Here is a 72,089-nt window from a genome sequence, read left to right as displayed (position 1 = left end):
GATCATCGTGGAACATGTGGGAGCCAACATGGGTATCCAGATCCCGCTGTTGGTTATTGACCGGAGAGGCGTCTCGGTCATGTCTGCATGTCTCCCGAAGCCGTAGGGTCTACACACTTAAGGTTCGGTGACGCTAGGGTTGTAGAGATATGTGTATGCGGAAACCCGAAAGTTTTTCGGAGTCCCGGATGAGATCCCGGACATCATGAGGAGTTCCGGAATGGTCCGGAGGTGAAGAATTATATATAGGAAGTCAAGTTTCGGCCACCGGGAAAGTTTCGGAGGTTACCGGTATTGTACCGGGACCACCGGAAGGGTCCCGGGGGTCCACCGGGTGGGGCCACCTATCCCGAAGGGCCCCGTGGGCTGAAGTGGGAAGGGAACCAGCCCATAGTGGGCTGGGGCGCCCCCCATGGGCCTCCCCCCTGCGCCTAGGGTTGGAAACCCTAGGGTGGGGGGGCGCCCCACTTGCCTTGGGGGGCAAGGCACCCCCTTTGGCCGCCGCCCCCCCTCTAGATGGGTCTTGGCCGGCGCCCCCTCTCCCCAGGGGGCCTTAAAAAGGGGGGGAGGGAGGGCAGCAACATTACAGCCTTGGGCGCCTCCCTCCTCCCCTGCTACACCACTCTCTCTCGTAGAAGCTCGGCGAAGCCCTGCCGGCATCCCGCTACATCCACCACCACGCCGTCGTGCTGCTGGATCTCCATCAACCTCTCCTTCCCCCTTGCTGGATCAAGAAGGAGGAGACGTCGCTGCACCGTACGTGTGTTGAACGCGGAGGTGCCGTCCGTTCGGCACTCGGTCATCGGTGATTTGGATCACGGCGAGTACGACTCCGTCATCCACGTTCATTGGAACGCTTCCGCTCGCGATCTACAAGGGTATGTAGATGCACTCCTTTCCCCTCGTTGCTAGTATACTCCATAGATGCATCTTGGTGAGCGTAGGAAAATTTTAAAATTATGCTACGATTCCCAACAGTGGCATCATGAGCCAGGCCTATGCGTAGTTACTATGCACGAGTAGAACACAAATAAGTTGTGGGCGTTGATGTTGCCAATTCTTCTTGCCGCTACTAGTCGTTTCTTGTTTCGGCGGCATTGTAGGATGAAGCGGCCCGGACCGACCTTACACGTACGCTTACGTGAGACAGGTTCCACCAATTGACATGCACTAGTTGCATAAGGTGGCTAGCGGGTGTCTGTCTCTCCTACTTTAGTCGGAACGGATTCGATGAAAAGGGTCCTTATGAAGGGTAAATAGAAATTGGCAAATCACGTTGTGGTCATACGTACGTAAGAAACGTTCTTGCTAGAAACCTACAAGCCACGTAAAAACTTGCAACAACAATTAGAGGACGTCTAACTTGTTTTTGCAGCAAGTGCTATGTGATGTGATATGGCCAGAAGATGTGATGAATGATATATGTGATGTATGAGATTGATCATATTCTTGTAATAGGAATCACGACTTGCATGTCGATGAGTATGACAACCGGCAGGAGCCATAGGAGTTGTCTTTATTATTTTGTATGACCTGCGTGTCATTGAATAACGCCATGTAAATTACTTTACTTTGTTGCTAAACGCGTTAGCCATAGAAGTAGAAGTAATCGTTGGCGTGACGACTTCATGAAGACACAATGATGGAGATCATGATGATGGAGATCATGGTGTCATGCCGGTGACGAAGATGATCATGGTGCCCCGAAGATGGAGATCAAAGGAGCATAATGATATTGGCCATATCATGTCACTATTTGATTGCATGTGATGTTTATCATGTTTTTGCATCTTATTTGCTTAGAACGACGGTAGTAAGTAAGATGATCCCTTATGATAATTTCAAGAAAGTGTTCCCCCTAACTGTGCACCGTTGCGAAGGTTCGTTGTTTCGAAGCACCACGTGATGATCGGGTGTGATAGATTCTAACGTTCGCATACAACGGGTGTTGACGAGCCTAGCATGTACAGACATGGCCTCGGAACACACGCAATACACTTAGGTTGACTTGACGAGCCTAGCATGTACAGACATGGCCTCGGAACACGGAGGACCGAAAGGTCGAGCATGAGTCGTATAGAAGATACGATCAACATGGAGATGTTCACCGATCTTGACTAGTCCGTCTCACGTGATGATCGGACACGGCCTAGTTAACTCGGATCATGTTTCACTTAGATGACTAGAGGGATGTCTATCTGAGTGGGAGTTCATTGAGTAATTTGATTAGATGAACTTAATTATCATGAACTTAGTCTAAAATCTTTACACTATGTCTTGTAGATCAAATGGCCACGTTGTCCTCAATTTCAACGCGTTCCTAGAGAAAACCAAGCTGAAAGATGATGGCAGCAACTATACGGACTGGGTCCGGAACCTGAGGATCATCCTCATAGCTAGCCAAGAAAGATTATGTCTTAGAAGCACCGCTAGGTGAAGCACCAATCCCAGAGAACCAAGACGTTATGAACGCTTGGCAATCACGTGCTGATGATTACTCCCTCGTTCAGTGCGGCATGCTTTACAGCTTAGAACCGGGTCTCCAAAAGCGTTTTGAGAAACATGGAGCATATGAGATGTTCGAGGAGCTGAAAATGGTTTTTCCAAGCTCATGCCCGGGTCGAGAGATATGAAGTCTCCGACAAGTTCTTCAGCTGTAAAATGGAGGAGAATAGTTCTGTTAGTGAGCACATACTCAGAATGTCTGGGTTACACAACCGCTTGATCTCAGCTGGGAGTTAATCTCCCGGATGACGCGGTCATTGACAGAATCCTCCAGTCGCTTCCACCAAGCTACAAGAGCTTTGTGATGAACTTCAATATGCAGGGGATGGAAAAGACCATTCCTGAGGTATATTCAATGCTGAAATCAGCGGAGGTGGAGATCAGAAAAGAACATCAAGTGTTGATGGTGAATAAAACCACTAAGTTCAAGAAGGGCAAGGGTAAGAAGAACTTCAAGAAGGACGGCAAGGGAGTTGCCGCGCCCGGTAAGCCAGTTACTGGGAAGAAGTCAAAGAATGGACCCAAGCCTGAAACTGAGTGCTTTTATTGCAAGGGAAGTGGTCACTGGAAGCGGAACTGCCCCAAATACTTAGCGGACAAGAAGGCCGGCAACACCAAAGGTATATGTGATATACATGTAATTGATGTGTACCTTACCAGTACTCGTAGTAGCTCCTGGGTATTTGATACCGGTGCGGTTGCTCATATTTGTAACTCAAAACAGGAACTACGGAATAAACGGAGACTGGCGAAGGACGAGGTGACGATGCGCGTCGGGAATGGTTCCAAGGTCGATGTGATCGCCGTCGGCACGCTACCTCTGCATCTACCTACGGGATTAGTTTTAAACCTCAATAATTGTTATTTAGTGCCAGCTTTGAGCATGAACATTGTATCTGGATCTCGTTTAATTCGAGATGGCTACTCATTTAAATCCGAGAATAATGGTTGTTCTATTTATTTGAGAGATATGTTTTATGGTCATGCCCCGCTGGTCAATGGTTTATTCTTGATGAATCTCGAACGTGATGTTACACATATTCATAGTGTGAATACCAAAAGATGTAAAGTTGATAACGATAGTCCCACATACTTGTGGCACTGCCGCCTTGGTCACATTGGTGTCAAGCGCATGAAGAAGCTCCATGCAGATGGACTTTTGGAGTCTCTTGATTACGAATCATTTGACACGTGCGAACCATGCCTCATGGGTAAGATGACCAAGACTCCGTTCTCCGGAACAATGGAGCGAGCAACCAACTTATTGGAAATCATACATACCGATGTGTGCGGTCCAATGAGTGTTGAGGCTCGCGGAGGATATCGTTATGTTCTCACTCTCACTGATGACTTAAGTAGATATGGGTATGTCTACCTAATGAAACACAAGTCTGAAACCTTTGAAAAGTTCAAGGAATTTCAGAGTGAGGTTGAGAATCAACGTGACAGGAAAATAAAATTCTTACGATCAGATCGTGGTGGAGAATATTTAAGTCACGAATTTGGTACACACTTAAGGAAATGTGGAATAGTTTCACAACTCACGCCGCCTGGAACACCTCAGAGAAATGGTGTGTCCGAACGTCGTAATCGCACTCTATTGGATATGGTGCGATCTATGATGTCTCTTACCGATTTACCGCTCTCATTTTGGGGCTATGCTTTAGAGACTGCCGCATTCACTTTAAATAGGGCTCCGTCGAAATCCGTTGAGACGACACCGTATGAATTATGGTTTGGGAAGAAACCTAAGCTGTCGTTTCTAAAAGTTTGGGGATGCGATGCTTATGTCAAGAAACTTCAACCTGAAAAGCTCGAACCCAAGTCGGAGAAATGCGTCTTCATAGGATACCCTAAGGAAACTATTGGGTATACCTTCTACCTCAGATCCGAAGGCAAGATCTTCGTTGCCAAGAACGGGTCCTTTCTGGAGAAGGAGTTTCTCTCGAAAGAATTGAGTGGGAGGAAAGTGGAACTTGATGAGGTGATAGTCACCCCTTCCGAACCGGAAAGTAGCGCAGCGCGGGAAGATGTTCCTGTGGTGCCTACACCGACTGGGGAGGAAGTTAATGATGATGATCATGAAGCTTCGGATCAAGTTACTGAACTTCGTAGGTCCACAAGGACACGTTCCGCACCAGAGTGGTACGGCAACCCTGTCCTGGAAATCATGTTGTTAGACAACGGTGAACCTTCGAACTATGAAGAAGCGATGGCGGGCCCGGATTCCGACAAATGGCTAGAAGCCATGAAATCCGAGATAGGATCCATGTATGAAAACGAAGTATGGACTTTGACTGACTTGCCCGATGATCGGCGAGCCATAGAAAACAAATGGATCTTTAAGAAGAAGACGGACGCGGATGGTAATGTGACCATCTATAAGGCTCGACTTGTCGCTAAGGGTTATCGACAAGTTCAAGGGGTTGACTACGATGAGACTTTCTCACCCGTAGCGAAGCTGAAGTCCGTCCGAATCATGTTAGCAATTGCCGCATACTATGATTATGAGATATGGCAGATGGACGTCAAAACGGCATTCCTTAACGGCTTCCTTAAGGAAGAGTTGTATATGATGCAGCCGGAAGGTTTTGTCGATCCTAAGAATGCTAACAAAGTATGCAAGCTCCAGCGCTCAATCTATGGGCTGGTGCAAGCATCTCGGAGTTGGAACATTCGCTTTGATGAGATGATCAAAGCGTTTGGGTTTACACAGACTTATGGAGAAGCCTGTGTTTACAAGAAAGTGAGTGGGAGCTCTGTAGCATTTCTCATATTATATGTGGATGACATACTATTGATGGGAAATGATATAGAATTCTTGGAAAGTATAAAGGCCTATTTGAATAAGTGTTTTTCAATGAAGGACCTTGGAGAAGCTGCTTATATATTAGGCATCAAGATCTATAGAGATAGATCAAGACGCCTCATTGGTCTTTCACAGAGTACATACCTTGACAAGATATTGAAGAAGTTCAATATGGATCAGTCCAAGAAGGGGTTCTTGCCTGTATTGCAAGGTGTGCAATTGAGCACGGCTCAATGCCCGACCACGGCAGAAGATATAGAAAAGATGAGTGTCATCCCCTATGCCTCGGCCATAGGGTCTATTATGTATGCCATGCTGTGTACCAGACCTGATGTAAACCTTGCCGTAAGTTTGGTAGGAAGGTACCAAAGTAATCCCGGCATGGAACACTGGACAGCGGTCAAGAATATCCTGAAGTACCTGAAGAGGACTAAGGATATGTTTCTCGTTTATGGAGGTGACGAAGAGCTCGTCGTAAAGGGTTACGTCGACGCTAGCTTCGACACAGATCTGGATGACTCGAAGTCACAAACCGGATACGTGTATATTTTGAATGGAGGAGCAGTAAGCTGGTGCAGTTGCAAGCAAAGCGTCGTGGCGGGATCTACATGTGAAGCGGAGTACATGGCAGCCTCGGAGGCAGCACAGGAAGCAGTCTGGATGAAGGAGTTCATTACCGACCTAGGGGTGATTCCCAATGCGTCGGGCCCGATGACTCTCTTCTGTGACAACACTGGAGCTATTGCCCTTGCGAAGGAGCCCAGGTTTCACAGGAAGACCAGGCATATCAAGCGTCGCTTCAACTCCATTCGTGAAAGTGTTCAAAATGGAGACATAGATATTTGTAAAGTACATACGGACCTGAATGTAGCAGATCCGTTGACTAAACCTCTCCCTAGAGCAAAACATGATCAACACCAGGACGCAATGGGTGTTCGATTCATCACAATGTAACTAGATTATTGACTCTAGTGCAAGTGGGAGACTGTTGGAAATATGCCCTAGAGGCAATAATAAATGGTTATTATTATATTTCTTTGTTCATGGTAATTGTCTATTGTTCATGCTATAATTGTATTATCCGGAAATCGTAATACATGTGTGAATACATAGACCACAACGTGTCCCTAGTAAGCCTCTAGTTGACTAGCTCGTTGATCAACAGATAGTCATGGTTTCCTGACTATGGACATTGGATGTCATTGATAACGGGATCACATCATTAGGAGAATGATGTGATGGACAAGACCCAATCCTAAGCATAGCATAAAAGATCGTGTAGTTTCGTTTGCTAGAGCTTTTCCAATGTCAAGTATCTTTTCCTTAGACCATGAGATCGTGCAACTCCCGGATACCGTAGGAGTGCTTTGGGTGTGCCAAACGTCACAACGTAACTGGGTGACTATAAAGGTGCACTACGGGTATCTCCGAAAGTGTCTGTTGGGTTGGCACGGATCGAGACTGGGATTTGTCACTCCGTGTGACGGAGAGGTATCTCTGGGCCCACTCGGTAATGCATCATCATAATGAGCTCAATGTGACTAAGGCGTTAGTCACGGGATCATGCATTGCGGTACGAGTAAAGAGACTTGCCGGTAACGAGATTGAACAAGGTATTGGGATACCGACGATCGAATCTCGGGCAAGTAACATACCGATTGACAAAGGGAATTGTATACGGGATTGATTGAATCCTCGACATCGTGGTTCATCCGATGAGATCATCGTGGAACATGTGGGAGCCAACATGGGTATCCAGATCCCGCTGTTGGTTATTGACCGGAGAGGCGTCTCGGTCATGTCTGCATGTCTCCCGAACCCGTAGGGTCTACACACTTAAGGTTCGGTGACGCTAGGGTTGTAGAGATATGTGTATGCGGAAACCCGAAAGTTGTTCGGAGTCCCGGATGAGATCCCGGACGTCACGAGGAGTTCCGGAATGGTCCGGAGGTGAAGAATTATATATAGGAAGTCAAGTTTCGGCCACCGGGAAAGTTTCGGGGGTTACCGGTATTGTACCGGGACCACCGGAAGGGTCCCGGGGTCCACCGGGTGGGGCCACCTATCCCGGAGGGCCCCGTGGGCTGAAGTGGGAAGGGAACCAGCCCATAATGGGCTGGGGCGCCCCCCATGGGCCTCCCCCCTGCGCCTAGGGTTGGAAACCCTAGGGTGGGGGGGCGCCCCACTTGCCTTGGGGGGCAAGGCACCCCCTTTGGCCGCCGCCCCCCCCCCCTCTAGATGGGTTGTGGCTGGCGCCCCCTCCTCCCAGGGGGCCTATATAAAGGGGGGAGGGAGGGCAGCAACATTACAGCCTTGGGCACCTCCCTCCTCCCCTGCTACACCTCTCTCTCTCGTAGAAGCTCGGCGAAGCCCTGCCGGCATCCCGCTACATCCACCACCACGCCGTCGTGCTGCTGGATCTCCATCAACCTCTCCTACCCCCTTGCTGGATCAAGAAGGAGGAGACGTCGCTGCACCGTACGTGTGTTGAACGCGGAGGTGCCGTCCGTTCGGCACTCGGTCATCGGTGATTTGGATCATGGCGAGTACGACTCCGTCATCCATGTTCATTGGAACGCTTCCGCTCGCGATCTACAAGGGTATGTAGAAGCACTCCTTTCCCCTCGTTGCTAGTATACTCCATAGATGCATCTTGGTGAGCGTAGGAAAATTTTAAAATTATGCTACGATTCCCAACACACCTATCCCGGAGGGCCCCATGGGCTGAAGTGGGAAGGGAACCAGCCCTTAGTGGGCTGGGGCGCCCCCCATGGGCCTCCCCCCTGCGCCTAGGGTTGGAAACCCTAGGGTGGGGGGCGCCCCACTTGACTTGGGGGGTAAGTTACCCCCCTTGGCCGCCCCCCCCATCTAGATGGGACTTGGCCGGCGCCCCCTCCTCCCAGGGGGCCTATATAAAGGGGGGAGGGAGGGCAGTAGTACTACAGCCTTGGGCGCCTCCCTCGTCCCCTGCTACACCTCTCTCTCTCGCAGAAGCTCGGCGAAGCCCTGCCGACATCCCGCTACATCCACCACCACGCCGTCGTGCTGCTGGATCTCCATCAACCTCTCCTTCCCCCTTGCTGGATCAAGAAGGAGGAGACGTCGCTGCACCGTACGTGTGTTGAACGCGGAGGTGCCGTCCGTTCAGCACTCGGTCATCGGTGATTTGAATCACGGCGAGTACGACTCCGTCAACAACGTTCATTGGAACGCTTCCGCTCGCGATCTACAAGGGTATGTAGATGCACTCCTTTCCCCTCGTTGCTAGTATACTCCATAGATGGATCTTGGTGAGCGTAGGAAAATTTTAAAATTCTGCTACGATCCCCAACAGTGGCATCATGAGCGAGGCCTATGCGTAGTTACTATGCACGAGTAGAGCACAAAGCAGTTGTGGGCGTTGATGTTGCCAATTCTTCTTGCCGCTACTAGTCTTATCTTGTTTCGGCGGTATTGTGGGATGAAGCGGCCCGGACCGACCTTACACGTACGCTTACGTGAGACAGGTTCCACCGACTGACATGCACTAGTTGCATAAGGTGGCTAGCGGGTGTCTGTCTCTCCTACTTTAGTCGGAACGGATTCGATGAAAAGGGTCCTTATGAAGGGTAAATAGAAATTGGCAAATCACGTTGTGGTCATACGTAGGTAAGAAACGTTCTTGCAAGAAACCTACAAGCCACGTAAAAACTTGCAACAACAATTAGAGGACGTCTAACTTGTTTTTGCAGCAAGTGCTATGTGATGTGATATGGCCAGAAGATGTGATGAATGATATATGTGATGTATGAGATTGATCATATTCTTGTAATAGGAATCACGACTTGCATGTCGATGAGTATGACAACCGGCAGGAGCCATAGGAGTTGTCTTTATTATTTTGTATGACCTGCGTGTCATTGAATAACGCCATGTAAATTACTTTACTTTGTTGCTAAACGCGTTAGCCATAGAAGTAGAAGTAATCGTTGGCGTGACGACTTCATGAAGACACAATGATGGAGATCATGGTGTCATGCCGGTGACGAAGATGATCATGGTGCCCCGAAGATGGAGATCAAAGGAGCATAATGATATTGGCCATATCATGTCACTATTTGATTGCATGTGATGTTTATCATGTTTTTGCATCTTATTTGCTTAGAACGACGGTAGTAAGTAAGATGATCCCTTATGATAATTTCAAGAAAGTGTTCCCCCTAACTGTGCACCGTTGCGAAGGTTCGTTGTTTCGAAGCACCACGTGATGATCGGGTGTGATAGATTCTAACGTTCGCATACAACGGGTGTTGACGAGCCTAGCATGTACAGACATGGCCTCGGAACACACGCAATACACTTAGGTTGACTTGACGAGCCTAGCATGTACAGACATGGCCTCGGAACACGGAGGACCGAAAGGTCGAGCATGAGTCGTATAGAAGATACGATCAACATGGAGATGTTCACCGATCTTGACTAGTCCGTCTCACGTGATGATCGGACATGGCCTAGTTGACTCGGATCATGTTTCACTTAGATGACTAGAGGGATGTCTATCTGAGTGGGAGTTCATTGAATAATTTGATTAGATGAACTTAATTATCATGAACTTAGTCTAAAATCTTTACACTATGTCTTGTAGATCAAATGGCCCACGTTGTCCTCAATTTCAACGCGTTCCTAGAGAAAACCAAGCTGAAAGATGATGGCAGCAACTATACGGACTGGGTCCGGAACCTGAGGATCATCCTCATAGCTGCCAAGAAAGATTATGTCTTAGAAGCACCGCTAGGTGAAGCACCAATCCCTGAGAACCAAGACGTTATGAACGCTTGGCAGCAGCGTGCTGATGATTACTCCCTCGTTCAGTGCGGCATGCTTTACAGCTTAGAACCGGGTCTCCAAAAGCGTTTTGAGAAACATGGAGCATATGAGATGTTCGAGGAGCTGAAAATGGTTTTCCAAGCTCATGCCCGGGTCGAGAGATATGAAGTCTCCGACAAGTTCTTCAGCTGTAAAATGGAGGAGAATAGTTCTGTTAGTGAGCACATACTCAGAATGTCTGGGTTGCACAACCGCTTGTCTCAGCTGGGAGTTAATCTCCCGGATGACGCGGTCATTGACAGAATCCTCCAGTCGCTTCCACCAAGCTACAAGAGCTTTGTGATGAACTTCAATATGCAGGGGATGGAAAAGACCATTCCTGAGGTATATTCAATGCTGAAATCAGCGGAGGTGGAGATCAGAAAAGAACATCAAGTGTTGATGGTGAATAAAACCACTAAGTTCAAGAAGGGCAAGGGTAAGAAGAACTTCAAGAAGGACGGCAAGGGAGTTGCCGCGCCCGGTAAGCCAGTTGCCGGGAAGAAGTCGAAGAATGGACCCAAGCCTGAGACTGAGTGCTTTTATTGCAAGGGAAGTGGTCACTGGAAGCGGAACTGCCCCAAATACTTAGCGGACAAGAAGGCCGGCAACACCAAAGGTATATGTGATATACATGTAATTGATGTGTACCTTACCAGTACTCGTAGTAGCTCCTGGGTATTTGATACCGGTGCGGTTGCTCATATTTGTAACTCAAAACAGGAACTACGGAATAAACGGAGACTGGCGAAGGACGAGGTGACGATGCGCGTCGGGAATGGTTCCAAGGTCGATGTGATCGCCGTCGGCACGCTACCTCTGCATCTACCTACGGGATTAGTTTTAAACCTCAATAATTGTTATTTAGTGCCAGCTTTGAGCATGAACATTGTATCTGGATCTCGTTTAATTCGAGATGGCTACTCATTTAAATCCGAGAATAATGGTTGTTCTATTTATTTGAGAGATATGTTTTATGGTCATGCCCCGCTGGTCAATGGTTTATTCTTGATGAATCTCGAACGTGATGTTACACATATTCATAGTGTGAATACCAAAAGATGTAAAGTTGATAACGATAGTCCCACATACTTGTGGCACTGCCGCCTTGGTCACATTGGTGTCAAGCGCATGAAGAAGCTCCATGCAGATGGACTTTTGGAGTCTCTTGATTACGAATCATTTGACACGTGCGAACCATGCCTCATGGGTAAGATGACCAAGACTCCGTTCTCCGGAACAATGGAGCGAGCAACCAACTTATTGGAAATCATACATACCGATGTGTGCGGTCCAATGAGTGTTGAGGCTCGCGGAGGATATCGTTATGTTCTCACTCTCACTGATGACTTAAGTAGATATGGGTATGTCTACCTAATGAAACACAAGTCTGAAACCTTTGAAAAGTTCAAGGAATTTCAGAGTGAGGTTGAGAATCAACGTGACAGGAAAATAAAATTCTTACGATCAGATCGTGGTGGAGAATATTTAAGTCACGAGTTTGGTACACACTTAAGGAAATGTGGAATAGTTTCACAACTCACGCCGCCTGGAACACCTCAGAGAAATGGTGTGTCCGAACGTCGTAATCGCACTCTATTGGATATGGTGCGATCTATGATGTCTCTTACCGATTTACCGCTCTCATTTTGGGGCTATGCTTTAGAGACTGCCGCATTCACTTTAAATAGGGCTCCGTCGAAATCCGTTGAGACGACACCGTATGAATTATGGTTTGGGAAGAAACCTAAGCTGTCGTTTCTAAAAGTTTGGGGATGCGATGCTTATGTCAAGAAACTTCAACCTGAAAAGCTCGAACCCAAGTCGGAAAAATGCGTCTTCATAGGATACCCTAAGGAAACTATTGGGTATACCTTCTACCTCAGATCCGAAGGCAAGATCTTCGTTGCCAAGAACGGGTCCTTTCTGGAGAAGGAGTTTCTCTCGAAAGAATTGAGTGGGAGGAAAGTGGAACTTGATGAGGTGATAGTCACCCCTTCCGAACCGGAAAGTAGCGCAGCGCGGGAAGATGTTCCTGTGGTGCCTACACCGACTGGGGAGGAAGTTAATGATGATGATCATGAAGCTTCGGATCAAGTTACTACTGAACTTCGTAGGTCCACAAGGACACGTTCCGCACCAGAGTGGTACGGCAACCCTGTCCTGGAAATCATGTTGTTAGACAACGGTGAACCTTCGAACTATGAAGAAGCGATGGCGGGCCCGGATTCCGACAAATGGCTAGAAGCCATGAAATCCGAGATAGGATCCATGTATGAAAACGAAGTATGGACTTTGACTGACTTGCCCGATGATCGGCGAGCCATAGAAAACAAATGGATCTTTAAGAAGAAGACGGACGCGGATGGTAATGTGACCATCTATAAGGCTCGACTTGTCGCTAAGGGTTATCGACAAGTTCAAGGGGTTGACTACGATGAGACTTTCTCACCCGTAGCGAAGCTGAAGTCCGTCCGAATCATGTTAGCAATTGCCGCATACTATGATTATGAGATATGGCAGATGGACGTCAAAACGGCATTCCTTAACGGCTTCCTTAAGGAAGAGTTGTATATGATGCAGCCGGAAGGTTTTGTCGATCCTAAGAATGCTAACAAAGTATGCAAGCTCCAGCGCTCAATCTATGGGCTGGTGCAAGCATCTCGGAGTTGGAACATTCGCTTTGATGAGATGATCAAAGCGTTTGGGTTTACACAGACTTATGGAGAAGCCTGTGTTTACAAGAAAGTGAGTGGGAGCTCTGTAGCATTTCTCATATTATATGTGGATGACATACTATTGATGGGAAATGATATAGAATTCTTGGAAAGTATAAAGGCCTATTTGAATAAGTGTTTTTCAATGAAGGACCTTGGAGAAGCTGCTTATATATTAGGCATCAAGATCTATAGAGATAGATCAAGACGCCTCATTGGTCTTTCACAGAGTACATACCTTGACAAGATATTGAAGAAGTTCAATATGGATCAGTCCAAGAAGGGGTTCTTGCCTGTATTGCAAGGTGTGCAATTGAGCACGGCTCAATGCCCGACCACGGCAGAAGATAGAGAAAAGATGAGTGTCATCCCCTATGCCTCGGCCATAGGGTCTATTATGTATGCCATGCTGTGTACCAGACCTGATGTAAACCTTGCCGTAAGTTTGGTAGGAAGGTACCAAAGTAATCCCGGCATGGAACACTGGACAGCGGTCAAGAATATCCTGAAGTACCTGAAGAGGACTAAGGATATGTTTCTCGTTTATGGAGGTGACGAAGAGCTCGTCGTAAAGGGTTACGTCGACGCTAGCTTCGACACAGATCTGGATGACTCGAAGTCACAAACCGGATACGTGTATATTTTGAATGGAGGAGCAGTAAGCTGGTGCAGTTGCAAGCAAAGCGTCGTGGCGGGATCTACATGTGAAGCGGAGTACATGGCAGCCTCGGAGGCAGCACAGGAAGCAGTCTGGATGAAGGAGTTCATTACCGACCTAGGGGTGATTCCCAATGCGTCGGGCCCGATGACTCTCTTCTGTGACAACACTGGAGCTATTGCCCTTGCGAAGGAGCCCAGGTTTCACAGGAAGACCAGGCATATCAAGCGTCGCTTCAACTCCATTCGTGAAAGTGTTCAAAATGGAGACATAGATATTTGTAAAGTACATACGGACCTGAATGTAGCAGATCCGTTGACTAAACCTCTCCCTAGAGCAAAACATGATCAACACCAGGACGCAATGGGTGTTCGATTCATCACAATGTAACTAGATTATTGACTCTAGTGCAAGTGGGAGACTGTTGGAAATATGCCCTAGAGGCAATAATAAATGGTTATTATTATATTTCTTTGTTCATGATAATTGTCTATTGTTCATGCTATAATTGTGTTATCCGGAAATCGTAATACATGTGTGAATACATAGACCACAACGTGTCCCTAGTAAGCCTCTAGTTGACTAGCTCGTTGATCAACAGATAGTCATGGTTTCCTGACTATGGACATTGGATGTCATTGATAACGGGATCACATCATTAGGAGAATGATGTGATGGACAAGACCCAATCCTAAGCATAGCATAAAAGATCGTGTAGTTTCGTTTGCTAGAGCTTTTCCAATGTCAAGTATCTATTCCTTAGACCATGAGATCGTGCAACTCCCGGATACCGTAGGAGTGCTTTGGGTGTGCCAAACGTCACAACGTAACTGGGTGACTATAAAGGTACACTACGGGTATCTCCGAAAGTGTCTGTTGGGTTGGCACGGATCGAGACTGGGATTTGTCACTCCGTGTGACGGAGAGGTATCTCTGGGCCCACTCGGTAATGCATCATCATAATGAGCTCAATGTGACTAAGGCGTTAGTCACGGGATCATGCATTGCGGTACGAGTAAAGAGACTTGCCGGTAACGAGATTGAACAAGGTATTGGGATACCGACGATCGAATCTCGGGCAAGTAACATACCGATTGACAAAGGGAATTGTATACGGGATTGATTGAATCCTCGACATCGTGGTTCATCCGATGAGATCATCGTGGAACATGTGGGAGCCAACATGGGTATCCAGATCCCGCTGTTGGTTATTGACCGGAGAGGCGTCTCGGTCATGTCTGCATGTCTCCCGAACCCGTAGGGTCTACACACTTAAGGTTCGGTGACGCTAGGGTTGTAGAGATATGAGTATGCGGAAACCCGAAAGTTGTTCGGAGTCCCGGATGAGATCCCGGATGTCACGAGGAGTTTCGGAATGCTCCGGAGGTGAAGAATTATATATAGGAAGTCCTGTTTCGGCCACCGGGAAAGTTTCGGGGGTTATCGGTATTGTACCGGGACCACCGGAAGGGTCCCGGGGGTCCACCGGGTGGGGCCACCTATCCCGGAGGGCCCCATGGGCTGAAGTGGGAAGGGAACCAGCCCTTAGTGGGCTGGGGCGCCCCCCATGGGCCTCCCCCCGCGCCTAGGGTTGGAAACCCTAGGGTGGGGGCGCCCCACTTGACTTGGGGGGTAAGTTACCCCCCTTGGCCGCCCCCCCATCTAGATGGGACTTGGCCGGCGCCCCCTCCTCCCAGGGGGCCTATATAAAGGGGGGGAGGGAGGGCAGTAGTACTACAGCCTTGGGCGCGTCCCTCCTCCCCTGCTACACCTCTCTCTCTCTCGCAGAAGCTCGGCGAAGCCCTGCCGACATCCCGCTACATCCACCACCACGCCGTCGTGCTGCTGGATCTCCATCAACCTCTCCTTCCCCCTTGCTGGATCAAGAAGGAGGAGACGTCGCTGCACCGTACGTGTGTTGAACGCGGAGGTGCCGTCCGTTCGGCACTCGGTCATCGGTGATTTGAATCACGACGAGTACGACTCCGTCAACAACGTTCATTGGAACGCTTCCGCTCGCGATCTACAAGGGTATGTAGATGCACTCCTTTCCCCTCGTTGCTATTATACTCCATAGATGGATCTTGGTGAGCGTAGGAAAATTTTAAAATTCTGCTACGATCCCCAACAGAAGCTTCTCTTAAAATAATTATCCCCTTGTAATAAGTTCATCTGGTATCCGTGGACGTGGTTCCGACCATGTTTCTCCTTGATTCCGTTTCTCGTGCAAGTTTGAGCACTTGTCTTCTGCAGGGCAATACCCTAGTCCAACCTTTACCTTGATCTGTCGTCGAGTATTACCCCCTGGTATCTCGAGATTATCATGGAACTGCATAACTTCTTATGAGTTCTTCATCAAGTGCTACATTCTCACTGATTCCAATTTTCCACGGGCTCTGAGTTATTAGTCACTCGAGAACACCGATAAGTGAATCGATTCCGCACTCCGATTCAATAACTCTAAGTAATTCTTGTTGCTTACAAGTTTAATAATCCTTCAAGTCATTCCTAGCCTTATCGGCTATATCATTATCGTGCAAACTTTTTAACTGTGCTACCCGGTCCTTCCCGGAACACAACTTTTGATGATGAGCTAAGCTTACGTCGATCTTCCTCGTCATATCAGTTCGCCTTGAACAACAAGCTTGATTTCAAGTTTGTGTCCTACCCATGGTTCCAATAACCTTCCGCTTCATCATTCCTTTGACTTGATGTCGTCGCTGATTGATTACATCTTCATGAAATCTCTCGACAAATGTGTCGTGATCATCATCAACCTTATGAGCTCTTCCAGGATATCAATTGAGTTCATGATGAGAAATACCATCCTTGCCCTGATGATTGGTGTTATCTTTGACCACTTTATTGCCTCCCGTTTAACACAAACTTGTTCGTGTTGGAAATATGCCCTAGAGGCAATAATAAATAGGTTATTATTATATTTCCTTGTTCATGATAATTGTTTATTATCCATGCTAGAATTGTATTGATAGGAAACTCAGATACATGTGTGGATACATAGACAACACCATGTCCCTAGTAAGCCTCTAGGAGACTAGCTCGTTGATCAATAGATGGTTACGGTTTCCTAACCATGGACATTGGATGTCGTTGATAACGGGATCACATCATTAGGAGAATGATGTGATGGACAAGACCCAATCCTAAGCCTAGCACAAGATCGTGTAGTTCGTTTGCTCAGAGCTTTTCTAATGTCAAGTATCACTTCCTTAGACCATGAGATTGTGCAACTCCCGGATACCGTAGGAATGCTTTGGGTGTGCCAAACGTCACAACGTAACTGGGTGGCTATAAAGGTGCACTACGGGTATCTCCGAAAGTGTCTGTTGGGTTGGCACGAATCGAGACTGGGATTTGTCACTCCGTGTAAACGGAGAGGTATCTCTGGGCCCACTCGGTAGGACATCATCATAATGTGCACAATGTGACCAAGGAGTTGATCACGGGATGATGTGAGTTACGGAACGAGTAAAGAGACTTGCCGGTAACGAGATTGAACAAGGTATAGGGATACCGACGATCGAATCTCGGGCAAGTAACATACCGATGGACAAAGGGAATTGCATACGGGATTGATTGAATCCCCGACATCGTGGTTCATCCGATGAGATCATCGTGGAACATGTGGGAGCCAACATGGGTATCCAGATCCCGCTGTTGGTTATTGACCGGAGAACGTCTCGGTCATGTCTGCATGGTTCCCGAACCCGTAGGGTCTACACGCTTAAGGTTCGATGACGCTAGGGTTATAGGGAAAGCATGTACGTGGTTACCGAATGTTGTTCGGAGTCCCGGATGAGATCCCGGACGTCACGAGGAGTTCCGGAATGGTCCGGAGGTAAAGATTTATATATGGGAAGTCCTGTTTTGGTCACCGGAAAAGTTTCGGGTGAAATCGGTAATGTACCGGGACCACCGGGAGGGTCCCGGGGGTCCACCAAGTGGGGCCACCAGCCCCAGAAGGCTGCGTGGGCCAAGTGTGGGAGGGGACCAGCCCCAGGTGGGCTGGTGCGCCCCCCCACCAAGGCCCAAGGCGCATGGGAGAGTGGGAGGGGGCAAACCCTAGGTCCAGATGGGCCTTAGGGCCCATCTAGTGGGGCGCCTCCCCCTCTCCTCCCCTTGGCCGCCCCCCTTGATGGGATCTAGGGCTGGCTGCCTCCTCTTGGGGGTGGAAACCCTAAGGGGGGCGCAGCCCCCTTCCCCCCTATATATACTTGAGGTTTGGGCTGCCATACAGACACGAGAAAGTCTCCTTTTGGTGCAGCCCTACCCCTCTCCCTCCTCCTCCTCTCCCGCGGTGCTTGGCGAAGCCCTGCGGGATTGCCACGCTCCTCCATCACCACCACGCCGTCGTGCTGCTGCTGGATGGAGTCTTCCCCAACCTCTCCCTCTCTCCTTGCTGGATCAAGGCGTGGGAGACGTCACCGGGCTGCACGTGTGTTGAACGCGGAGGCACCGTTCTTTCGGTGCTTAGATCGGAATCAACCGCGATCTGAATCGCTACGAGTACGACTCCCTCATCCGCGTTCTTGCAACGCTTCCGCATCGCGATCTACAAGGGTATGTAGATTCACTCCCCTTCCCCTCGTTGCTAGATTACTCCATAGATTGATCTTGGTGATGCGTAGAAAATTTTGAATTTCTGCTACGTTCCCCAACAGTGGCATCATGAGCTAGGTCTATGCGTAGTTTCTATGCACGAGTAGAACACAAAGTAGTTGTGGGCGTCGATGTTGTCAATTCTTCTTGCCGCTACTAGTCTTATCTTGTTTCGGCGGCATTGTGGGATGAAGCGGCCCGGACCGACCTTACACGTACGCTTACGTGAGACAGGTTCCACCGACTGACATGCACTAGTTGCATAAGGTGGCTAGCGGGTGTCTGTCTCTCCCACTTTAGTCGGAACGGATTCGATGAAAAGGGTCCTTATGAAGGGTAAATAGAAATTGGCAAATCACGTTGTGGTCTTACGTAGGTAAGAAACGTTCTTGCTAGAAACCTACAAACCACGTAAAAACTTGCAACAACAATTAGAGGACGTCTAACTTGTTTTTGCAGCATGTGCCTTGTGATGTGATATGGCCAGAAGATGTGATGAATGATATATGTGATGTATGAGATTGATCATATTCTTGTAATAAGAATCACGACTTGCATGTCGATGAGAATGACAACCGGCAGGAGCCATAGGAGTTGTCTTTATTATTTTGTATGACCTGCGTGTCATTGAATAACGCCATGTAAGTTACTTTACTTTATTGCTAAGCGCGTTAGCCATAGAAGTAGAAGTAACCATTGGCATGACAACTTCAAGAAGACACAATGATGGAGATCATGATGATGGAGATCATGGTGTCATGCCGGTGACAAAGATGATCATGGTGCCCCGAAGATGGAGATCAAAGGAGCATAATGATATTGGCCATATCATGTCACTATTTGATTGCATGTGATGTTTATCATGTTTTGCATCTTATTTGCTTAGAACGACGGTAGCAAGTAGGATGATCCCTTATAATAATTTCAAGAAAGTGTTCACCCTAACTGTGCACCGTTGCGAAGGTTCGTCGTTTCGAAGCACCACGTGATGATCGGGTGTGATAGATTCTTACGTTCGAATACAACGGGTGTTGACGAGCCTAGCATGTACAGACATGGCCTCGGAACACACGCAATACACTTAGGTTGACTTGACGAGCCTAGCATGTACAGACATGGCCTCGGAACACGGAGGACCGAAAGGTCGAGCATGAGTCGTATAGAAGATACGATCAACATGGAGATGTTCACCGATCTTGACTAGTCCGTCTCACGTGATGATCGGACACGGCCTAGTTGAACTCGGATCATGTTTCACTTAGATGACTAGAGGGATGTCTATCTGAGTGGGAGTTCATAATCAGATGAACTTCATTATCATGAACATAGTCAAAAGGTATTTGCAAATTATGTCATACGCTTTAGTTCTACTGGTTAAGATATGTTCCTAGAGAAAATTTAGTTGAAAGTTGGTAGTAGCAATTATGCGGACTGGGTCCGTAAACTGAGGATTGTCCTCATTGCTGCACAGAAGGCTTATGTCCTTAATGCACCGCTCGGTGTGCTGAACCTCAGCGTCGTCTGTAGATGTTGCGGAACATCTGACATACACGTTTTGATAACTACGTGATAGTTCAGTGCGTAATGCTAACGGTTTAGAATTGTGGCACCAAAGACGTTTTTGAAACGTCGCAGAACATATGAGATGTTCCGAAGACTGAAATTGGGATTTCAGACTAGTGCCCACGTCAAGAGGTATGAGACCTCTGACAAGTTTCTTAAGCCTGCAAACTAAGGGAGAAAAGCTCAATCGTTGAGCATGTGCTCAGATTGTCTGAGTGCCACAATCACTTGAATCGAGTGGGAGTTAATCTCCCAGATGAGATAGTGATAGTTCTCCATAGTCACTGCCACCAAGCTAGTAGAGCTTCGTGATGAACTATAACATATCAGGGATAGTTATGATGATCCTTGAGCTATTCGCGATGTTTGACACCGCGAGAGTAGAAATCAAGAAGGAGCATCAATTGTTGATGGTTAGTAAAACCACTAGTTTTAAGAAGGGCAAGGGCAAAAGGGATACTTCATGAAACAACAAGTCATTTGCTGCTCTAGTGAAGAATCCCAAGGTTGAACCCAAACCCGAGACTAAGTGCTTCTGTAATGAGGGGAACGGTCACTGAAGCAGTACTACCCTAGATACTTGGTAGATGAGAAGGCAGGCAAGGTCGACAGAAGTATATTGGATATACATCATATGAATGTGTACTTTACTAGTACTCCGAGCAGCACAAGGGTATTAGATACCGGTTCGGTTGCTAAGTGTTAGTACTCGAAATAAAAGCTGCGGAATAAATGGAGACTAGCTAAAGGTGAGATGACGATATGTGTTGGAAGTGTTTCCAAGGTTGATGTGATCAAGCATCGCATGCTCCCTCTACCATCGAGATTGGTGTCAACCTAAATTTTTGGTGTTTGCGTTGAGCATAACATGATTGGATTATGTTTATCGCAATACGGTTATTCATTTAAGGAGAATAATGGTTACTCTGTTTATTTGAATAATACCTTCAATGGTCTTGCACCTAAAATGAATCTCGATCGTAGTGATACACATGTTCATGCCAAAAGATATAAGATAGTAATGATAGTACCACATACTTGTGGCACTGCCACTTGAGTCATATTGGTATAGAACGCATGAAGAAGCTCCATGTAGGTGGATCTTTGGACTCACTCGTTTTTGAAAAGATTGAGACATGCGAACCATGTCTATTGGTATATATGCATGAAGAAACTCCATACAGATGGATCGTTTGGACTCACTTGATTATGAATCACTTGAGACATGCAAATCATACCACATGGGCAAGATGACTGAAAAGCCTCGTTTTCAGTAAGATGGAACAAGAGAGCAACTTATTGGAAGTAATACATTTTGATGTATGCAGTCCAATGAGTGCTGAGGCATGCAGTGGATATCATTATGTTCTTACTTCACAGATGATTTGAGTAGATGCTGAGAATATTTACTTGATGAAACACAAGTCTGAATTATTGAAAGGTTCAAGTAATTTCAGAGTGAAGTTGAAGATTGTCGTGACAAGAGGATAAAATGTCTATGATATGATCATAGAGATATCTGAGTTACGAGTTTGGCACACAATTAAGACATTGTGGAAAGTGTTTCACAATTAATACCGCCTGGAACACCATAGTGTGATGGTGTGTCCGAACATCATAACTGCACCCTATTGGATATGGTGCATACCATGATGTTTCTTATCAAATTACCACTATCGTTTATGGGTTAGGCATTAGAGACAACCGCATTCACTTTAAAAGGGGCACCACGCAATTCCGTTGAGACGACACCGTTTAGAGAAACCTAAGTTGTCGTTTCTTAAAAGTTTGGGGCTGCGATGCTTATGTGAAAAAGTTTCAGGCTGATAAGCTCGAACCCAAAGCGGATAAATACATCTTCATAGAAAACCCAAAACAGTTGGGTATACCTCCTATTTCAGATCTGGAAGCAAAAGTAATTGTTTCTAGAAACGAGTCCTTTCTCGAGGAAAAGTTTCTCTCGAAAGAATTGAGTGGGAGGATGGTGGAGACTTGATAAGGTTATAGAACCGTCACTTCAACTAGTGTGTAGCAGGGCACAGGAAGTTGTTCCTGTGGCACCTACACCAATTGAAGTGGAAGCTTATGATAGTGATCATGAAACTTCGGATCAAGTCACTACCAAACCTCGTAGGACGACGAGGATGCGTGCTACTTCAGAGTGGTACGTGATCCTGTCTGAGATATCATGTTGTAGGACAACACTGAACCTACGAGCTATGGAGAAGCGATGGTAGGGCCCATATTCCGACAAATGGTTAGAAGCCATAAAATCCGAGAGGATCCATGTATGAAAACAAAGTATAGACTTTGAGAGTACTGCTTGATGGTCGTAAGGCCATTGAGATAAATGGATCTTTAAGAAGAAGACGGACAAGGACGGTAATGTTGCCGTCTATGAAGCTCGACTTGTGGCAAAGAGTATTTCCACAAGTTCAAGGAGTTGACTACGATGAGATTTTCTCATCCGTAGCGGTGCTTAAGTCCGTCGGAATCATGTTAGCATTATCTGCATTTGTGAAATCTAGCAGATGGATGTCAAAACAAGTTTCCTTACCAGTTTTCGTAAGGAAAGGTTGTATGTGATACAATCAGAAAGTTTTTGTCGATCCTAAGGATGCTAAAAGGTATGCTAGCTCCAGCGATCCTTCCATGGATTAGAGCAAGCATCTCGGAGTCAGAATATACACTTTGATGGAGTGATCAAAGTTTTTGGGTTTATACAAAGTTTGTTAGAAACTTGTATTTACAATAAAGTGAGTGGGAGCGCTACAACATTTCTGATAAGTATATGTGAATGACATATTGTTGATCCGAAATGATGTAAAATTTCTGGAAAGCATAAAGGGTTGTTTGAAAGGAGTTTTTCAAAGGAAGACCTGGATAAAGCTGCTTACATATTGGGCATCAAGATCTATAGAGATAGATCAAGACGCCTGATGATACTTTCAAAGAACGCACACCTTGACATGATTTTGAAAGAGTTCAAATAGATCAGCAAAGAAGGAGTTCTTGGCTGTGTTACAAGGTGTGAGTATTGAGTAAGACTCAAGACCTGACCACAGCAGAAGAGAGAGAAAGGACGAAGGTCGTCCCCTATGCTTTAGACGTAGGCTCTACAGTATGCTATGCTGTGTACCGCACATGAAGTGTGCCTTGCCATGAGTTGGTCAAGGGGTACAATAGTGATCCGGGAAAGGATCACATGACAGCGGTCGAACTTATCCTTAGTACCTAGTGGACTAAGGAATTTTCTCGATTATGGAGGTGAAAGGAGTTCGTCGTAAAGGGTTACGTCGATGCGAACTTTGACACTAATCCGGATGACTCTGAGTAGTAAACCGGATTCGTATAGTAGAGCAATTATTTGAAATGGCTCCAAATAGCGCGTGGTAGCATCCACAAAGATGACATAGATATTCGTAAAGCACACACGGATCTGAAAGGTTCAGACCCGTTGACTAATAACCTCTCTCACAAGCATAACATGATCAAACCAGAACTCATTGAGTGTTAATCACATAGAGATGTGAACTAGATTGTTGACTCTAGTAAACTCTTGGGTGTTGGTCACATGGTGATGTGACCTGTCAGTGTTAATCACATGGTGATGTGAACTAGATTATTGACTCTAGTGCAAGTGGGAGACTGTTGGAAATATGCCCTAGAGGCAATAATAAATAGGTTATTATTATATTTCCTTGTTCATGATAATCGTTTATTATCCATGCTAGAATTGTATTGATAGGAAACTCAGATACATGTGTGGATACATAGACAACACCATGTCCCTAGTAAGCCTCTAGGAGACTAGCTCGTTGATCAATAGATGGTTACGGTTTCCTGACCATGGACATTGGATGTCGTTGATAACGGGATCACATCATTAGGAGAATGATGTGATGGACAAGACCCAATCCTAAGCCTAGCACAAGATCGTGTAGTTCGTTTGCTCAGAGCTTTTCTAATGTCAAGTATCACTTCCTTAGACCATGAGATTGTGCAACTCCCGGATACCGTAGGAATGCTTTGGGTGTGCCAAACGTCACAACGTAACTGGGTGGCTATAAAGGTGCACTACGGGTATCTCCGAAAGTGTCTGTTGGGTTGGCACGAATCGAGACTGGGATTTGTCACTCCGTGTAAACGGAGAGGTATCTCTGGGCCCACTCGGTAGGACATCATCATTATGTGCACAATGTGACCAAGGAGTTGATCACGGGATGATGTGAGTTACGGAACGAGTAAAGAGACTTGCCGGTAACGAGATTGAACAAGGTATAGGGATACCGACGATCGAATCTCGGGCAAGTAACATACCGATAGACAAAGGGAATTGCATACGGGATTGATTGAATCCCCGACATCGTGGTTCATCCGATGAGATCATCGTGGAACATGTGGGAGCCAACATGGGTATCCAGATCCCGCTGTTGGTTATTGACCGGAGAACGTCTCGGTCATGTCTGCATGGTTCCCGAACCCGTAGGGTCTACACGCTTAAGGTTCGATGACGCTAGGGTTATAGGGAAAGCATGTACGTGGTTACCGAATGTTGTTCGGAGTCCCGGATGAGATCCCGGACGTCACGAGGAGTTCCGGAATGGTCCGGAGGTAAAGATTTATATATGGGAAGTCCTGTTTTGGTCACCGGAAAAGTTTCGGGTGAAATCGGTAATGTACCGGGACCACCGGGAGGGTCCCGGGGGTCCACCAAGTGGGGCCACCAGCCCCAGAAGGCTGCGTGGGCCAAGTGTGGGAGGGGACCAGCCCCAGGTGGGCTGGTGCGCCCCCCCACCAAGGCCCAAGGCGCATGGGAGAGTGGGAGGGGGCAAACCCTAGGTCCAGATGGGCCTTAGGGCCCATCTAGTGGGGCGCCTCCCCCTCTCCTCCCCTTGGCCGCCCCCCTTGATGGGATCTAGGGCTGGCCGCCTCCTCTTGGGGGTGGAAACCCTAAGGGGGGCGCAGCCCCCTTCCCCCCTATATATACTTGAGGTTTGGGCTGCCATACACACACGAGAAAGTCTCCTTTTGGTGCTGCCCTACCCCTCTCCCTCCTCCTCCTCTCCCGCGGTGCTTGGCGAAGCCCTGCGGGATTGCCACGCTCCTCCATCACCACCACGCCGTCGTGCTGCTGCTGGATGGAGTCTTCCCAACCTCTCCCTCTCTCCTTGCTGGATCAAGGCGTGGGAGACGTCACCGGGCTGCACGTGTGTTGAACGTGGAGGCACCGTACTTTCGGTGCTTAGATCGGAATCAACCGCGATCTGAATCGCTACGAGTACGACTCCCTCATCCGCGTTCTTGCAACGCTTCCGCATCGCGATCTACAAGGGTATGTAGATTCACTCCCCTTCCCCTCGTTGCTAGATTACTCCATAGATTGATCTTGGTGATGCGTAGAAAATTTTGAATTTCTGCTACGTTCCCCAACAGTTCGTGTTTTGTGTTATACCTTGAGATCCTTGCTATCCAGCATTTGTTCGTCTTTACCTTGGGGTATTACCATCTTTTATGTCAAGAATGTCGTGAGAATTTCACCACCTCTTAAGAATTCTTGATACAGGTGATACCTTTTGCCATATCCATTCATTCCTTGGTCTCCATGTTATTTCTAACCGGAAAACCGACAATCGAACTATGATGTGCGACTTCAAAACTTCTAGCAACCCTATTGCTTCGAAGTTAATGGTCGATATTTCATTCTTAGACCATTGGTTATCGAACCACCATTCTAACATTGATCATGCTACTTAAGCCCATATTTCGGGTGCACCTTTCAACCAATGTTTAACTGTGTATGTTTTCCTCGAGCATACATCATTATATCATTTGATCTGACTAATGTTATCTCCTTGTTCACATAATTGTGGAAACCCATCTTTTGGAAGTCTCGATGAATTGTCGCTGAGTTCATCAGCTACCACCTTTTCCCTTCATTGGTTTAATGATGAGCTTTTGTTTCGGAACCAGCTTTCGTAGTAATTTTCCCGAGAATCTTACAATGTCGTCTCGTCAACTTGTTTGCACCTTTTCTTCTCAGGCATCCTGAGTCTGCGGTATCCTGACACCAATCAGATCTGAATCTCGGTCAGATATGATGGTTGGAGCATTTTCCAAGAATCATAGCATTGGTCTTTATATAACCCAGTAGGGTGATATCATGCCTAGAGGCCCTATTGTTATAGATTCCTTTTCAGCAAGGTTATACATTCTACCATGAGGAAATTGTAAGACTTATTCTATAAGTTGTTTCCGATGGATCCTTTGTATCCAAAGTTTGACCCTTGCTTGAAGACCATGCCAATGTTATCTCGAAGCATGTCTGTGGTACTCCGATCTTCAATAAAAACATTTGAAGCACAATGCTAAATTTTCGTTATCAATTATTCAAACACCGTTGTTTGGGTAATGTCATGAACTTCCTCTTCCCTAACCTAAATGGTTCTCTTCTAACCATTGTCCTTGGGAAGGATATACCCCTGAAATATGTGTTTAAACACATTTTCCTTTCCATTGTTCTGTTTAAGCTGATAATCATATTTTCCTTTCCATTGGTTGGTTTAACATTTCTGGTGATCATTATGATCTAAGCAGTATTAATTCCCTGCTTGTGCAAACACCTCGGTGTACAACTCTGTCAGTAAGACCCTGTTACTATTGTTGGTGACATTCCGGTAACCACCGATGGACGAGAACTTTGCCTATTGGTCCGCCTCGTTTCAACGAGCAGGAAAATGGTTCTCTTCATCCCTCGCCCTTGGTACCGACGATGTTGCTGACGTATAACCGACAGGCTACCCTCTGACATGCCTTGCTATCATGACCGTGCAAGATGTCACCGCTTTTTCTACCTTTATTCCGTATGGTGGGCCCATAACCCACAGTTCCACAGGATCGAAACCTGACTCTTCTTTACAACCCGGATTCTAATGTATCCTGTGCACCTAGCTTCGTATGTAATTCATGAGCCACCTTCCTAGTGATCTATTCTAGTATCAGACGCAATAATTTTTGTTGTTGTTGCTCTGAACCCCTTTCACCTTTTGATTAGGCATCGAATGATAGCCTGCCCGTTAAAACTTCCCATGCAACCTTCATACTTTGCTCTCGATGTTTTATTAAGTTTCAACTCGAGAGATACTTTCGCCTCATTCCCTGAATTGTTAACCAGATAATTAACCCTATAAGGGTCAGTTCTCCCGATGTTACTCTTTACTTACCGACTTAAATCTCGGGACGAGATTTCTTGTAGTGGAGGAGAATTGTGACGCCCGGATAACTAAGCTAAAGTAATCCTCTGCTAATGAGGCCACATCACCACTGTTACTGTTGATAATCTCACTTAGATTCAAAACCGGTTCAAATTCAAAATTTAAAATAAAGTCAAAAATAATATTTCTACAAACTGCCAAACTAAAATGTTTACAATATTCTATAAATCCCCTGATCTTTTGACATGTTGAAACCAACATCGTTTGACTCACCAATTAATTCCTAGGAAATATAAAGTGGTCCAATAATAACCAAAATAGCCTTTTCAAAATTAAATAAATCTTTAGGTATTTCCAAACCGCTTAAAACTTTGTGGGCCTCTTCAAAAAAATTGTGCTTGATTTAGGTGACACGTTTTGTATTCAACAAAATTCAATTGGTATTTAATTAAAATGCAAAACAGTGGAGAAAATACAAAACAGAAAATAAAAGGAGAAAAGGCCTAAACTAGTACTTTCCTAGTGGGCTCTAGTTGTGCACATGGCCCAACCCACTCCCAGCCTTTTTCCCTGCCACGTACAGGGGGAGGCAGGGGCCATGGCGTGGCAGCCATCTCACGGCACGCACCATGGCCGGATGGCCACCACGTCGCCTCTCTCGGCCTATAAAGGCGCCCACCGAAACCCTAACCCCCATCTCGCTCAGTGCCCCTGGATCCCCCGTCGTCCCCCTCCTCTTCCGCTTGAATTTGAGCTCGAACAACTCGTGGTCACCGCTGCCTCACCGTCGTTACCACGGCCACCGTCGTCGCCAACCCGTGGGAGCATGTCCAGGAGCTCCGTCATCCTCGTCTTGTCTCCTACGCCACTGGATCAAGGCCGAGGTGCACCGGTGACGCCGTCCGCATCGATCCCCTTCGTCGGATATCGCCACTGCCCCTCGTCGATCCGCTCCACCCCGAGCCTCTCCGGCCTTCACGAGCCCGCCTCGAGCTTCACTATGAGCTCCCGGTCCTCTATGACCTCTTTCCCCTCTCCTCCGTATCCCCTAGCATGTCTCCCGCTTGTTGCCGTAGCCGCCGCCCGCCATGGCCGAAGCTAGCTCCGTGCCTGCGCCCTGACCGAAACGACCCTCACCCGGCTACGCCCCCGTGCGTGCGCGCCCGCTCGTGGCCGCGCCCCGACGCGCCCGTCGTCGCCCGTGCCACCGCGGCTGCTCCTGGCCGCCCTATTTGCGCCTCCCTCCCGCGTACGTGCCGCTGCTGATGATCTACTGCCGCTGGCTACCTGCTGCTGATACTCTGCTGCGTTGCTCTGCCCGCTGCCCACTGCTACTTACTGCTGCTGCTCTATACTGCTCCATGCTACTTGCTGCTGCCCTTTGTGGCTGCCGCTGCGTATTGCTGCTCCCGTAGTGCCGCTGCGTAGTGCCGTTGCCTGCTGCAGCATGTTCTTGCGGCTGGCCATGGTCAAGGCCATGGCCGTGGTTGATGTGCGCTAGGTGTGTGTGCGTAAGTGTGTGTGGGGGGTTTAGTTAGAATAGGATTAGTTTAGAACTAACCCTAGTGCTAGTTTAGTTTAATATAAAGCAATGGCACGTGGTCTCATTTTAATCTAGACACTAGTTAATTTATGTGACAATGACATGTGGGCCACATTGTCCTATTGACTAGTCAAAAGTTGACTAGGTTGGCTGGGTTGACTGCACTTTAGAATTTAATATTCGAATTTAAAACAATTCCAGAAAATTAGAAAATCATTTAAAAACTTTGGAAAATTAATATAAAATAATCCGTAGCTCAGATGAAAATGTTTTCTATATGAAAGTTGCTCAGAAGGACGTGACGAATCCGAATACACAGCCCGTTCGTCCGCCACACATCCCTAGCATAGCAAACACGCAACTTTCCTCTCCGATTCATCTGTCCGAAAACGCGAAACACCGGGGATTCTTTCGCGGATGTTTTCCCCACTTCACCAGTATCACCTATTACTGCGTTAGGTCACCTCTAGACGGCGTATTGCCATGTTACACTTTGTGAGGCTTTGATTGCTCTGTTATTTATTGTGTTTCCCCTCCGTTACTTCTTTCCGGTAGACCCAGAGACTGCCGGCGACCCCCAGTTCGACTACAGTGTTGACGATCCCTCCTTGCCAGAGCAACCAGGCAAGCCCCCCCTTGATCACCAGATATCGCCTATTCTTCTCTATACTGCTTGCATTAGAGTAGTGTAGCATGTTACTGATTTCGGTCAATCCTATTCTGTTGCATAGCCTGTCATTGTTGCTACAGTTGTTACCCTTACCTGCTATCCTACTGCTTAGTATAGGATGCTAGTGTTCCATTAGTGGCCCTACACTCTTGTCTGTCTGCCATGCTATACTACTGGGCCGTGATCACTTCGGGAGGTGATCACGGGTATATACTATATACTTTATATACATGACACATGTAGTGACTAAAGTCGGGTCGGCTCGTTGAGTACCCGCAAGTGATTCTGATGAGGGGGCTGAAAGGACAGGTGGCTCCATCCCGGTAAAGGTGGGCCTGGGTTCCTGACGGCCCCCGACTGTTACTTTGTGGCGGAGCGACAGGGCAGGTTGAGACCACCTAGGAGAGAGGTGGGCCTGGCCCTGGTCACTTCGCGGATACTTAACACGCTTAACGAGATCTTGGTATTTGATCTAAGTCTGGCCATTTGGTCTATACGCACTAACCAACTACGTGGGAACAGTTATGGGCACTCGACGTCGTGGTATCAGCCGAAGCCTTCGTGACGTCAGCGACTGAGTGGCGCGCACCGGATTGGACTGGAACGCCTACTAGGCTAGGTCTGCTTTCGGCCGCGTTCGCAACGTGCAGGTGTGCAATGGGCGATGGGCCCAGACCCCTGCGCCATAGGATTTATACCGGCGTGCTGACCTCTCTATTGTGCCTAGGTGGGGCTGCGACGTGTTGATCTTCCGAGGCCGGGCATGACCCAGAAAAGTGTGTCCGGCCAAATGGGATCGAGCGTGTTGGGTTATGTGGTGCACCCCTGCAGGGAAGTTTATCTATTCGAATAGCTGTGTCCCTCGGTAAAGGACGACCCGGAGTTGTACCTTGACCTTATAACAACTAGAACCGGATACTTAATAAAACACACCCTTCCAAGTGCCAGATACAACCCGGTGATCGCTCTCTAACAGGGCGACGAGGAGGGGATCGCCGGGTAGGATTATGCTATACGATGCTACTTGGAGGACTTCAATCTACTCTCTTCTACATGCTGCAAGATGGAGGTGGCCAGAAGCGTAGTCTTCGACAGGATTAGCTATCCCCTCTTATTCTGGCATTCTGTAGTTCAGTCCACTGATATGGCCCTTTACACATATACCCATGCATATGTAGTATAGCTCCTTGCTTGCGAGTACTTTGGATGAGTACTCACGGTTGCTTTTCTCCCTCTTTTCCCCTTTCTATACTTGGTTGTCGCAACCAGATGCTGGAGTCCAGGAGCTAGAGATCCCGAGGATGATTCTACATGGAGTTCGGCTTTGAGGAGTAGTTAGGAGGTCCCAGGCAGGAGGCCTTGCCTCTTCGATCGTTGCTACTTTTGTGCTAGACTTCTTAAGGCAAACTTGTTTAACTTATGTCTGTACTCAGATATTGTTGCTTCCGCTGACTCGTCTATGATCGAGCACTTGTATTCAAGCGCTCGAGGCCCCTGGCTTGTATTACTGCTTGTATGACTTATTGTTATTTTTAGAGTTGTGTTGTGATATCTTCCCGTGAGTCCCTGATCTTGATCGTACACGTTGCGTGTATGATTAGTGTACGGTCAAATCGGGGGCGTCACACCTTAATTCCTTTTATATCACGGTTTCCCTAAATCTTAAAAACTTCATCCACACAAAACTCAACAAGAACTCATGAAATAAGTTAGTATAAACCAATGCAAAAACTTTATCATTCTCTACTGTAGCAAAACACTAAAATTATTATCCAACATTGCATACTAAATGCCTCTGCATATTTAATACTCCTATTCTCAAATAGAATCATTAAACAAGCAAACATATGTAAACAATGCAAACATAACAGTAATCTGCCAAAACAGTACAGTCTGTAAAGAATGCAAGAGTATCAATACTTATTCAACTCCAAACATTATGAAAATTTAACACACTGTAGAAAATTTATCAGAGCTTATTGTGCAAAAAGTTTCAACATTTTATCATATTCTGACCTTTCTAGGGAATTTTTGCAACAGCGGTAAACTTTCTGTTTTGAAACAACAACATGTAGACTTGCAAAATAAGCATGACAAAGACTATAATTGACATTTTTATTGAAAATAAAGATGCAAAATATTATTCTAAATAACAGAAAGAAAATCAAAACAAAATAAAATGATGATCCAAGTAAAACACATATCATGTGACGAATGAAAACATAGCTCCAAGTGAGGTTACCGATAATGTTGGAGACGAAAGAGGGGATGCCTTCTGGGGCATCCCCAAGCTTAGTTGCTTGGATCTTCCTTGAATATCACCTTGGGGTGCCTTGGGCATCCCCAAGCTTAGGGTCTTGTCACTCCTTATTCTCCTCATATCGACATCTCACCCAAAACTTGAAAACTTCAATCACACAAAACTTAACGGAACTTCGTGAGATAGGTTAGTATGATAAAGAGCAAAACCATTTCAATTTGGTACTGTCAAAGATAAGATTCATAATTGTTTCCACACAATTCTTACTGTATCATACCATTTCCACAATTTATATTGAGAAATATAAGCCATAGAAACTAGAAAACAAGCAAACTATGCATCGAAAACAGAATCTATCAACAATAGAAGAGTCTGTAATGATCTGCAGAATAACCATACTTCTGCTACTCCAAAAATTCTGAAATATTAGAACCACGTGAGCAATTTGTATATTAATCTTCTTCAAAAAGAATCAACTCAAAATCACGCTTCTGTTAAAAATGAGAATTATTTTCGTGAGAGCATAAGTTTCTGTTTTTCGGCAAGATCAAATCAACTAACACCCAACACGATCCCAAAGGCTTTACTTGGCACTTTATTGAAATAAAAACAATAAAACATGATTAGTACAGTAGCATAATAATGTGAACACACAAAAACAGTAGGTAAAAGTGTTGGGTTGTCTCCCAACAAGCGCTTTCCTTTAATGCCTTTTAGCTAGGCATGATGAGTTCAACGATGCTCACATAAAAGTAAAGAATTAAAACATAACAAGACCATCATGAATCACATGGCAAGCACATTTAAGTCTAACCCACTTCCTATGCATAGTGATTTTGTGATCAAACAACTAATGGGAACAAGAATCAACTAGCATAGGAAGGCAAAACAAGCATAACTTCAAAACTTTCAAAACATAGAGAGGAAATTTGATATTATTGCAATTCCTACAAGCATGAGTTCCTCCCTCATTATAATTTTCAGTAGCATCATGAATGAATTCAACAATATAACTATCACATAAAGCATTCTTTTCATGACCCACAAGCATAGAATTTTTACTACTCTCCAAATAAGCAAATTTATTCTCATGAATAGTAATGGGAGCAAACTCAACAAAGTAACTATCATGGGATTGAAAATTAAAATCATGATGAAAAGTTTCATGCTTATAATTATTCTTTATTGCATACATGTCATCACCATAATCATCATAGATAGCAACTTTGTTATCATAGTCAATTGAAGCCTCTTCCGAAATAGTGGATTCATCACTAAATAAAGTCATGACCTCTCCAAATCCACTTTCATAATTATTACAACAATATTCAACACCCTCCAAAATAGTGGGATCATTAGTACCTAGAGTTGACACTCTTCTAAACCCACTTTCATCAATATAATCATCATAAATAGGAGGCATGCTTTCATCATAATAAATTTTCTCATCAAAACTTGGGGGAGTAAAAATATCATGTTCATCAAATATAGCATCCCCAAGCTTGTAGCTTTGCATATCATTAGCATCATGGATATTCAAAGAATTCATACTAACAACATTACAATCATGCTCATCATTAAAATATTTTGTGCCAAACATTTTATTGACTTCTTCTTCTAACAATTGAGCACAATTTTCCGAACCATCATTTTCAAGAAAGATATTATAAAGATGATCAATGATATGATGCAACCTCAATTCCATTTTTATGTAGTTTTCCTTATAAACCAAACTAGTGATAAACCAAGAAACTAAAATATTCAATTGCAAGATATAAAGATATACCTTCAAGCACTCACATCCCCGGCGACGGCGCCAGAAAAGAGCTTGATGTCTACTATGCAACTTTATTCTTGTAGACACGTGTTGGGCCTCCAAGCGCAGAGTTTTGTAGGACAGTAGCCATTTTCCCTCAAGTGGATGACCTAAGGTTTATCAATCCATGAGAGGTGTAGGATGAAGATGGTCTCTCTCAAATGACCCTGCAACCAAATACAAGAAATCTCTTGTGTCCCCAACACACCCAATACAATGGCAAATTGTATAGGTGAACTAGTTCGGCGAAGAGATGGTGATAAAAGTGTAATATGGATGGTAGAAATATATTTTTATAATCTGAATAAATAAAAACAGCAAGGTAGCAAATAGTAAACGGGCACAAAAACGGTATTCAATGCTTAAAAATGAGGCCTAGGGTCCGTACTTTCGCTAGTGCAATCTCTCAACAATGCTAATATAATTGGATCATATAACCATCCCTCAAAGTGCGATGAAGAATCACTCCAAAGTTCCTATCTAACGGAGAACATAAGAATAAATTGTTTGTAGGGTACGAAACCACCTCAAAGCTATTCTTTCTATTCGATCTATTCAAGAGTTCGTACTAAATTAATATAAAGCTATTCTTTCCATTCGATCTATCCTAGAGTTCGTACTAAAATAACACCAAAGCAAATTCATATTCATAGTACTCAATCCAACGAAGAACTTCAAAGAGTGCCCCAAGATTTCTACCAGAGAAACAAAGACAAGAACATGCATCAACCTCTATGCATAGATTACCCCAATGTCACCTTGGAAATCCGCGAGTTGAGTGCCAAAACATATATCAGGTGAATCAATACGATACCCCATTGTCACCACGAGTATTTAATTGCAAGACATATATCAAGTGCTCTCAAATCCATAAAAGTACTCAATCCGATAACAACGAAATCTCAAAGGGAAAACTCAATTCATCACAAGATAGAGAGGGGAAAACACCATATGATCCGACTATATTAACAAAGCCCGCGATACATCAAGATCATGACATCTCAAGAACACGAGAGAGAGAGAGGTTAAACACATAGCTACTGGTACAAACCCTCAGCCCCGAGGGTGGACTACTCCCTCCTCATCGCGGTGGCCGCCGGGATGATGAAGATGGCAACCGGAGATGATTCCCCCTCCGGCAGGGTGCCGTAAAGTGTCTAGATTGGTTTTCGGTGGCTAAAGAGCCTTGCAGCGGCGGAACTTCTGATCTAGGTTAACCCCGAGGGTTTTCGAAATATTTGTGAATTTATAGAGTAAAGAGGGGGTGCGGGAGGCCACCGAGGTGGGCACAACCCACCTGGGCGCGCCTGGGCCCCCAGGCGCGCCTTGGTGGGTTGTGCCCCCCCTCGGGGCGCCCCCGAGGTGCTGCTCTGGCCCATCCTGGGTGTTCTAGTCCATAAAAAATCTCCAAAAAGTTTCACGGTGTTTGGACTCCGTTTGATATTGATTTCCTGCGATGTAAAAAACAAGCAAAAACAGCAACTGGCATTGGGCGCTAGGTCAATAGGTTAGTCCCAAAAAATGATATAAAGTTGCTATAAAATGATTGTAAAACATTCAAGAATGATATTAAAACAACATGAACACTTCATAAATTATAGATACGTTGGAGACGTATCAGGGGCTCGGGCGCGGGGCAGGGGCCGGCGCGGCGACGGCGTGGTCGGGGGCAGGGGCGCTGGGCGACGACGACGAGGAGCGTGCGGTGACGGCGTCGAGGGCTCGGGGCAGGGGCGGCGCGGCGACGGCGTCGGGGCAGGGGCGCGCGCGGCGACGAGGGCTCGGGGCAGGTGCAGCGCGGCGACAGCGTCGAAGGCAGGGCGACGACGGGGCAGAGGGGTAGCCTGGCGGCGTCGTCGGAGGGATCGAAGACGAACTGTATGAAAATTTCTAAGTGTTTGCTTATAGATGAGGAAACAAAGAACAAACAAAAGGAAACCAATAAAGAAACGAAAGAAAACCCAAGAAAGGGAACAAGAAAAGCGAAGAAAAAAGATGCAAAAAAGAAAAAAAAAACAGGAAAGAAACAAAGAAAACCATTGAAAATATTCTGTGAAAACCGAGAAGAAATGAAAAAACGTGTGAAAAACAAAATAGAACTACAGTTATAATAAAAAACCAAAGAAAACCGGTGGAAAATGAAGAGAACCACCAAAAACACAAAAACAAAAAACCCCTGAAAAACAAAATAAAACTAAAGTTATAATATAAAAACCAAAGAAAACCGGTAGAAAAACAAAAAGAACCACAAAAACAAAAAACCTGTGAAAAACAAAATAAAACTAAAGGTATAATAAAAAACCGAAGAAAACCGGTGGAAAAAAAATAAAAAGAAACACAAAAAACACAAAAACAAAAAACCCGAAGGAAACCTGTAGCGAACGAACCTTACTCGATCGAGTCGCTATGGGCCGGCCCTCTCGAACTGCGCCTGAAGCGAGAGCAGGTTCCATCTCGCGTGAAGCGAGATAGCTATCGCACAAGTGCATGGTGGTTGGGATTTCTTTGTTTTTTTTACCCGTTGGACTACAAAAATAAAGTTTTATTTTCCAGTCGTTTGCTTTCTCCTCGCACAGTTTGTGGCGCTGTCCTTAGGGCTAGGGCAATTGAGCGATGGCGGCATGCGGCTGTGCCCTAACGCTAGCACCTCAGTTCCCCAAATTCAGTCTGCGCTCGATCGACACACGCGACAGGGCTTGAATTTCTTCGGTTAGTCTCTCTCTCTCTCTGCGAAAAGTCTCCTGATCTCCTTCAATCGACAGTTATTTTCGGGGGAATCCACATCTTTGATTTAGATAGAATTAATTTCTATATACTATTTTGTTTTTACCAGTTACCCTTGCTAATTTGTACTATTACATAGGAAGTAATAGAAAGTTAAAACATGAATCCACTAGCTCATCGTAAATTTGGGTAGTAATTGGTTTGATTTATAATGAGTTGCGTTCGTGTGTTCATGAAGGTGAAAACCATTTGTTTGTTTTACATATAATCTTCCATCATCGTCTCTTCGCCCACCCCTATACCAAAATCTTGGCGAACTGGGGTCTTGTCCTCTTAGCGCTTAGCGGGGATTTTATATTACAATTACAGTTACAATTTGTTTGCTCATTGACTGCACGCTCCCTTTCTCTTTCCGCGACGTGACATACAAGGGGTGTTCGTGCTGGCTGTTAAAAATCACACTGTGCCAGAATGAGTGCCTTTCGGACTAGGACATGCCCCCCATCAGGCAGGTTCAACGAGCAAACAAATTGAATGAGTGCAGTCCCTCCCAAAGCTCCGGCTTGGAGTGTAGAGGGGGTATCAAAAGCTCTTGACCCGGCCACCCGAGGCAACAAATTCAATGGAGAGTCAGAATACAGTGAAACGTGGGGACCAAGTGTGAGGTGCTTGTTTGAAATGTGCAGAGAGTAACGCAATTATAAGTCCAAAGGAAAATAGAATTGTTGCCAGCCAAGTTGGCAGTATCATTACATATGAGTTGGCCAAGTCTCACAGGTCACAAGGCTCTGATACGAAGTAGAATTGTGGAACTCTCCTGAATGGTACGTATTACATCCGATGCACACATTGTATGTATAGAGAGTACAGGTGTGTAGGAGCAAGGGGCGACACATTCAGTGGCACTCAGTCAGCAGCTACTCCACTGGTCGACTTCAACACCAACTAGGCACGAGCTGACTCCAGACAACCTTGAACAACGCGAGCTCTGTATAGGCACAGATACGCAATCTGACCTCCTCCACACAAGTTCAACACTTTAAAAGAGACAAGTTCTGGTTTAGAGAATTCACATGTCAAAATCTCGATTCTTAAATTGTAAGTAAAATATAGCTAGCTGCTCACCTCCTCCACACAAGTTCAACACTTCATGACTAATATGCATGGTTGCCATGGCATCGTCATACTGAATCCACAACTCACCCTCTTGCTTGACCCAAGCAATGTAGTGTCCCGAATCTGGGGTATCCCCATTGTGTCTCACCACAGCTATCAGATCGTACATGCCAGTCAGTGAAGGTCCATCTGCACATGACTAACAAGAGCTTAGGTTAGAGTTGGTCGTGCATGATGTGAAGCAAATGCTAACCATGTACCCACATCCACACACGTGGACACAAATCAAAATTTTAAGTTGTACTATGTCTGCCATGTGCCTTTGAGAACACACACAAGGAGTTTTGAGGAACAAGGCCTTGCGCCTTTTTTCCGTTTCTTGCCTCTCAACCAACACAAACCTATTACAGTGCTTTATATAACACATGCCCACACTCGTCCAGCCACACCGGCTTGACCCAAGTACCACTCTCCACTAGCTACAACACACGATGAACGCTGCTCTGTTTTTGTGCCAACAGAATGACTGCCTTTTGGACTAGGACACGCCCTACATCAGGCAGGTTCAATGACACTGCAGTAGCGGTCATCGGGTCTGTCTTTGTCCACGGCGGCATCAGCGTGGCGTGTTACGTACCTACATTGGTTTTGTCAACGTCGGTTCAACAATCACCAGCAACCAGATCGTCTTTTGCAGTGCAACCGGTGTTTGCCTGATCAGGTTACTACCGCGAGGCATCAACAATAAGGTTTTCAAATTCCATGGACGGGTTGGGTGGGTATATGGGCCGGCTCAACTCGGGCCAGCATGCTAGCATGCGGGCCTCATCATTGGCAGGGGATTCATTATGTTTTTGATGTGAAAGGCTGGTGCTCTGCCCATGTCATATAGGTAATAAAAGGAGAAAAGGTGTACAAGAGTTATTAACAAGCCTAGAAAAAACTGGATAACAAAGTTACATCTCCCTCAAGCACTAACAACCAGCGTAAAGGCCAAATGCTTTTGGTTTAGGTCCTCCATTACTAGATAGGAGGATCCATTATGTTGCCCATAGGGTTCATGTGGAATCGTCCTCTCAAGTAAAAAGTGGTGGAGGTGAATATTTAAGGGAGGTGGCGGACGCCTCTGCAGACAAGGACCGCCATTGTTGCCTTCTGTAGCCAAACAAGCTGGCGGCTATACAGAAGCAGGGGTAGGGAGCAGTGAGAGGGGAAGGTACAGGCGCCAAACCTAACGCGCCGGCACTGGCAGCGGGTGCTGTGCTGCAGAAGATGCCAGCATCAGTTCAGTGTGTATATCCTGTGCAGCACGGTTGAGTAATGTGAGGTGGAGCCTATTGTGGTGATTCAGTAGCCGGGGATTGTCCCTGTTCAGCAGCAGAATGGTGGAACTGCCGGTTCTTCCAAAACGGTTAACGTGACCACACGACCAAAAACAAGAGTGAAAATTCAAGATCAAGTGCTTCAGATGCAACCTCAAGGGCATGTGTCTATTGAGTGTATAGCTGTGCTATGCCATATTTGCGAGTCTCCGGAGCACGATTAGGAAGCATGCCGGATTTTAAGGCTACCAAAACCCATGGTCTTTATGTACATGCTCAAGACGAGCTTATGTTCTTCGAGATGCTGCACTCCACCTCGTTTCTTACAAGGCAAGAGAACTCACTGACGGGAATTGTTCGTGCATCTGGGGGACTCTACTGCTGCAACGGCCGCCGAGCTAGAGTAGCTAATCACAGTGGATCAATTTCAGTGGGATGTACGTCACGACAATGAGTTCAAATTGCAATTTCAATCAAATCTAGAGCTCACTCAGATTATCACATTGGCCAGGTCAACGTGCAAAATACTGCATGCTCTCTAAAGTTTAACCAATGGTCCTTGAAGGTAGATTATAATAAATGGTACTTGAAGGATCTGTGTGTGCTTGATCAGCGGTGTCCCTCCAGACCTTTGAGGGGATTATCTCGGTTTGTGTGGTGTAGGCTCCCTCACTGGTAAAACTCAGATGACGGGCATGGCTTTCACTTGGCAGCACAGAATTTTCTGTGCCCTAGTGCCGATGGTTGAGCCGGCTTTTCTTGTAGAAGAGAGGGATTTTGTGTCCAAAGAAAGTGGCTACAAAGCCCAGTTTTGAAGTGGAAGCTCGTGTGGGTAATATATATAGACCGTGATTCAGACATGCCTGATGATATGACAAGAGAAGGAGGAAGAAATTGAATGTGAAGGTCAAGATAATCGCAGTGGCAAGCAGTTTAAGAGTGATAAGTCGCTCACCACTCCTCAGCTCCACCTACCTGGGTAAATATGCTGAGCTCCTGGATGATCCAGTTCAATAGTTGGAGTCCACGCTGGCAAATCCGCATGTTGTGGAGTCTCCCCTTTCTACGATCCGGAATTCCCAGCAAATCCTTGACTCCTCGAATACGATGGGATTTCACACCTGGCGAATCTTTCACTCTACCTCCTCTGACTAAGACTATAGAATGTTCCTGTGAATTATGACCTTCACCTGGAATGTGAGCAAATATATCATGTCGATTGCTCAACCGTACTTTTGCTATCTTACGTAGAGCTGAATTAGGTTTTTTTGGTGTTCTCGTCGAAACACGCAGGCATACTCCTCAACTATTCCGATTCCAGCAAACGGAGGCCGTTAGGTCAAAGCCGTAGCGCGCGCCCTGTAGTTTTGAAGCAGGGCGAGACAACTTTAGCTAGGAGCCTCTTTTCCTTCTGCCCAGCTCCCCGAAAACAACGTTCGACTTGCATGTGTTAAGCATATAGCTAGCGTTCCTTCTGAGCCAAGATCAAACTCAGATTTTGACTATGATTGGACCGAACAGTGGTAGAACCTGGTGAACCGGGCCTACTCCTGCTCCTTCGGTGACGTTTCCCTTGCTTGTGTCGACACATGCTCGTGCATCGCACATGGTGCCATACCATCTTTGGGCAGACTTGGTTGAGGAGAATTGAGCAGCTTGAGGCAGGGTTGACCCTGCTTTGGTTAACAGCTCGGGGAGGGGGAGGGAGGTTGCAAATATATCAGAAGGGCACAAACCCAAGTTTTTACAGGGGTTGATAGTATCATAAGAGGGGCGAGGGTGGACTACCCTGACCTAACCACAAGGCAGTCAAGCCACCCATCCACATCATCCCTGGCGGATGCAGGCAGCTGATGCCTCCAGAGGACATCGTCCTCATGACACAAGCTCCTAAGGCGTGTGACAGAGGGCACGTCGCCATTGAATACGATCCCGTTGGGGTGCTTCCAAAGCCACGAACAGCATAGCAGCAAAAACATGGACGCAAAACGACCGGGGACAGCAGGGGCAAGAAGCACATGATGCAATGATCGCACAGACGCCCCATCCTCCATCGGACACCCAAGAGAGGACCAGAAAGTCCGGGCAAAAGGACACCAGAAGACCATGTGATCTGCCGTCTCGCATCTGGCAGTGCAGAGGGGGCAGCCAGCCTCAGCCACAGTGATGATGTGCTTCCGCAGGAGGACGCTCCTAGTGTGGATCCGGTCCTGAACCAGCAACCACCCGAAGAACTGGACAGCGATGAGTGCAGCTCTTCCAAATGAAGTCATGGAAGGGAGCAGCCACCCCACCGAAAGTGCACAGGCAGTACATCTTGGCAGAGCAAAGATCATTGGGCGAGGAGCAGCGCCCGAGCACCCTCACATCTGGCCCAAGCAAACTTGTGCGCCTTCGCTGTCCTCACTGCTCATGGCTGGCACGCCGGTGATGTTGCCTATTGACAGTCCTTAAGCTGGTAGAGGGCTGTTACCTGCCTCGGCTCTGAACTCTGATGGTGCCCAAGGTGGTGCGGGCTGCCTTAGCACCGACAGCCTCGGACAGGGGTAGGGAGTCTGCATATCCTCGGTCAGCGGTGTTTGGTCCGGTTCTGGTTGAGCTGGGTCTCCTCCGTTTCTGACTCCGCCCCGTGCGATGATGGTCACTCCTCAATAGTGAGGAGCACTGCGTGGGGAGAATTGGCTGGCAGGGACACGGGGTTATGCAGCATGTCAACTTTGGCAATCATGGACGCGGCAGCGGTGGCTGCCGTGATCATCCCTGATGTGGCTGTGGGCCCGCAGATGAGCAACCACATTGTGGTGCAGCTTGACAGTGACAAGACACCCATGAATCGTGCCAAGCAGATTGCAAAGCTCCTGGACATCGAGCACATGACAAGTACAAAATTTAATAAAAAAGAATGTAGTTATATCTGTTCCTGATGATCTCATAGCTACTACGGCGGTTAAATTAGAGGTTACCCTTGGCATAAATAGCAAAGTTGCTAGTTCTATTCATGAGATCAAAGACACGGAGATTGACCAGGTGGTTGTGCTGTTGAACAGGTTGACCACAACTAAAACAAGTAATGAGGAAGACGGTCCTCATGGTTTGTTGCTTCCCAAAACTAAGTAATCTCTGTAGTGACCTAGCGTGGATGAGGGGTCACTAGTAGAAAACAGGGCTTAGGTCACAGGACAGTTTTCACATTAGCCCCGGTTCAGTCACGAACCGGGACTAATGTGAGCATTGGTCCCGGTTCGTATGGACCCTTTGGTCCCGGTTGGTGGTACAAACCGGGACCAATGGGCCACGCTCCTGGCCCACCACCCTTTAGTCCCGGTTCATACCACAAACCGGGACTAAAGGGCTGGTCCTAGTTGCGGCCAGTGTTTAGTCCCACCTCGCCAAACGAAGGGCGCTCACACCAGTTTATAAGCCCGTCCCTCTCTGCCTTTTAAAGTGAAAATAGATGCCCTTATACAGGAAATTTGACCTAAATTCACAGTAAATTTCATAGAAATTTATTATGAATTTAGGTTGAATTTTCTCTATAAGCGCATCTATTTTCATTTTTTATATTTATAAAATAAATAAACCTTAATAAAATAAATAAAACTAAATAAACCTTAATAAAATAAAACAAAATAAACTATAGTAACTACAATAAATAAACCTTAATTAATTAAGTAAAAATAGCAGGAAGTAAAATAAATAAAAATAGCAGCAGTAAAATAAATAAAAATAAAACAATTAAAGTAAAAGACATAACTAATTAGAAATAAAATAAATAAGTTTTTTGTTGTAAGTAGAAAGAAAACCTTTTCAGAGTTCATTTGAAATGCTTTTCAATTTTAGGGTCTTATAGCTCAAAATAATTAGTAAATGCATGAAAAATAACAAATGAAGTCAGAAAGGATTGACAAATGATGATGTGGCTTTGAATGGTGCATTTTGAACACACAAAAAGTCAGGAGTTCAAATAAGTTTAAAAAATGAAATCCCTTTGTAACAGACGAGTTTCCGGATGAAATCCTGATACTTTGAAAGAGATTGTCCATTTTGTACACGAAGTGCATCCAGTTTTTTCCGTAACCCTCTCAACTTTTTGCACATGCTATGTGGATGAAATGATGATATCATGCCAACTTTCAACCTTTTCAGAAATCATTTGAAATGCTTTTCAATTTTAGGGTCTTATAGCTCAAAATAATTAGTAAATGCATGAGAAATAACAAATGAAGTCAAAAAGGATTGACAAATGATGATGTGGCTTTGAATGGTGCATTTTAAACACACAAAAAGTCAGGAGTTCAAATAAGATTTAAAAAATGAAATCCCTTTGTAACAGACGAGTTTCCGGATGAAATCCTGATACTTTAAAAGAGATTGTCCGTTTTGTACACGAAGTGCATCCAGTTTTTGCCGTAACCCTCTCAACTTTCTTGCACATGTTATGTGGATGAAATGATGATATCATGCCAACTTTCAATCTTTTCAGAGTTCATTTGAAATGCTTTTCAATTTTAGGGTCTTATAGCTCAAAATAATTAGTAAATGCATGAAAAATAACAAATGAAGTCAGAAAGGATTGAAAAATGATGATGTGGCTTTGAATGGTGCATTTTGAACACACAAAAAGTCAGGAGTTCAAATAAGGTTTAAAAAATGAAATCCCTTTGTAACACACGAGTTTCCGGATGAAATTTAAACTATTCAAATTTGGAAACTAATGGATTAACAGAAAGTTTATAATTATTCTGAGCTAAAAGCAAAAAGAATAAAAAAATAAAGCAAAAATCAAAAAGAAAATAAATAATTCAAAAAACAAAAAAATACTGGAAAATATAAAAAATGCCGCCTAATGGGCCACATAGCCTGCATACGACTAGAAACCCATCTGCACATGGGCCAGGATGCAGGCCCGCAGGCCCAATAGGCCCAACATGGCAATGTCAAAGGTAGGCATGTATAATGCCTGCATATTAGAGAGGAGCTCAGCACCTGAGCTGCAGCGTAGCTTATAAACAGGTGTTGAGCTCTCTCAGCTAGCGAGGTGGGACTAAACTTCCCACCGCACCGCGCCAGCACATTAGTCCCGGTTGGTGGCTCCAACCGGAACCAATGCTCCCCTTTGGTCCCGGTTGGTGTCCCACCAACCGGGACCAAAGCCTTTGCTATATAAGTAGCACTTTGGAAATTTTCTAATTTCCATCGCCAGTCCCCCCGCCTGACGACGCCGCGAGCTCGATCTACGCCGCCAGGCTACCCCGTCGTCGTCGCCGTCGCCCGTGCCCCCGAGCCCACGCCATCGCCCGTCGCCGTCGTCCTCCGCCCCCCCGCCGCCGTCGCCGTCGGCCTCCGCCGCGCGCCCCCGAGCCGTCGCCCCGTATACGTCACCGTCGCCGCCCTCCGCCCCCGGCCCGCCGCGGTCGCCGTCGCCCTCCGCCACCCTGTGAGGGCCGCCCCGATCCCCTCCTCCTCCCTGTAATGGCCGCCGCCGCTGCCGCCGCGCCCCCTAGCTATAGTAGTTAGATTTGTAATTTAGTTGTATTAATTTGTAATTTAGTTGTTGTAATTTAGATGTATTAATTTAGATGTGTAGTTAGATGTGTAGTTAGATTTGTAATTTAGTTGTATTAATTTGGATGTGTAGTTAGATTTGTAATTTAGTTGTATTGATTTGTAATTTAGTTGTTGTAATTTAGATGTATTAATTTAGATGTGTAGTTTAGATTTTTCATATTTAGAAGTCATTTATGTATGTTCATATTTACAAGAAAAAGAAGGAGAGAAAAAAGGAAAATAAGAAGAGGAAGAAGGAGAAGAAGAAGAAGAATAAGAAGAAGAGGAGAGGAAGTAGAGGAGAAATAAATAAGAAGATGAAAAAGAAGAAAAAAAAGAGTAGAAGAAGAAGAAATAGAGGAGAAGAAGAAGAAATAGAATAATATATTATTCTATTTTTTCTTCTTCTCCTCTTTTTTTCTTTTTTTTCTTCAATCTCCTCCTCTATTCCTTTCTTCTTCTCCTCTTTTTTTCGTCTTCTTCCTCTTCTTATTTTTTATCGGGTATGTCGTTGTCGATATATGTACCCCCCTCCCCGATAACTTTTAGTAAGTACTACTTAGAAAGTGTTTAATAGAATTAGTTAGAAAAATAATAGAACTAGTTAAACTAGCTAGTTTATTTGTAGTAAGTACTACTTTATTCTATTTATAGTAAGGAAATTAATAGAACTAGTTTGTTTGTTTTGTTAAAGCAATTATTCCCGCATCAACGTCAACGATGCCTATCCCGCATCCTCGTCGTCGACTCGGCGGAGGAGGCCGGCTTGATCAGAGGGGCCATGTCCGGGACTGGGCTCCGCCGGGCTGGTTTTGGGAGGTGCTACCTTCCGGTGGGCGTAGGTTGGTGAGGAACCAGCCCGTCGTTGACCCGATCCTTGTTTGGTGGCGCTCGCGTGGGCCAGTGACAGTGACGAGGCTTCCGGACACCGCGGAGGAGGTACGTCACCGTGTCAGCGAGAAGGACCAGCACGTCCGTCGCTACATGGTTGCGTTGGAGTGCAGGTTCGACAGTACCTGGCAGGTTCTTCAGGGATCTCACTGGAGCTATGATCCTGTGATGGTTCCGTCCCTTTGGGTGTCCATCGCCCGCGCCGATACCTGTCGGGCGCTACTGTTCTAGCTGTACTAGCGATGCTATATGTATGATAGTATTCGAGGTGTATTAGTGATAATATTCGGCGGTGTACGGACGCATGGAGATGATGTAGTTTTGCTTATAATTGAATGCATCCTAATTTGAATACTACTTTATTTTGTGATTTGATTTTTCTTATTGAATGCTCAAAGTGGAAAACTACTCCGATCCTACTTTGAATGCTAAAATTGGAGAGCACTATGATTAGTTGATAGCTTATAGGGTTTTTGTTTTCGCAGAAATCTAGGAGCCCCCCCGGCCCCTCCATCATCCCCGCCGTCGTCCCCGTCACCGCCCCCTTCGACATCGAGGTGAGACCAGCCAAATCCTTTTTTAGAAAGATAATTAAAAGATATTTCGGGTTGACTGTAAGTCTGTCGAGTCTCCACCATATATGAGAGGACGAAGAATCCCGACTGTTGTCGTGGGGGTAGCTTCTCCTTCGTTCCCGTGTGCTAGACAATTTGGTGTAATGCACTCGAGAACGAAAGGAGGAGCTACCATCACCGACGGTCGCAAATGTCAGAGAGGAATCAGTGAGGGAGAGTTCCACCATATATATATGAGAGGACGAAGAATCCTGACTGTTGTCGTGGGGTCGCTTCTCCTTTGTTCCCGTGTGCTAGCGAGACATTTTGGTGTAATGCACACGGGGACAAAGGGAGGAGCGACCATCACCAACGGTCGAATGTATACACCACGTGAGCTGAGAGTTTTCAAGAAAAGACTCGACAAACCGATAGTCAACCCGTGATGAATAATAATGATCTAACTTAGGTTTTTTAGTACATATATTTAATTGTAGATGTTTAATATTTGAATTATATATGAACATAGGAAATGTCGTACTCGGACGACGAAAGTCTCCCGGGGGAGTGCGACTGGTGCCACGACGACCGAGGTCAGTGCGACAGGCCTCACCTGGACGAAGATCGGCGCTTCAGTATTAAGCTGGAGGAGACGTTCGATGTTGAAACGGTACGCAACGACGACAAGTATTATTTTTTCGTAATTAAGGACGACTTCAACTATTTCAACGTGTACTTTTCATCTTTTACAATTCGGCTAGCTTATCCCATGCCATGCAAGACACTACGTCTTGGAGAGGATGGGTTTTGAAGACCATGAAAGTATGGAAACAAAGAAAATTCACCTAAGGACCCATCATGATATAGATTTTGAAGTAAAGCTGTATAATTCTGAGAGCGTAACCCATTTTGGTTGCAAAAATTGGGAAGCATTTTGCAAGATGTATGGTTTTGATGAGGGTATGCTTGTCACCATGGATCTTGGTGATCCTGACATCGAGCAAGACAATATGGACATTTGGGTCCTTGTTGATACGCCTCCAATTCTACCGCTATGTGAGTTTCTCAAACATAGTTATTAGCTAATTTATATTGTTCATTTCAAAATAGTTGACAGCTTATTTTCATTGACAGCTTATTTTGATTGTTCAAACAATGTGCGGAACATGGTAGACAGAACCTACTACACCGATGGCTCTGAGTTAACTTATAAGGAGAAAACTCATCTGGTCGGATTTTGTACTGATATTGAGAATTACAATATCTACAATCAAACTCCTCATCATTATGGTCCTCCATACGTGCCACTAGTGCACGTGTTGAACTACGGTAACTACTATGGAGATACCCTGGTAAGATTTCTTACTATTACGACATCCGTGCATATTTTGCATAGTTCTAAAACTAGTGCATTATCATTGCTAACTATGAAGTTATTACTATGTTTTTCAACAGAGAATCCCAGAGGATTGTGTGCCTCATTTGATGTATCAGAATGGTAGGCTTGATGTTTTGAATATACAACCAAGTCATCCTACGAATCTCAACTGTCCATACCGGATTTCTAAAAGAAGTGGAGACATGCAAATCAAAGAATGGAAAAAATGTATGGACAGTCGCAAGGAGCTTCTTGGAAGCCAAAGGAAGCGAGGCGCAATAATTGGAGACATGATGATCTCCATTCTCCATAATGGAGAGTCAGGGTCTATATTGTTTTATGCTACTTTACCTTAAAAGAGGGTATTTCGGTCCTACCTAATACTGATGATCATGTGCTAAGAACAATTAAGTAGGGTTGGTTCGATGACTGTGAGGATGATGATCGTATGACTTGTTATTAATAACGAGTAGAAGTTGTATGATGATGATTAGTAGGACTTGTTATTATATATGATGATGCATGATGCGTGCATGAAGAGTTATTATATATCAGCGGGTGAAATGAACATGGATTGGATTGAAGTGAAGGCAACATGCATGTGGTGCGTGTCGAAAGTAGTACAATCCAAACTTGATCAAGTCCGGATTAGTATTACTTTCGACATGCACCACATGTTGCCTTCACTTCAATCTAAGCCATGTTTAGGCATAGCAGTACGTAGCGTTGGTAAACCAAGCACGGAGATATAAGAGAGGACACTTCTCTCTAATAGCTACCTAATAACAACCTAAATTAACCCCCCAAAACCCCCAACCCCCCCCCCCCTTCAAAAAAAACAAAAACCTCAGCTCCTGCCAGGTGCTGACGCGTGGATGCCTATTGGTCCCGGTTGGTGGCACCAACCGGGACCAAAGGCCCTCCTGCCTGGGCTCCCCGCACCAGCCACGTGGACGGCCTTTGTCCCGGTTCGTGTAAGAACCGGGACTAAAGGGCTAGGGCATTAGTAACGACCCTTTAGTCCCGGTTCCTGAACCGGGACTAAAGACCCTTATGAACCGGGGTAAAAGCCCCTTTTCCTACTAGTGGGTAGTGCTCAGATGGTCAAAGGGATCGCTGAGTCGGAGTGCGAAGTCGCACTAACTAGGGAAAAGCCAGATAGTGTTGGTTAGATGTCCGGGAGCACAAGCCGGACTTTCTCGCCTTGATGGAGATGGGAAGATCAAATTTTGCTGCACCTTTTTGAGAAACCTTAGTGGGGGCTGGATTGTGCTTGCATTGTCTACCTTCTCATGGTAGGTAGGGTGGCATTTTGTTAGGGATAAAATGGACACATTGACACATGGATGATGTCTGTCACCAAGGTGGATGGTTCTAAGTGGATACTTGTGGTTGAATATGGTGCTGCCCAATCTGCCCTCAAACTAGAGCTTTTAGCTGAGCTTGTTCGGATTTACTATTCAGAGTCGCATCCAATGTTGGTTGGGAGGTACTTCAGCAACATTTGACAAGAAGATGAAAATAATAGATTCTTTTGATGCTCACTGGTCCTTTAATTTTAATGCTGTAACCGAGAGCCTAGACTTGAGAGAAATCGTTCTCTCTGTGCCATAATTTACTTGGGCCAACAACTTCGAAAACCTGATCTATGAGAAGTTGGATTGTGTCTTGGCCAATGTAAGAGTGCGGACAAAGTTACCGCTAGTCACGGCGCAGGCTCTACAAAGGGTGGTATCTAACCATAAACTGCGACCTACCTCGGCAATAAACAAGCTTTTCTTTTGAAATTTCCTGCTTAAGCCGGGAGGGCTTCTTCAAGATGGTTGTAACCGAATGGGCTAAAGAGATCAGAGGCCATACCTCCATCTAAAGGTGGCAGACTAAGATTCATAATCTTTGACTTCCTATGGGGTTGGGCTAGAAATGCGAGCTGGGTTTATAAGAAAGAAAACAAGCGTCTCTTACGGTTCGTCGATGTGCTAAATATCAAGATAGAGCAAACCCCACCTTAGTGTAGCTGAGCGGGCTTCCAAGAGGGAGGCCAACAAGCGTGTAGCTAGGATAATGAGGAAGAAGAATCCAAATGGTCCCAGTGTGCTAAAATTAAACATGTTCAAGGGACAACAATACCACATATTTCCATAGTTGCTGAGGCACAATTGCAGATGTATGTCACCAACTTCTACACACGTAACCAACTTTTTCCCTATTGACAAAGATTGAACTGATGATAAGCTGCAGCTATTCCCAGAGGAGAATGCCATTCTGACCGCTGACTCAATGGAAAAGGAGGCTAGAGAGGCCGTTTCTCAGGTGGACCATAACAAAGCTCTTGGTACAGACGGGTTTCCCGCTGAGTTTTACCAAGTTCTAGGAGGTGATCAAGGGGGATTTGATGGCACTATTTGTTGATTTCCAAAGCGGACACTGATGCTTGCCCTGTTTTTGTGGCGCATCTGGCTTAAGTGCAACAGCTGCACTTTCAGAGCAAAAAACCCCCAATGTCGGCGACGTGATCAACGCAGGCAGAAGTGATATGGAGCAATGGCGGCTTGCCAGAGTGACATGCATAGCGCCCCCATTTGGGGACCCGAAGTGAAAAATTACGAACAATACCTGGAGAGGCTCTTGTACCTCTCCTTCCTAGGCTGTATGAGTAGCAGTTTCATTTTTCTCTCAGGTCACTTGGCCACAACTTTTGTACTCTCCCTCTGCCAAATCAATGAAAAGCTAGTGAATGCTGGATCTTTCAAAAAATAAGGGGACACTGATGTGTGTCAGCTGTTGCCCAAGAAAGAGGGAGCTGTACAGATCCAACAATGTCGCCCTATTTTCTTTTTGAATGTTAGTATTAATTTTTTCACCAAAATGTACGCTAATTAAATGGCAGCCATTAGTGTAGTCATACCCACACAGACAACGTTCATGCCAGGATGACATCCTAGAGCGGGTGGTGTGTCCTACATGAAACTATCCACGACCTACATTAGAAAAAGCTTGATGGGATTTCTCAAAGTGGACTTCGAGTATGTGTATGATACTCTAATTATCTTCTCTTGAACAAACCTTGCATCAAGGGGTTCACATCACATTGGTGTAACTAGATTGAGATGTTTGTCCAAGGCAGAAGGTGTGGGCACTAAAGCCGATGACGACATTGGTCACTACTTCCAGGCTAGAAAGGGTCTTAGGCAAGGAGATCCAATCTCATCGATAACTTTTTATAGTCACTGACATGCTCGCTGCCCTCACAGCAAGGAGGACTGGCAAGTTACAACAACACTAACACCATGCAACACAATTGAGCATGATCTAGACCTATACACTTAACACTTAATAACAAGACTAGTACCAACACCAAGGTGTTAGGAATAAGCAACTTGTATTCCCATGAGGCCATAGGCCAATATATATACATGTACAGGTGTGGTACATATGCAGGAAACCCCTTATACTACGGGATAAATACAAAGGGGTATACATGACTTATATTATAACTCTAACACCCCCCTCAAACTCATGGTGGAGGAACAACACTGAGTTTGGAGAGATAAAAGCCATGTTGTGCTCTAGTCTGGGCCTTTGTCAGGAAATCCGCCAACTGTAACTCGGAAGGCACATACTGTAGAGCAACGACCTGATCCTGCACAGCAGCGCGCACATAGAAAGCATCAACACCAATATGCTTGGTGAGCTCATGCTTCACAGGATCGCGCGCAATGCTGATAGCACCTGTACTGTCAGATAAGAGCATAGTCGGTGTAGTGACAGAAACACCAAAGTCCTGAAGCAACCACCGTAACCAAGTCACCTCTGCCGTCAAAAGAGCCATAGCTCGCAACTCAGCCTCAGCACTCGAACGGGAAACTGCAATCTGTTTCTTCGTCTTCCAGGCAATGAGAGAACCGCCAAGAAAAACACAGTAAGCAGAAAGCGAACGGCGATCAGAAGGATCACTAGCCCACGTAGCATCCGCATAGGCCTGAAGCTGTAAAGAACTGGAGCTAGGAAAGAAGAGACGGTGAGAGATCGTACCCCGAAGATATCGGAGAACACGAAGGAGATGACTATAATGAACCGATGTGGGAGCAGAAACAAACTGACTCAGGATATGAACCGGATAAGAGATGTCCGGACGAGTGACAGCTAGATAGACAAGACTGCCAACGAGATGACGATAACGCGTCGGGTCAGGGAGAGGATCACCATCAGTAGCACGAAGGTGAACATTGAGCTCCATAGGAGTCTCAACAGTGCGCTCGTCAGAAAGAGCAGCACGAGCAAGAAGATCCTGGATATACTTTTCCTGGGATATAAAAAAGCCATCAGAGGTAGAAGAGACTTCAATCCCAAGAAAATAGCGAAGAGGTCCAAGATCGGACATAAGAAACTGCTCACTAAGACGGGCCTTTACAAAGGCAATATACTCGGGGTCATCCCCAGTGATGACCATATCATCAACATAGAGAAGAAGAAGAGTCCGGCCACGAGGAGAAAGGTGAATAAACAATGCGGGATCATGAACACTGGCTGAAAAACCAGCAGTAGTGACCACAGAAGCAAAACGCTCAAACCAGGCACGAGGGGCTTGCTTAAGGCCATAGAGAGAGCGACGAAGACGACACACCATGCCATCAGGAACAGAATACCCAGGTGGTGGCTGCATGTACACCTCCTCACGCAGCTCACCGTTAAGAAAGGCATTCTTAACATCAAGCTGAGATATAGACCAGCGGCGTGCAGAGGCAACGACAAGAAGTGTACGAATAGTGGTCATATGGGCCACAGGAGCAAAAGTCTCGTCATAATCACGACCATGCTCCTGCTGAAAACCACGAGCCACGAGACGAGCTTTGTGACGCTCAAGAGAACCATCGGAGCGAGTCTTAACCTTGTAGACCCACTTACAAGTGATGGGACGGACTCCGGGAGGAAGAGAAACAAGATCCCAGGTACCGGTGCGTTCAAGAGCAGCAATCTCCTCCGCCATCGCAAACTGCCATTCAGGATGAACAACAGCCTGACGGTAAGAAGTCGGCTCAAGAACAGCAGCACCAGCGGTGGGAAATCCAAAGCGATCAATAGGCGGACGAGGACGAGAACGCAAACCATAAGTAGGCTGAGAAGAAGAGGACGACTCATCCAAAGAAGCATCCACAGGTCGGGAACGACGAGTGTAATGCTGCGGAAGAGATGGAACAAGAGAAGGAGGAATCGCCAAGGTAGAATCAGGGGGTGGCGACGAAGAAGTCACTGGAGAGGAAGGTGTAGAATCCGGTGACATGCTAGGTGAGGAGACCGGGGAAGATGGTGGCGGTGAATCGACGAGGGATGGAGAAGCAGAGGGAGTGGGACGAATAGGCACAGGCGCGACGGGAGGGAGAGGGGAGTCAGGAAAAGTGAGAAAAGAGATATCCTCCACTGAAAAGACCGTGGAAGATGGTCGTGGGTAAAAAGGACGAGACTCATCAAAAGTCACATCTCGAGAGATACGCATCCGACGACCGACAGAATCCCAACAACGATAGCCCTTATGCTCATCACTGTAGCCTAAGAAGACACACTCAACAGACTGAGCGGTCAGTTTGGTGCGTTCGCGAGGGGCAAGAAGAACATAGCAAACACAACCAAACAAGCGAAGCATCGAATAATCGGGAGAGCGATCAAACAGACGCTCAAAAGGAACACCACCCTGCAAAGCAGCAGATGGCTGAAGGTTGATGAGATAGACAGAAGTGGAGATAGCCTCGGCCCAAAAATGAGGCGGAAGAGAGGCGGCGATCATCATAGCACGAGCCGTCTCAAGAAGGTGACGATGCTTGCGCTCAGACACACCATTCTGAGCATGAGCACCAGGACAAGAGAACTGGGCAAGAGTACCCTGCTCAGCAAGGACACCACGCAACATCTTAGAGATATACTCACCAGCGGAGTCAGCACGAAAAACACGAATGGGTGAAGAGAACTGAGTATGAACCATGGCAGCAAAACGCTTATAAATAGACAACACCTCACTACGGGAAGTCATAAAATAAAGCCATGTGTAACGAGAAAAATCATCGATGAAAATAATATAGTATTTATGACCACCTTTCGAAGTGAAAGGAGCCGGACCCCATACATCAGAATGGACTAAATCGAAAGGACGCTGAGACACTGACTCACTATGAGAATATGATAGCTGAATCTGCTTGCCAAGACGACAACCCTGACACTCTAAAGAGACATCTCCTGAGACAGACCCCAGAAGGCCTCGACGAACTAAAGACGATAATCGAGAACCACACAGATGACCAAGTCGATGATGCCACTGCTTGAAGGAACCAGTAACAGAAGCGACAGCAGCGGAGGAACTGGCGATGGTGGTGGCAGCGGAAGGAACATGAAGCCAGTCCAACTCCCAAAGACCCTGAGAATCACGGCGGCGAGGGCCAGCCCCAACCAGAGTGTGCGTGCGACGATCCTGGACAGAACAAGAGTCAACATCAAGGATGACACGACAACCAGAATCAGTAAGTTGACCGGCAGAAAACAGATTCATGGTAAGTCGAGGAACATGAGCAACATCAGGAACAGAATAAGAAGGAGTAGAAAGATGGCCTCTACTAGCAGCAGAAAGTGGAGTACCATAAGCAGTGAAGACATGAACAGGAGAATCCAGCGAGCGAAGAGAAGACAAAGCGGAAGAATGAGAAGACATATGAAAAGAAGCTCCAGAGTCCAGAACCCATGGGGATGTACCTGACTGTGTAGAGGGCGGGTGCTCAGTGCGGGAAGCATCAGTCACAGAACCAGCAGTACCCGTCGAGGAAGAACCGGAAGCCGCGAGCAGACGCTTAAGTCTCAGAATATCCTGCTCGGTCAAAGCAATGGCTGAAGCTGGCGAGGGAGATGACGCAGTCCCTGATGATCGCGCCTTGCGCAGGTGTTTCCTCTTGGTGTAGCACTGGGACTCAATATGACCATCATTCTTGCAGTAGTCACAATGTGAACGGGGGCGAGCGGAGCCACCAGAAGGAGTGGGCAAGAGCGGCGGAGCACTCGAGCGAGCAGGAGGCGGTGCAGCAGGTGGAGTGGAAGAAACCCGAGTAGCGAGCACCGAGGGAACCTCCAGCAAACCAGCACCGCGTAGGCGAGTCTCCTCAGCACGAATCTCCGAAAGCGCCTCCATGAGAGAAATACGGCCACGAGCAAGCAACTGAGCACGCCGAGGCTCAAACTCCTTACGGAGCCGAGACAGGAACTCGTAGACGCGATGAAACTCCAAATCGGCCTGGACAGCCTGGCAGCAGGGGCAAGTACGACAACCAGCACTGCGGAGAGAATCAAGCTGGCGCCAGATAGCAGAACTCTGTGCATAAAAGTCATCAACAGTAGAGTCACCCTGCTGAAGAGCATGCTCCTGACGAACCACAGACAGGTATAAGGCATCACCAGAGGGCTCATAGCGCTGACGAAGACAGGTCCACATCTGGAAGACAGTAGGAAGACCCAGAAACTCAGAAGCAAACTGAGGCAGAACACTAGCAGTGAGAACAGCGGCAGCACGAGCATCATCATCAAGCCACTGGGTGTAAACAGACAAAGCACCATGATACGTCTGAAGAGCCTCCTCATAAGCCAGAGCCCTCTCATCATAGGCACGATCAGCAACCTTAGCCGCATCCTTGGCGGCCTGATTAGCATCCGGAGGAAGAACCAGTGGAGTCGGCGGAGTAGGGGCCACCGGAGGAACCGGTCGTGGCGGACAGCAGACCTCGCCAGAAAGAACACCCCAGAGACGGATGCCACGCATGTGAATGCGCATGAAACCAGCGAACTCGGTGTAGTTAGTACCGTCGAAGATCACCGGACAGCGAGGGACAGCGACAAAGCCCGAGGCAGTAGACATTTTTTTTTGCTAAGATCCGAACAAGGACAAACCGCAGACGGCAGCCCAGCCGAACATGAGGAGATCGAACCGGCGAGAGGGCTCGAGCGGGAGCTGCCCGGGCACCGGGCGGAAGCAGAGGAGCCTGGCGGGGCAACGGGAAGGAGCCGCCCGGGTACGGGGGCCCGCAGGTCGCGGTGGCCGAGCCGGGGAGAGCGGCGGCGGCGGCCTACTTCGAGCGGGAGGGAGTCGTCGGGCGGGAGCGGCCGCGGCGACGAACGGCAGTCGCGGGAGGGGCGGACGAGCAGGAGCAGCGGCGGCCAACTCCGCGGGAGCAGGAGGGAGCTTCGAGCGGGAGCGGGAGGGAGCGGCCGACTCCGCGGGAGCGGGAGGGAGCTTCGAGCGGGAGGAGCCGCAGTCGACGACGACTTCGAGCAGGAGGACGGCGACGTCGGCCGACTCAGATCGGGACAGATCAATAGCACGAGTTGCAGTGTGCAAAAAATTGACCTAGCTCTAATACCATGTTAGGAATAAGCAACTTGTATTCCCATGAGGCCATAGGCCAATATATATACATGTACAGGTATGGTACATATGCAGGAAACCCCTTATACTACGGGATAAATACAAAGGGGTATACATGACTTATATTATAACTCTAACACAAGGTTTACGAGTCGATGAGTCGACGAGTCGTTCCGAGGTTGAGACTCATAGACTAAGCATGACTAATTGACACTAGTCGACACTGAACTGTAGTCGGTCCTGGAGTTGAGACTCATAGACTAGTCTATAGACTAGTCTTGACGAGTCCTTGGACTCATAATCCATGCCAACAACAAAATTTCAAAACATTACTTGCCTTTGTACATATCTGATGAAGATGATTCCACATGAGTACTCAGTGAGTTGCACCCAGCATTTTCTGCACCTATCAACTGCTTCACATGCAAATAGTGTTTTAGATAATCAATACTAGCATAAAAGAGCATAACAATTCAGATTTGAACAGCGAAAAGAGAGTGCTATACCTGTCGACAAGCTTGGATTTTAGTTTTGAGCTCAGCTGAACAAAAGTCGAGAACATCCAACTCCAATGGATATTGCACTTCCTATAACACACCAAAATAAGATAAAAAGGAAATAATAACGTATTTTCGAAACTGTAGTTTGTAAGAGAAAATAGACAGCAATAAGAATGTTACATACATTTTTCATTTTTATTTGCCTTCCTTCTCGGATACCAGCACGCTCGAACTGAATTTTTAAGTAGCTGAAGAAGAAGAATGTGCATAATGTTATTACCGAGCAAGTATAAAAACATAACAAACAAACATATCAAATATATTAGTTGTCACTGTATAATGCGCAGGATGCCCATTCTCAGAATCTTTAAGAACTTCAGAACTTAAGTGCTGTACAGGAGAATATAATATCCATTAATTGAGGCCATATGAATGTGCATAGTGTTCGTAGAAGTACTTACGAGCTTAAGTCCTTCGTTGAGGTGATGTACACGATCAGAGATAGAACACTTCAGATCATAAACTGAATTTTTGTATTCTTTATCCTCACCATTCGCTGTGCAGTGGTGCCTACAAATAAAAAGGAAATAATCAGTAACATATTACTAGCCCAGATGGTAACACACATACACACAAACACACACACACACACACACACACACACACACAGAGAGAGAGAGAGAGCACCTCTCCAGAAGATCAATCTTGAAAATATTTTTTATTGGTGCAGATGCTGGATCACTATCGAAGAAAGAAAATCGTATTAAATAGAATAGGCAGTGAATACTGATATAAAATTAAGCTATAGAAAAGATAATTATTAGGAGTGAACAACAACATTAATGTATGGTTAATAAAACTACCCAAGTTATTGTTACCTTGCTTGTGTTGTAAGAGTCGATGAAATTGTATTCACCAAAAGTGTCCAGCATTCCGCGGCATCCTGCAAAATTTAACATTTTTTAACATATAAATCCGATGACACTTGACTTACATCTTAATTATAGGGAAGTAGATGGAACCTGTTGCCTGTACCCATCACCTTCCTTTTCTTTGAACTGTGGGGATGATTCCCGTAGCGTCTGCTCAAAATTGGACCAGATAAATACTAGACTCTAGATTATAATATTTCCAAAGAAATTAAAGGCTTGCTGATGAAGTCATCAACATATAATCCATCCGCATCTACTCTTGGCCTCGCTTGTTTTTTCTTACCATGTAAACCCTGCAAGTATCGGACTGCTACTTGATATTTAGACTTGTTGTTTTAGATCATATTTTAAGCCTGAACATGACAATGTGTATAACCAAATTTTATTTGAAAGACGTCTAGGTGATTCCAGATTCTGCTTACAAAATGGCCTCATATCCCTCTTCTAACCCACGCTTGATCTCCGTACTCGGTGGCTATTCCAGGACAGAAAAGAAGGGTAACCTCAAAGAAAGTTACTGGGCTTAAATTGTAGGGATGACGTATAAATACAATTATGTAAGTCAAATTAACACATGAGAAAACAAAGAAGTTTCTCTCTAATGGATTAAGCATTCCATCCCCAGGAAATATCATGCACATTCATAGAAAATATTACCAAAAAATAGCATTTAGAACTTATTATTTTTGACAATTCTGTTTTAGAAATATAGTACCAACAGAATCAGCTATTTTGATGGATACATCAACATCACTGTGTTCACTCCACAGGCATAGGACATAAATGCCACGCTTCTCCTCTGCTTCACATTGCCTGCACTCATGCTTCTCCTTTTCCATTTCTAGTTTTCTACCACTTCCAAGTTCACAAGGTCCAGTCATTTGTTTTAAAACCCGCACTCCTAATCAAAGGCACTCTTACTCACCAATTTCTCGTACGGCTGGATTCTAGTAATACAGAGAAGAGACGAGAACTTTATTTTCGTTCTTTTTGACTACAGTGGGGCTTTTGCCACTTGCTGCCTAGTCGGGCCACGCACGCTCCACTAAGGGCCCAGGTTGGTGAAACGCTGCCTACCCCATTGGCTTTGGTGTTCCTCCCTCCTCTCCTCCTGAGCACATCTACAGAACAAGACGAGCTCCAATGCACATCCATGCCGTAGCCATGTACAGTTGAGGAGTATTGGTAAAAATGGAGGATACACTAGCACCCAAGGAAGCCTAGCCAGTGTAGTCGCCCCTGCCTTTATTAACCCTCAAAATTCACTTTTCTCATCCAATTGACTGCCAAACGTATGTAAAAGCAAATTGATTGCTGACCTGTAAGAAGTGCTGGGGCTGAACAGTACCAGTATTTTGATCAAGCTCATGGAACATGTTTCGCGTGGCAATAGTCAAATTATGTGATTTTTGATCCTCATTAACCTGCACATCGTCTGGATAGCTACAAAAGCGCACAAAATGTGATCAATACGAGTAAATACTAAGAAGATTAAACTTTGAAGGTGTTTCAGACGGTACCTATACAATGCAGATTTGAGTTCCCCAATCGAATGCAGAGATTGCAAAGTGCAACTTGCGTAGCATGTATTTCCAAGATTTGCAATGCCTGCTCTGTTTACTGCCATGTTAACATTGGGTACGGCGTTTAGGCTTTTATGCAGATTATCTGACAACTTAGCACGCAGGCGTTTCATGTCGCTAGTTGTTTTCTCAATGTCTGGGTTAGTTTCTTTTTTCTTTTCCTCCTGGGAACGACTAAACTTGCTGAATGGCGTGACAAGATACTCTGAATCCGGATCTGACGCCCGGGGCCTCAGATATTCTTCTAATGCATTGCTCACCGGGCGCCCTGCAGCAAGATGTACAACCATCTTATCCAGGCAGAACAATTCACGTGTGTAATTCGGCCTATGGAGCAGTCTGATGTCTTCGAGAACAGACAATTCTTCCTCAAGCTCAACTCCATATTCTTTTTCTTCATCTGCTATCCTTCCCTTCTTATCTACCAGCTTTGCTCCTTCATCTGCCATATTTCCTTTCTTCTTATCAGCAAACTTAGCTATCCTCCTACCCTCAGACCTGGGGGCTCCTTGATTTATCATCCTTCCTTTACTCTTATCCGCAAGCTCAGGTGAATATACTTCCTCCATTTTGCGCAGTGGTTTTTCAGATTTCGACCTCCAGTGTCTGGCGGAATAAAGAAGGTCGTTGCCCAGGAGGCATCCGGAGATGAAATTGCTATCGATAAAAGAAAATAAAATGTCAGACCTTCCTGCCTCTGAGATATGGAGGATGAGTGTTTCTCCATGGGATATCACTGTCTGATCCTTAAGCTCGGGACCAATGCCTTGAACAGTCTTATAGATGCTTGAAAATGAGTTTATCAAACCCAAATGTCCAACACGGCATTTCGCAGCGTACATGTAGCCACCGTCCCATGGAAGCAACTCAGACCTTTCTATGTATATTCCTCTAGATCCTTTCTTATCAGACATATTTTCTTTTACTCTGAGACCTTCTCCTGTGCTTTGCGTTGTGTATCCATCTAGGTAGCCAGATGGCCCATGAATTACTGCACAAAGCCATTTCCCTCCGAAATGCAAGTAACTAAGAAGTGTCCAGATTGCGGCAACATGCAACTTCTTCTGGCTTCGTGACCAAATTGATATCGGTCTGGCGTTGAATTGAAACACCACAATCTGTACGCCGACAGTGGCACGCCAACTTATTCTTACGTCTTCGGGAGTGCCATCCAGATTTAATACAACAAACCCCTATTGAGAAATGGACATTCAGAAAAGTAAGGTAACAAGAAAAGGCTAAAATGACAAAGTACAACACTTCTATCTCTGCCGCTGTGACTTCATCAGGATGTGCTCTAACTTGGTAGAAAAAGTATTTCTATCATGTATAAGGAGTAATCTATACGAATTTTGACGGATACAACATTAACCTTAACTAATGCTTCTAATTATTCGTCCTAGTAGGTAGACAAGAAATATTCTACAAAATCATGTAGCTGGGATGCATCTACAAATTCTTTCTTCACCTATGTATTTCTTAAGAGAGCAACTAGATAAAACGTGCAACAACAAAAATCAGAAAATTAATAAATTTTGTTGCAAGAATTAGGAACTTGAAATGGAATGTATAGAAGAAAAAACAAACCAGAAACATTATTAAACCATGTTGTCGGAATAATGTCCAATTCTCAATGATGCTTAAATCATGTTATTTTCAGATGATCTATGTGTTTATCAAAAGAAATCCTAAATTTATGATTTTCTAGTTTTTGTCTTACAAAAATTTCATGATCTTCTGATTACTGAAGCTCCCAAGTGGGTTATTCACTTATTGAAAAATGGACGATTGCTTTCTTTTGTGCTGGTCCTGACGAAGTCCGTGGGGGTCAATGCCTAGTGGCATGGTATATCTGCAAACCAAAATGCTATGGTTGACTAGAGATCATGAATTTTGAGATGCAAGGTGTGGCCCTTCATGCTAGATGGGAGTGACTTCGAAGAACAGATCCAACCAGAACCTGGCAAGGTTTGCCAATGATAAACGGCCCCTTGGCATGAGATGTTTTCAACAGTCTTTCCAAGGCTCAGGTTGGAAGTGGAAATGCCACCTTGTTTTGGAAAGATAGGTGGATTGATGGGAGAACTGCCGGTGAAATCGCTCCATTGGTCACTGACAAGGTTAGCATTAGGAAATTCAACAACAAAACGGTGGCTGAAGCTTTGAATCTGAACACCTGGGTTCTGACATTGCTGGCAGCTACGCTTGGTCTAATTCAGTACGTCCGACTCTGGGATGCTGTGCACAACGCAGATAGAAATGTGGACGAGAATGACAGATTCCTCTGGAATTGGAGTGGAATGGCAGTTACTCTGCTAGTTCAGTTTAGAAATTTATGTGACAAGGACAAGTGAGGTTCAGTGGGGCTAATTACATTTGGAGAAGCTGGGAGCCTTTCACTTGCAAGATCTTCATCTGGCTATCCATTCAGTATAGAATTTGGACATCCAATCACCGAGTTACACATGCTACTCAAGACCACATGGTGACATGCTACTTATGTCTCCAGGAGGAGGATACCCCGGAGCACATCCTTTGTATGCATGCCTGCTTAATCTATTCCCCTTTGCTAGTGCTCAGGATAACACTAATAATCTTGAAAATTGGTGACTAAGCGCTAGAGATTTGATCCACATAGACAGTAGAAAAGAGTTTGATACTTTGGTGATTCTGGTTTCATGGAGCTTATGTAAACAGAGGACATCGGAATGCCGGTATCTTTGGCAATGTGGCGCTTCATGTATGAGAGTGCCATGGTGTCGCTTATTTCGGCTGAATTTCAGCAATTGAAGTTAGCATGGGCAATGCCTGTTTAGAGAGTAGTTAGGTGTGAGTTTGTTGGGTGGGTGATGCTCTATCCTACCCCTTCCTATAGGGGGTATAAATTCGTAAGCCGGGTCAGCTGATACACTTTAAAAAGGTCTTCTACAGTATAAAATATGCTATGCCATTGGCGTTCTCTCGAAGAAGAAAAATCAAGATCTAGAGATTTTAATAGTTTCCCATTCGAGAATGTTACCGAAAGGTTGTGGATTTTCACATGTTGTGCTAAAAAATGCAAAGTTTTCCTTGGTTTTTACTAAATATCTTATTTACCCACCCTCAAAATAGCTAATCTGACAGGATGTATTCATTAGATGTCAATTACACGACATTCATGCATGCACTAAGCATTAAATAAGTACTAGTAGCCATGGGTAGTAGGCCCAGCAAGACCAATATTATTTAATGTAACCGTACTAGGTGTATTTAAACAAGAGGAAAGGAATTAATCGAGAAATGGCGTTGATCCCAAATGCTCTCTGCCGCTTAGATATACCATGTGGACTCAATGCAGTATGCGAAATCAACAAAAGGACGAGCGGAAGATGAAAATCCGCAGGTCCCATCGACTTCCTTCAACATCAATACGAATCAAGGATCGGAAATAACCTTACGTACCCCGTTTTGAACTGGAGCGGGAGGCGGCCGAGTGAATCCAATCGTCGAGGGTCTCGAGGCTGCCTCCCGGGCCTCCTTCTTCCCCATCCCCGCGGTGCTCGGACTTGACGATCGACACGGGACGGATTCCGGCAAGCCGCGGGCCGTTGAGGGCGCACCGGCGGGCTGGCGGCGAGAGTAAGGAAAGGCCAATAGCTCACGGGGAGGCGGGTGGCAGAAGATGACTCGGGGAAGCGGACTCGGACCCGACCGGACCAAGACCTTTCGTCTCTTACACTGTGCTAGGGTACCGGGAGAATCTGGTGTAGGGTAAGGGTGCGCATAATAATAAAAAAAATGTAAAATGCACCTGTGGCCGCTGTATTCGTGCGTTATCTCTACTCCTAATGGACGAGTTGGTTGAATAGTCCCCCCATTTTCGTCTGGTTTTTTTTCGACTGGTTTTTTTTCGTCACCTCCCCACCCCACCCCACGCACGCACCCCAAAAAAACCACCTCGCAGGAGGAACGCCGTTCCTCTCGATCCCCTCCTGTCGCCGCCGCCGTCCTCTCGATCCCCTCCCGTCGCCGCCACCATCCTCTGGATCCCCTCGAGTAAGCGGCGCCGCCGTTGGCTCCCGATCTCCTCGATTAAACGCCGCCGCCGTCGTCTCTCGATGCCCTCAAGATCGCTGCGCCGCCATCGTCTCTCCATCCCCTCGAGATCCCAGATCCCACACCGCCACCGCCGGCGCCTCCTCCGCTGGCGACGCGGCGAACGAGAGACAAGGGGAACGATGGTCTCCACCGCGGCGGAGGAGGGCGAGGACCCGCGCTGGAGGAGGAACAGCATGGGTGCGTATTTTTCTCGTCTGCAGCAGCAGCCTCACTAAGGTGACATACCACGCAAACCCCTTCCTCGCTGAGTTTTTGTGACTCCTTGCCGGTGAATGGCAGTTCATGATGCTTGTTTGCGCTATGAGAATCGGAGCTATGGTGTCTCCCCCATCCCTCGTTGCGTCATGGCCAGCTCCCTCCATAGCACCACATCGGCTTATAGTCACGTCGCGCTAGGTATGGGCCCACGGGAGCCAGCGCTCGGCGGCCCCAGGTCCGGTGTTCCTCGTTGCCGCCGTCGGCTCCGCCACCTACCTCGACGACGGGATCCAGAGCCTCCGCATCCTCCTCCTTCTATTGGGCAATGACAAGGATCCGATGTTGTGTGCTGCTCCATCTACACGCCTTCTTTCTCATAGGAATCTGTATCGCAGGTTAGTCCTCGATCTTCCATGTGGCTTACTGAATTTGAAGTAGTGATTGAACTATGATCTGAGGCAAATTTGTGGAGAGATTCAGTAGTTGAAGCATCCCGATTGATAACATACACGTTAGTACTCTGAACCTCCAAATTCCCTGCTCTGTTCTTCCAGAAGATACATTATTAGATCCTTTTTTCCTGAGACGAGTCTACATTTTTATATGCTAACATTGCTGTTCATGAGAACGCAACAACACCATCAATTTTAACACATATTTTGAGTTTTACTGATTTGTCTGCAAGTAGAATTTGTGGATTATCAATTCAAGAAATGGGGGCACTGTTTGGGCAAGCCACTATTGAGATGTTTCCGCAAATGACATGATACACCATCATACTTTCTATTTTCTGCATTAGTTTTAGTTTATTGCGATATTTAAGTAAATGTGATCCCTTTTAATTAGCCCAAGTTTTTTTATAAATGGTAGTACGGTATTTCTTCTGATAGAATATATTAAACAATCCAAGTTTTGTTCTTGGAACTATACAAGTGCATCTCCTATTTTATTGTAATAGCATGATGCACTTAATTTTCTTATGAGTGATAATTCTATGTGATTATATGATTATTGGAGCTCACATTTTTTAAGCGATGCATCATGTGTTATTGATTTTAATTTGTCATAGACAATAGTAAAAGGGAAAATCTGGTTGAAAAGTATGTGGTGTACAGTTTATAAAAACTTTCCGGGCTCATAAAAATGAAATATGATTTAGTGTTACTAGAAGAGAGATCTTGATTCGTGGCTTTGATTTAGTTTGAGTTATTTATTTTCAGTTTTATGCTTCATAAATCAGTATGCTGATGCTTGGTACTATAATCATGTGACCTACGAGATCAAGGCCTGGATACACAAGAGGCAGTACCAAGCAGCTACTACTCTCCGGCGACAGCAACAACAAGGCATGTTGCCTTCTATTCTTTTTGGAACCTAGCTATTCGTGTGCTTTTCCTATCACCGTGAATCAAATAATAGTTGTCAAAGCTCTTGGCTTAAGACATTCAAATTTATACAAATATTTTCTTGAATAGCTGCTCGAATATTTTTCTTTTGCAAGGATCAAGTACATCTATGTTTCATTACTCACATCTCAAAATAATGTTCTGTAATCAGGATGCATGATTGGCATGGACCATGGAGTATGGATCATCTTGCCATGTTGTGTTCTTCTTGTGTTTAAGATGGTGCTTTTGCAGATGAAGTTGTTGATCCTGCTGAGGCGCGCCGCTGTCATCGGGATATTTGTGAGGGGAAGCGCCCTTTTCGAGAGATTCCAGAGAAGAAATATGTTTTGGGCACGCCGCCTCCTGGTCTGAGTGGTGTTTCAGCTGGTGCTCTGCTGGGGGTCTCTGTCCTGTATCTTCCTCGTGTGGTGCTTCTGTTTCACATGTCCATTGTCGGTCTTCCTAATTCTATTGTCTTGCCTACAGTTGCTGCGGCCCCTCTCTTTGCTGGTGCATTGGCTGCTGTGCTAGATATTTCGTCTTTGGGCTCTTCTTGCTTGGTGGATATTCATATGTACGGAGATGCTGGCTGCCCATCTATTTTGCAAAGGACAATTTCTTCCAGTTCTAATGTGCGCACGAGTGGGGGGCGTCAGGGTTTGTTGTCAGCTAGCTGTCTGAATCTTCGTGCTTCGGATTTGTCTCATGATCTGCTGCACGTACGACACGTACGACAAGTATGCATCCTTCTCACATGCATGTCCCCGTTGTTGATAATTTGGTGCTGGACTTTACTGTTGTTCAAGAGTAATTTTCCTTGACTTCGCTGTTCTCGGAAGCCATTTTTAATTGTTGTTTCCTCTTTGCAATAATTGTTTGTGAATTTGTTTAGGGGGACAACAGAATTCTACTGAATTGTGGCGGCGCCATCGAGAGATTCATGAATGAAATGTCCTGTGTTGGGTTCTTCAGGTTTACCTCTTGCCTTTTACTTTACCTCGCATTTTTGCATTTTGATTTATTCCTCCCCCCTCTCTTAATTTGTTCCAGCCGATGGGGTGTCTCTCCCGGGTCTAGAGTCTAGACATGTTTCTTCCGTGTGGTTGCTTCCATCTTCTGGGGCCTCTTTCTCTCGGCCGCAGGTGTTGGCAGTCCAGCCACCACGGGTATTCTCCTCTTCGAGATATAGACCATCTTTTGTGTCTGGGAGTCGGCTAGACTTAAATTCTCGATCTAGGCACCTGGGTATGCTCCATTTAGTTGTAATTTATTGTTCATTCTCTGTTCTGCATGTTCAGTTGTTTGTCTAAATGCTCAGCTGCCGACGACACGTCATCGGGCCACCGCCACCGTCACTGTCGAACTGTTGTTGTTGTGTCGCCGTCGAGTTGCTGGCGTTGCAACGTCGCCGGCTGCTGCTGATATGATCACTGTCGAGCTGCGGCAGTGCTGCCTGACTTGGAGCCGAGAGAAAGAATAGGAAGAGATGTGAGAGAGGAGAATTTAGAACTCTCTATTCATTTCTTTCTTGCTCATTGAGTTACAGGTCTCGTGGTTTTGTATGCCAAACCAACAGACCATGGCTGAAGGCCCCCACACACATTAACTTAACACAACCACTCGAAGCTGGCGCCACCACTTCCTACCCCTTACCGGTGGCGCACTGCTGCATATAAGTCCCCTCGGGCGTGACATCTCCACGTACACGCAGTGCTGCATGAATATTTTGACAGATCATTGTCTAATCAAATGCTCATGATTTAGATGAAGTGGCAAAATCCATATAGTAGTTGTTCTTCTCTGAATACAATAGTTTCATGTGGCTTCTGAGCTTGTGCCTTCCGGGATTTAAAGCGGCATTATCAGTACTCTGTACTTGTATGCATGATTGACTAACAAGATTGCACTACCACTTGTATTTCTTTCGTTAATATGCACGTAATCTACTATTCTTTCCGCATTCAGATTGTGCCTTGTGGTGTGTTTCTTTGATCCAGATTATGCCTGAACCAGCAGGAGCCTCCGAAGCAGCAAGAGAGTAATGGATGGGGAAACTGGCAGATCCGTTTGTGTGGACGACAGCTCGATGGTGGCAACTCGGCTAGGTTTGCCGTGAGAAGGCCAGACTACGCGAGAGATTTGGCGTGTGTAGTTTATGTTGTTGGTAATTACGGTGGAGTGTGGTTAGATTATCAGCTTTTCTAGATGCATAGGGCATCGAAGGAGCGGTGGATATGAGCTCCTACGGCAAAACTACTGCGCCTTGAGCAACGTCAGAGGAGCCGGCTCCCGCTGAGAATACATTTTATTTTCTCTAGCCGATTAATTCCATTAATTAATGAGGGCTAATGCACCCCGGGAGCAGCTGCCAAGATGGAAGTTTGTAGCAAATAGGACGCCTTCCATCAAAGGGAAACTACGGAGTTGGGTTGGCCGGTGATGCATGACGAGGCCAATGGACAGCTCGGTGCTACACAAATGAATCAAGGAGAACATATTAACAGACCAGCAACGTGCTAGGAGGCCAACAGGAGCATTACCTGGTGTTGACCGGCGGGCAAATGACATCATATATGTTTTTGTCCAACCAAGGTAACCCTCCAAACAGTGCCCTGATAGTCATATATTCCTTAATGTTTTGGCCTGGAAACAAGTTTAGTTGCAACTCTTTTGCTATCATGTTTTCCAAATTTCGTTCACTAGGGTTCCTTTCTTATTATCATCTTCCGGATATATATTAGGGCAAAGGGATGTATATTTGCTTCTTTTATTAGCATTCCGACAACACTCCAGCATAGACTCGTCGTGATACCTGGACGTGGGCTGGTAAACGGAGGTAACAGGGAGCCTCAACATCAGGACATCAAGAAGGAAGCTGATGATGATGATGAGTACGACCATCTTGGCATGGATTGCTGCGGCTGCCATGCCCATGTCCAGCAACATGTTGTCGTGCCAGTGCTGCAACCTTCTACTCCAAACACGGTCGCAAGCAATGTGATCATGAAGTTCTGGGATACTTAACATTCCCTATATTTTTCTAGCAATGTCTTAGTTAAGACGTAGATGCAAGGGCTCATATAAATCTCAATGAATTTATATTAGTTACCATGATAATTTGATTGTATATATGAGCATATCCGAATCATTTTAGGCTTATAATGGCATTTCCTTTAATGATTTATTTATAGAGTATTACAATGGTGACGATGGAGGGATTCTTATCTTTTTGTATACCATGTATTTTTGGTGTTTTATACCTTCACTGCGGGTCTCTAAATCTAAGAGAAAAAAGGTTATTTTCATTTTCTTTACTTCACTATGTTTCGTATACTTACAGTATGTTCTTTTTTTTGAGGGACTTACAGTATGTTCTTGTAACTGCATGATGGTAGCACTTGTTTTTTCTTTCTATTTGTTTCCTTTTATCCAAAATTTTAACTAAACTAGATAGGATGCCACATACTATTTTGCCTCTTTTGCGGGATTGCATGCTGATAAACTTATGAAACATATGGTATTAGGTGTGCATCTAATGAGATGGTGTGGTTGATTGAGATGATGCTAGAGTCACGCAGCGTGGCAACGAGACACTACAATAGTCATATTTTTCCTTGCAATTTTATTTGAACTTGATAAATACATGACTATTGTCGTGTCTGAAACCGAGCTCAAATAATCCTAAGTGAATGCAAGCTTTAGTTAGTCTTTGGTTTCCAGTCATCTTATATGTTCTTATTTCTCATGTTGTAGTACGACACATAGAATAGAAAGGTCAGCTGTGGCGACAGATAATACTTGCAGTACAACGCAAACACATGTAAATGTAAACTGCATGACTAAAAACAGCAAGAAGCATAACTCAGCTGTTTAGCTTAATTAAAAGGTAATGTCATTTCTGGGTTTTCTAGCTGAATAACTTTCCAGTTTATATGTATGTTAGTCCAAATAATTATCAAATTCCCTCAAAACAAGTGCTACCAGTGGAGAAACTGTTGTCCAGGAAAGTCTTCCTCTCCTACAAAGGCAGCTCAGTGGACTGGAGCCATATCAAAGTTAGTAGAAGCACCAACATGTTTGAGCCATGCTTTTGTTTTGCACCATCATCTTTCACATGTACATTTGAGCTAACTGAATTATATATCGCTTTATCTCCGCAATTCTCCTTTTGAGAAGAGAATTACTATAATTTGTGTATGCACCAAAGTGTTTGGTTAGCATGTGGTAGATTGGTTAATTGGTTTAGAGAAGGCAGGCATACAAGTTGCTCGGCAAAACACATTTTTGTTGTGCAGATAGTGCCTATATTTTACTGATATGCATGGTTGAACATAGTACTTATGTTATGTGATGAGTAACGTAAGATGAAGTGTAACATGGTGGACATGGCTTCATGACAGAGCAGGTGGAGAGATGTTATGGGGCGATGTTGAGGTCGGCGATGGAAGACATGGGCAAATGGGGTTCCTGATAGGTTCCCGTCTTTCTCATGGAGCGATGCAATGTACAACAACATCGTATTGGGTTCCATTTCTAGATGGAGAAGAACGGATGAACGACATGAGCATGATTCATTTGTTCATTCATTTTATCCTTCCTTATTCCACTCATCTCAGATTCATTTACTTTTGCACTCACCCATGATTTGATGGATCTAAAAATTTAGTGACGTTAATTGTAATGAGGAGTACCATATATTCATAAGCCTCAACTATTTTTTTCCAGTAGAACATGATCATTATGTTTATATATACAACCATTAAGTTTTTTAAAATGCCCGTGGCAACGCACGGGCATTCTACTAGTACAGATTAATTGATCACTTCGCTAAAAAGCAAGTTGAACTATGGGTCAATACAATCAGCGAACCCAGCTGCTTACATTTTCTGGCGGCTGCTACAAATCAACCTGCTGATTTGATCCAGAAATAAGCCGCCCTGACAGCCGTCCGATTGGACGCGTCCCAACCATCGGATCCAGGTGCCAACTGAGCCACGTGCAGCCACTTGCTAGCGATAGACCGTTGCAACACGGGGCGAGCCGCAACGCAGCATCAGCAACAGACCGCGACCCACCAGACTAAGCAAATCATGGGCGGCGGCGACCGCCCCCCCGGTGACTGCCCATCCTCCCAAGTCGTTCTGCCACCAGAACTCCACCACTACAACACCTCCGACAGCACCCGCCACCTGAAAATCCTCACGGCACGCCGCCTGCTTCGACGCTGATGGTGCACCATATCGTAGGAGATATGCTCGCCTCCGTCTTGCCTCGAAGCTCCGATGGATCTGTTGCATCCCGGTGGAGGGATCCAACGCCACCGAGCGGCGTAGTTCAGAGACAACAAGTAACTCCTACAAGCTTCTACCGAAATCCATCGGTAGTCTTCCCAGAAGTTCCCTGATAGGTGGGAACCCGATGAACGAGTTCACGCCCGAGGGTCGCCCGATCTTCATGTCGTAGGATCGAATCGGAAGGGATAACTAGCTGCAAGCAGCCGGGATAACTAGCTTTATACCTGCCAAGGTTGGGTGCAACCGTACGTTGGGGATGGCTGACCGAAGCTATAAGAACTCCAACCCGCTGTCCGAACAATCGCAGAACCACAAACTAGGACTAATCCACACAAAACAGCCGAAACCGTAGAGCACGAACTAGGGGGAGCCAGAGGCTCCTTCTCGCGAATCTGAATGAACTCACAAGAGCAAAGGTAGCAAGATCTCTCGGATCTCTCTAGCAGTCTTGCTGCATAAGCTTGTAGCTGAAAGGTTTGATAAAATGTTTTTTAGAGGATGGGGGAGATGGGGTTTTATAGCACGGACAACCCCCCTTAGCTAGGTGTGAAAATGGTTTCAAAAGTAAACAGGTTTGCATGGCTTTCTTGGGTTAATAAGCAGTCAACTTTGGGAGTTGTTGCAGAGCTCCTCGGAAATTCGCGAAGCCTTGACAGCCTGGACACCTTCCACGAGAATGACTAGAATTTTTGACTCACAACTCCAAATGATGTGAGTTTTTTGCATTGGAAAGATAATTTGATGTAGCTTCTGGTGATATACCCCTATGGCCCCGTCTCTCCACCATATGGGTGTGGCACAACAAAACATCAGAGGTAAAAACTGACAGCATCAGCTTCACTTGAAACTTGTTTTCTCCAAACTTGTTCCTCCAAATAGGTTGCTTCAAGAGTTCATTGGTTGTTGGATTTATTCCATATGATACCTAAGTTCAACCAGCAACAATAGAGACGAAAGTGCAGCCATGTGTTCAAGATTGTGGTATGAACTTAAGTTAGCGTTCACTTGCCCATATGTTTGCTTGATTCGGCTTAGTAATTCTTTCCCACTAAATTGTGCACTTTTCTGAAATGTCATGTATGATGTACCCATGTGCTCGTCATCCTCCCTCCCTTGACGAAGAGTCGTCCTCGACTCTCTTTGAACTACAAAAGATAAATAGAAGGAGAGTAGATAATATTCATGCAAACAAATAATGCAATCCTCATTTGTAGCTTTCACCTTAGAATCGTGTTGCATTTGATCATCTATTTGTTTGTCACAACTTAGAGTTTGTTCAAGGATGATTGGTGTTGTTTCAATTACCGATATGTCCTCATCATCCCCCCTCTCTTGAAAAGGAGTCGTCCTTGACTCTACCTGGTCATCACACAAGAGAAAGCAGGGCAATACCATATCATAATGCAACGGTTTCATGATATAGAATAGTTTAGTTTTCAATTTTGCTATCTTATGGACGATGCCAACATGATGTTTTGTTCGACTTAGGAGTTCCTTCCAGCAAACATTTCCATGGAGTACAAATTTATTACCAACCATAATCATATTCATATCAGCCTCCCTCTCTAGGTGAAAAGTCGTCCTCGACTTCATTTGGTCTACAAAATTATAGCACGAGGACAATACAAAATGACTAGGAAAACAAAATGATGAATAATCATGTGCAACATTCAATTTTATTGGATCTTTTATAGCCTCTTCAAGATTAACATAATCAAATTGCTGGATGGATGATGTAGCAAACATTTTTTCTCTAATCTTATCACGCCATTGCTTCAAAAACTCATAAGTGCATACCTCTGGCTTCATCAAAATGGAAGATCCTTTTCGTTTTACCTCATTGAGTACTTGAATGCCTTTCCGAAAATCAATCTGCACACATGCAACTTGTGTAGTGGTGTTCCACGTGCACCACAATTGTTCCTGGATCTCGTCCCCCCATCGTTGCAAGAGAGCTAATAGGTATGACTTTTGCATCTGCACATATTGTAAAGAAAGAGAATTTTGTGAAAGGTTAGTAATTGAATACTCCTCTCTCTTTTCATTTGGTGTATCATTCATTTATTTCATATTATGGTGAAACACCTCAAGCTCACAATTGGTGGACTAACACAACTCACAAATCTTCTCTCTTGGATGATGTGGTATATTATGTTGTGGTTCACTCATCTCTCTAATGTGGTGTGGAATGATCTCAATCTCACATTTTGTGGACTCACACAACTTATTAATCCTCTCTCCCTAAATGTATGGTATATCTAGGTGGAGATCTTGCATTTATCTAATCTCATGATGAACAATCTGATCCTCACATTTTGTGGACTCACTCACCTCACTTTCCTTATCACTCTCAATATATGGAATTGTGGAAAGTGGACACTCTTCCTCACATTTGGTGGAGTCACTCAACTCATTTTTCTTTTCACTCTCAAGTGGTGGGATTTTTGAAAGTGGACAGTCTTCCTCACTTTTGGTGGAGTCACTTGACTTGCTTTTCTTATCACTCTCAAGTTGTGGGATTTTGGATTGTGGACTCTCTACCTCACACGTGGAATTTGTAGAACATCTTTCTTGGATCTTGGGACAATATTGGTGGTCAAGATGGCAACATTAGGAATGAGCTTCTCATGTAAACATGGGCTATAAATTATCAGACTTGGTTCATCAACAACGGTCATGCTTTGCGCTGGGTCGTTGATGTGCCAACGGGTGCCATAACTTTGCCGTAGGCCATGACGTCCTTGCTGTGATTCATGAGCCGCAACAACATGCCTAGGGGCAGTAGAGCATGCCACCCTTGCCACATTTCAGGAGCAGCAGTGTCACGCCCACGAGAAAAAACACCATGCCCTCGAGCATGTCCTCCTCGTTGCACTTCTTGAGGAGTAGTGACACGCCCACGAGCAACAACATCATGCCCTTGAGCACGTCTTCTTTGCTGCACTT

At 45.6% G+C, this 72,089-nt stretch overlaps 1 protein-coding gene across 4 annotated transcripts; it reads right to left on the bottom strand.

Annotated features, from left to right (window-relative positions):
* Window positions 1–36,592: 36,592 nt before the first annotated feature.
* LOC123121497 (uncharacterized) lies at window positions 36,593–61,996 on the bottom strand. 4 transcript variants are annotated; one of them, XM_044541497.1, is made up of 12 exons: window positions 61,598–61,996; window positions 58,103–59,358; window positions 57,902–58,025; window positions 56,673–56,732; window positions 56,529–56,593; window positions 56,338–56,391; window positions 56,112–56,220; window positions 55,835–55,898; window positions 55,657–55,737; window positions 55,488–55,566; window positions 37,070–37,249; window positions 36,593–36,981 (listed from the first exon to the last, which is right to left on the bottom strand). In XM_044541497.1, coding segments are annotated over exons 1-9 (1,830 nt in total). In that variant the 5' UTR covers window positions 61,694–61,996; the 3' UTR covers window positions 36,593–36,981; window positions 37,070–37,249; window positions 55,488–55,566; window positions 55,657–55,735. The 4 variants fall into 4 exon arrangements, with proteins under 4 accessions (XP_044397432.1, XP_044397433.1, XP_044397431.1 ...); XM_044541498.1 differs by having other exon boundaries at window positions 36,593–36,999; window positions 55,488–55,563; window positions 61,598–61,995; XM_044541496.1 differs by having other exon boundaries at window positions 55,488–55,563; window positions 61,598–61,995.
* Between the last annotated feature and the right edge of the window lie 10,093 nt (window positions 61,997–72,089).

Source organism: Triticum aestivum, chromosome 5D (assembly GCF_018294505.1).
Source record: "Triticum aestivum cultivar Chinese Spring chromosome 5D, IWGSC CS RefSeq v2.1, whole genome shotgun sequence".
NCBI classification, from domain to species: domain Eukaryota; kingdom Viridiplantae; phylum Streptophyta; class Magnoliopsida; order Poales; family Poaceae; genus Triticum; species Triticum aestivum.
Note: the sequence above shows the minus strand (reverse complement) of the source record. Positions and strands in the feature narration are given on the sequence as shown.

Coding starts and splice junctions, on each gene's coding strand:
- LOC123121497 (XM_044541497.1), bottom strand. CDS start 61,693: ATGGGGAAGAAGGAGGCCCGGGAGGCAGCCTCGAGACCCTCGACGATT. Junction 56,733..57,901: donor AGCCCCAGCACTTCTTACAG/GTCAGCAATCAA, acceptor AATTTTGAGCAG/ACGCTACGGGAATCATCCCC. Junction 56,221..56,337: donor AAGATTGATCTTCTGGAGAG/GTGCTCTCTCTC, acceptor TTTTATTTGTAG/GCACCACTGCACAGCGAATG.